General features: G+C 41.6%; 1 protein-coding gene and 1 long non-coding RNA gene across 2 annotated transcripts; one reads left to right on the top strand and one right to left on the bottom strand.

The window, feature by feature from the left end:
* Nucleotides 1–16,008: 16,008 nt before the first annotated feature.
* On the bottom strand, nucleotides 16,009–17,221 carry LOC111835801 (uncharacterized). Its single transcript, XR_002836284.2, has 4 exons — nucleotides 17,149–17,221; nucleotides 16,621–16,740; nucleotides 16,420–16,533; nucleotides 16,009–16,328 (listed from the first exon to the last, which is right to left on the bottom strand). It is a non-coding gene; the product is annotated as an uncharacterized lncRNA (long non-coding RNA).
* A 19,829-nt stretch (nucleotides 17,222–37,050) lies between these two features.
* On the top strand, nucleotides 37,051–46,132 carry LOC111835804 (homeobox protein EMX1). Its single transcript, XM_023796477.2, has 3 exons — nucleotides 37,051–37,624; nucleotides 42,353–42,537; nucleotides 44,807–46,132. The coding sequence occupies exons 1-3, from the start codon at nucleotides 37,279–37,281 to the stop codon at nucleotides 44,972–44,974; spliced, it is 699 nt and encodes a 232-aa protein (XP_023652245.1). The 5' UTR covers nucleotides 37,051–37,278; the 3' UTR covers nucleotides 44,975–46,132.
* The last annotated feature ends 25,957 nt before the right edge of the window (nucleotides 46,133–72,089 follow it).

The following is a 72,089-nucleotide window of genomic DNA, read 5'->3' as shown; positions in this document are numbered from 1 at the left end:
TACATTTCTTTTTACACTACACATAACATACAAAGAACCAGACATCCACTTCATGCTCCTTTGTTTTAGGACTTAAATAACATACGCAAATAACAGACACAAAAGTTCGTACCTCCCCTTTTCAAACAAACAATGGACGAGTCTGCTTCCGGTTGCTTTGCGCCGGTGCGTCGCGACTCTGTCACTATATCGCCAGGCCGCTAGGTTTCGCTCGGGTTGGCCGGCTGATGGTAGGAAAGCAACGCGAAAGATCGAACAGCAAACACTGAACACCGGTAAATATATATATATATATAAACATGGAACACAAAACGAACCGACAGACCGCTTCGATATGTGTGTGTCTATGCCCAGCGTGAATTACTATCGGGGGACTGGAAATGGAGTGGATATGCGTTTGTGTGTATGTGAAGCCAGTACGCAAATGGCGTGCCTGTGCACCCGCATCGCCTCAGCGGAGGAGGAGTGGGGTAAGACGTGGTGTGTATGTAAGTGTGTAAGTGCTGTGCAAACCCACAGAGACAGGTCACTTTCTGACACCGCCAGACACGCGTGTCTGTGGCGGACTCACCTTCAATATAAATCAGTTAGCCCCGCCTCTAATTTACACCTTCAGCGAGACCGAAACTACACTTGATTGGCTACCTGAAACTACTGATTAACAGAAACTAGCAGACACTACAACAGTTTCAACTGAGTCCAAGACAGAAAGTAAACAAAGACAGAGTCCTACCTTACTAAAGTGGTGATCAGAAATGTGAAGTGGGGTAGTGGTGATGTTGGTGGCTGGAAGTGAAACACTCTGTAACTTATTAGTAATGAACATGGTGTTACTGAGTAAGCTTCTATTTCTTTCACTTAAACATTTACTGAGTTCTTTTTAAGGGGTTAATAAGAACAATGAATGTTAACATAGCTTATTTGTTTCACTTAAACATTTATGTAACACTTCATGACACAACAGAATAAGTTCATTTTAAACATGTAATTTGAAGCACATCTATGTTACATCACAACTTAATTTTTAAAATCAAATTACTTTACATTGATTACACATCCATCCCATTAAAACTATGTACACAGGGTACTGCTTTCTGCATGTAACTAATGTCCAAGTGGTCCATCCTTGTGTTTTTGGCCCAGCCAGCAGGTCCACTCAATCAGTCTTTGTCCGCTGACATCACACTCGCTATAGCCGCGGTGTATTGTGGGTCAAATCGCCATTTTGGTTGTATACAACGCAAGAGTGAGCATTTGCGTCCGGTATTATCTTTGGTAAGATGGGACACTCTTGCAGTACATACTGCATACATACTGTGGAATATCCGTGATTCATTAACATGCTAAAAGTTTTTACAAGTTTCTAAAAGTGTTTATAATGGCGTGGTCTGCCATCTCACTTACAAGCATCTTTTTTGGCTTGTCAGATTGCACTTTAACTCTAAAGTAAAAATAAATAAATAAAGTTAAACTTGTTTTGAACCATTGATTTGTCATCTGTAGTTTGATTTTGAGTAGGGGAGGGGAAAATCAATTAAAATCGAAAATCGGATTTATTATTAAAAAAATCTGAGATTTTATTTTTAGGCCATATCGCCCAGCTCTAAGTGCAGGTGTGAAGTTCACTGCTAGGGCAGTGCATATCAGGCTTCTAGAAGCAGGAGTGATGTCCCTTAAGGCAAGGAAGAAGCCCTTCATTAATGAGAAACAGGGAAGACTCAAGCTGCAGTTTGCAAAAAAAAAATACATTATTCACAGATGCATGCCCTTAAATTCAGAAATGAGTGAAACAAAAAATTGTGCTGTGGTCTCTTAATTTTTTTCTGTGGCTGAATATGTCTGTTCAGTTTGTTCAGTCTGTTAAATTTATTATTTTATTATCTGTTGAACATGATTAGTGGAATGACTCCCAGCATCCAAGGGCCTCATAGTAATTCTCTAGCCTCGATGTCAGGAGGTCAAATAGTTGGGGAGGGTTGAAGACTTTGGTCCTCTACAAGATTTTATTGTTGAGGACACGCATTCCTGCCTCAACAAAGTTGTTGGAATTGTACCCCCTTGTAAGCAAACCACCTCTGTGAGGGCTCAACACTCCCTGTGGTTGTGCAGCCTTTTGAGGTACTTAAAGTACTTTTCATACCTTGCAATTCAGAACAAAGAACTCAAATCCACGAATCAGAAAATGTGCAAACAGTAGTACAAACAAAATAGCTTAGTAACAGTATTAAATTTTTAAAAGACCAGGGCCAAGTATCTACAAACAATAGTAAAATAACAATAGCAACATATAAAAAAAAAAACATGTGGAAATAATCTGATGATGTAAACTTCTGTACAATGGCTACACACAAGACAACTAACAACTCTCCCGTGAACTGACCTGACTGCAGCTGGATTTGACTTTGCCTGCACATACAATCTCTCCATGTCAGATATATCTTTGCTGTAAAGCATAAGCTTGTCATCCTTCTCTATACCACTCTCCTTACTCCACAGCCATCTCCAAATTGCTTGAAGGAGATGGAAGGAGCAGAGAAGTTTGGCATTTGGAAAGGCCTGTTCCAGAGCTGCCCTCTCTGCATTACAATCATCTGAAAGAAACAGCTTAGGTCCCCCTTGTCCTCTGCCAGCAAAAGCATTCTCCCCTGCCACCTACTTGAGAAGCTCTCGGCCTTCAAAAATAGTGCTTTCATTTTCAACTCTGCTTCACATAGCACACTTTCTCCTTTACCAGGCAAGAACACATAGCTACCAGGAGACCACTCTAGAAAATGCTGCCATCCATGCACATTGGCCTTTGCACTTGATGCTATACCTCTCTACCTGACTCTCCATTGTCGCCAACATTATAGGGTCATTCAGTGCTCCATACTCTTCCCTACACACTTTATGGAGCAATCTAAGTAATATAAAGTCCAGAAAATATGGGATAGCAGTAAATTGACAGCAGTGATGGGCGGTAGCGCCGCTACATGTAGCGAAGCTATTAGTTTAACTACATTTTCTAGTAGCTTGCCTGTAGCGTCGCTGATTTCTGAATCAAATAACTTTCCAGTAGTTACGTTATTTTTTTGATGAAGTAGCGACATAGCGTCCATAAAAGCTACAATTTCCAGGACATGTCTGAGAAAAGCAGAGGTTTCCTCTGCAGTATGATTTTGCATCGATTGCCACTCCCGGCTGTCACGGCTGTCACGTGACTCAGCGGTGCCAGGCAAGCAAATAGGCTGATGACTTACATGCGCGCGCACGCAGTATAATATTTACAATAAAGTATTGAATTAGTGGGCCGCCAAACCATTCTCGCAATAATTAAACAGCAGAGATAGTTCGGGGTTTAATCAGCAGATGGCGTTTATTACACCCGTATTACTATAATCCACACACTAGCACTGCTCACCGTGCACTTCGCCCCGTTTACTCCTCATACACACTGTGGGTGCACGCACACATACACGCACACTACGTACAACAATAAACATTAACGATTAACGTCGGTAAAGTTAGTTTTGATTTGGTCAGTCAGAGGTCATCTTTGTAATTTTTAGGGCCTTTAAATGCACCTAGGTTGAGACCTTGATCCGCCATAAATACTACTGTACTTTAATCAGTCATAATTCATAAAATATGATTTGTGAAAACTTTCACAAATCAGGGTGAGTCCTTATAGGGTAGATGAAGGTGTGAAATTTTTGGTTTGGTCAGTCTGAGGTCATTTTGGTAATTATTAGGGCCTTCAATCACTCATAACTTTTAAAATATGACTTGTGAAAGCTTTAACAAATCAATGTCAGTGTCTGAGGGGTATATGAAGGTGTGAAAGGTCCTTGTTTGATCATCACAAGCCATCTTTGATTGTTATCAAACTTGTCATCAAGTTTGAACCAGTTTAAATGCATGTATGATAAATGGAATTATTAAAATGTGTGTATTTGGGCTATATTGTTGGTCCACCTTAAGAACTATCTGTCCGGTCCTCCTTAAAACGCGACTTTTTCAATGTGTTTTTATGAGTTTATACGTGATATATGGACAAATGATCAGTTGTGAATTTTTTCACAAATCAGGATGTTTAATATGAGACGCTTCTGGAGTCATGAGGACGTCTGGTTTTGACGTGAGAAGCTAATGAAAATAAATGGCCAAAATTAATACATTAAAGGCTGTTTTTACGTAATGTATTTGTATTTTCTGAATTCACACATCAGGACTACCACAAGAAGCCATAATTGGTATTTTTTCGTGCATATATAAGGTTTTTATGGCCGTTTGCAACGTGAAAAACGAACCGCAAACTAACTTTACCGACGTCTTCAACGTACCTGGCAAAACAAACACCTGTTCGCCACACAACTTGTAGGCGGAACTGCATGTCCGTTATAGCCGAACAGAACTACAGCTAAAAGCGGCCCTGGGGACCAAATTTTTTGTCCATTATAAGCGAAATTCTGTTATATGCGAGTCCGCTATATCCGATGCTTTTTCTGCATGTTCTTAAAGGCGCACAACACCTGTTCCATTATGGACGATATTCCGTTATAAGCGAATCCACTATAACGGGATTTTACTGTAATTATTTTGGAATTAATTGGAATGCTAAGACGTGATTTTATAGGCTTTATTATATTGATTATGTAGCAATCTCAGCTCTGTTCTCCATATTATGGAAGTATCACGCAGAGCATTACTTGAAAAGATGGTTTTTATTCTCTGCTTTCTCGTCTTGCTTTTACTCACAGCACTGACTACAGGGTTCCATTTTTTATATACGTATATACAAGACTCATTCTTCAAACTCACACAAAATCATATCATTTTGGTACACCTTACAGATTAACAAAAAAATCAATCAGATAATGTAAAATATAATGTCAGATGAGGACATATAATTCAACAGATTACATTTGGGAATCTGTTCCAAGACGTTCTTCAGGGCTGTCAAGTTTTGAAGACAGGCAAGAGTGACATTTCACAGGATGCCTTTTCATTGGTTGTTGTGTTGTATTTTACCCAGATACAATAGTACTATTTTCTGATTGGCTATTGTGTAGGCCATTTCTTTTTTTTTGATTGGCTGGTAAGTGACAGGCTCTTGGGGCAAATCTTGTCCGATTTCATAAAAGAGGCGTGTTTCCGACGGGAAGCGACGTTTTTCTTGACGTTTCGTGACGTTTTCATCCGAGTTCCGACTTGGAGAGAAATAATCGAACGCACCATAATGTCACTCAACTCAGAATTTCCGAGTTCCGAGAGAAAAACGGAACACATCATTAGACTCCAGCGGAGACACGCTTGTTTTATAGTGAGGCGCTACTGTGCCGCGGTCTGGGGAAAAATTGGGCTCTGCGGTATATTAGCCTACAAATTATTTTTCCGCGTGAGAAATACAATGTGTGGCGGGAGTGTGTCATGCCCCGCTCCGTCCGATCCTAATGTATGCCACGCCCCCTCGTTAACCTCATGTGGAATCCCAGTGTTTTACAGCTGTTTCGGATTGTTGTCATTAGTTCAGTGTATTTAGTCCGCGTTTCCGTTTGTATCCCCAGTCCGGTCATTGACGTTGTGACGTTACGTTGTAATGGTCTCTGTGTTTCGGATTAAATCCCTTATTCCCCGATTTCTGGCTTCCGTTCGCCTGCTTCCCCGCTCCGTGCTGTACGTACCGTAACAGAATGACCGGACTCCCGAAATATAAAACAGGTACTTCGCCGGCGCACCGGCTGTGGGCAGATTTACCCGGGATTCCCAGGATGATCCCGGCGAATTTCGCTTTCTGCGACCCCCGCCTGTACTGGCCGGATGCCGACCGGCGACGAAAGCCGGCTCCCGAAGTGCCTGGCCGCACAGCCGCAGCAGGGCGGAAGAAGCGGAGAGGCAGGAAACAGGAGGACGCAGCGGACGAGCTCCTCGTCGGGTCCGTCTACCTTTCCGCCGCTTGCCCTGCTGCGCGTAGGGAGACTCCCTGCCCGATTCTCCCCCCGGCGGTGTTCGCGGGTGACGTCACCACCGCTTCGCTGCCCAAGCCAGCTTCTCCCTTCAACGGGACGCGCCTGGCCCTTAAAGGGGCCAGGTCCGTTAAGGACGCTATCCAGCGGGTTCCGCAGTTTCGGAAGCGGGCAGCGCCCCCTGTGGTTCCGGAGGCTGCAGCGCCCTCCGTGGTTCCTGAGGCTACAGCGCCCTCCGTGGTTCCTGAGTCACGGCCCTGTCTGGAGATGGCTGGGAGATTTTTCACCCTCCAGGGTCTGTACTGGCGGGTGGTGGGTGAACCCGCCATAAGGGGCTCCCCGGAGGCAGTTGCGCTCCTGGAGCAGCTCCGGAGGGAGTTTGCTGCCGTCTCTCCAGCGGCTCCACTTCCACAGCTGGAGAGGGCAGAGGAGACCTTGAGAAGGCTGCTCCGGTTGCGGTCGGAGCTGACCCCTCCAGAGGAGGTTCCTGTGCTGCCTGCTCCAGCTGCACTACCCCCTGCTGGCCTGGAGTGGGTGGCCCCTGCCCAGTCCCCTGTGCAGACTCCAGTGCTCCCCGTGACTCCAGTGCTCCCGGTGACTCCCGCACCTGCTGAGGCGCCCCCGGTGACTCCCGCGCCTGCTCGGGCGCCCTCTGCCGGCCGCGTGCCCGAGGCCGCCGCTCTGCCCGCGGCCATGCCTGCTGCCCGCACGCCTGCTGCCCGCACGCCTGCTGCCCGCACGCCTGCTGCCCCCGCTCTGCCCGCGGCCACGCCTGCTGCCGCCGCTCTCCCCGCGGCCCCTGAGCTCCCCGCAGCCCCTGAGCGCTCAGCTCAGCCCCCCACGACTCCCGATGCTCCTGTCCCCGAGGAGGTCCCTGACTGCTGCCCTGATGCTCCTCCCTCCATAGTGGAGTCGGAGGGGGAGCTTGAGTGGGACCCCTCGGGGATGGCCTTGGTTTCCCCCGTGGCTTCCCCTGTGACTGCCCCCGTGGCTTCCCCTGTGACTGCCCCCGTGGCTTCCCCTGTGACTGTCCCCGTGGCTTCCCCTGTGACCTCCCCCGTAGCTTCCCCTGTGACTGCCCCCTTGACTTCCCCTGTGACTCCTCCACCGTCACCCCGGTGTGACAGACCCCGGCCAGGTCCCCGCCTATCAGTCTCCCGGAAAGGGCGGGGACACCTGTGTCGGGCCCGGGTCCCGCCCACCCTGCCCCCTGGCTCGCCCGTTCGGCCCCTAGCTGTCGCTCGGTGGCTGCCTGCGGGTCCGCCGGCTCTGGGTTGGTGGTCCCCTCCGGGTCCCCCCCCGGTGCCTCGGTGCCGGTCCTCGGCGTCGCCTCCGGCTCCATGTCGGTCGCCTCCGGGCCCCCCTGCTTCGGCGGGGCGTCGGACGGCCTTGCCTTTGTGCCCCCTGTGTCTGCTCCTCGTCCTCCTGCTTCTCCTTCGTTCACTCCTGGCCCCTTCGTTCCTCCCGTTGGTGTGCCCTCTGTGTCTCCCTTCTTTGTCTGTCTGTCTGAGTTCCCTGTCCTTTGTCGGGTTTTGTCTTGGTTCCTGTCCTTGTTCCTGTTCTGTGTCTCTGTCTTGTTTCCTGTTTCTCGTTGATGTTTTTTGGTTTTTGTCTTTCAGGTCCTGTTCCCCGGTCTCGTCTCATCTGTCGCCTCCTCTTGGGCGCGCCCGGTGTGCGCGCCTTTGGGGGGGGGTTCTGTCATGCCCCGCTCCGTCCGATCCTAATGTGTGCCACGCCCCCTCGTTAACCTCATGTGGAATCCCAGTGTTTTACAGCTGTTTCGGATTGTTGTCATTAGTTCAGTGTATTTAGTCCGCGTTTCCGTTTGTATCCCCAGTCTGGTCATTGACGTTGTGACATTGTGATGTTACGTTGTAATGGTCTCTGTGTTTTGGATTAAACCCCTTATTCCCCGATTTATGGCTTCCGTTCGCCTGCTTCCCCGCTCCGTGCTGTACGTACCGTAACAGAGTGCGTGACAAAAGACTGAAAAGAGTGACTGTCACTCTCAATGCGTGACACTTGAGAGCCCTGCGTTCTTTGAGACAACGCTAGCCTAAACTAAGCGAGACAGCCTGGTCCGGACCAGGCTTGTTCGCAGGCCTAAATTACCATGATAATTCAGCGGGCATTCATTTAAGACACGTTGATGGAACGGAACTCTCACTTAAGTATAAGACTGACTTGTCGAAATAAGTCAGACTTTCCCTTAAGTCTGCTTCGTGGAATACCCCCCTGGGTTTTAACTAGTTAATAAATAAAAAACACTTAAAAGTAATGAAAATGAATTTATAAATTTGATGATGCATCAAGCTTAATTATTAAAAAGTTTAGATGCAACACAGGGGTCCCAGCAAGTGCAGCCTGTGAAAGACTGTTTAGCGTAGGAAAGGATATTTTCAGACCAAAGAGAAACCGCCTTTCTGATGCCACTTTTGAAAAGCTTCTCTTGTGCCGTGTAAACAAACACTTGTTAGAACAATAAGAGCCCACCCATGCACTATTACCCCTCGCACACCCCTCCCCTTCCATCTCATTCCCTCAGCACTAAAACATGTAATTCAGGACTTTGATTCTCATTTCAGTTTGGACCAGTTCATTTGCTATTGTCCCAGTGATCACTCTCTGAGCCATGCTTATTAATCATGGTGTTGCATGTCGTCTGTAAACACAGTTTAACACGGTTCTTAAACACAAAGTTCATTTGTAACTTCAATCGACTTGTTTAATTGGGGTCTGAAGAAGTTTTCTTCTTAAGGGAGGCCCTGAGGAAATAATATGGCTGTTAATATGGTTTTTCTTTTCCCTAGAAATTTTAAATTGATTTAAACTAGTGCTAGGCAAGTTAACGCGTTATTATCGCGTTAACGCAGTACTTTATTAACGCCGACAATTATTTTATCGTGAATTAACGCAGTTTATTATATTAGTAGTAGTATTATTTTGAAAGTCTGTTGCTCGCTGGCTCTGAATCAGAGCATGTGAGCGGAGTGGAGCGGAGCGTGAGCGAGGAGCAGAGCCGGCTGAATTTGGTCAGAGCGCGAAGCGGTTTTTTAATTAAGGCTGGAGCGGTCACTCTGTCTCTCCAATTTCGCTCCGATTCCGCTCACACTACGATTCTGAGGCGCGCCCAAATCTACCCAGAATTCATCTGTACAATTATCAAGACTGTTACACAAATTGGAACAAGATGGAATTCGCAAAGTATTTCACAAAGGAAACTGATAAATCATACAAGTGTACTATTCTTATCAAACGTATAGATGACAATAATGTAGAGCAAGAACAATAATGTGGTGAAACTGTTTCAGTGAGTAAAGATGAGAGGGTGCTACACGAACAGGCGGAAGCCAAAGCAAAACGCGAGCAAGTTTTATATGGTTGTAGGCTTGTAGCATATCAAGTCTATAGTAAATTAAATATAAAAGCCTATAAAGTAAAGATCGGTAATAAAATTAATTCATTTTGTCATTCAAAGTAGGTCTAATAGGATTTTTTAAATTTCACGTAACGCTGTCAGTGAAATTTAATTTTATAGAGAGACGCAGCAGCAGCATCAACAGAAAAAAATTGAGAAATTTAAAACGTGCATGTATATTTAGGCTATTAAGCCCACTGATTCCTTTATTTTTAAGCCTATTTTTGCGTGGAATGCCATTGCCAAACCTGTCTGTTGTATGTTGCTTAAAAATAAATATTTTCTGTTCTGACTGGCAATGTTGCCGTTGCTCATATTTCTTTATGACATAAGGCTTCGGTTTAAGGTGACTTTTGTAAGGCATGCAGATTATTTGTCCCTCTTTTAAATTGGAGCGAGCGTGGAGCGATTTGACTGGAGCGGGAGGAAATTTTAGTGGAGCGAGGAGCGGTGTTCAGCGGAGCGGCTTAGTACGAATTAGAGCGGAGGAGCGGGCGGAGCCAACAGCCTCGTGAGCGAGGAGCGGAAATTCTCACCGCTCCACTCCGCTCCGGTTACAGGAGGGGAGGGATGTTGATCAGTACTGGCTTGGAATGGGCTTCATCACGCGTTTCAATCAATGAGAGCATTTGGGGTGGGGCTAAGACTGCTGCATTGTTACATGTGCTTTTATTCAGCACAAACTAAGCACCAATAATCTGAGACCACTTAAAATGTTATTTTTCTATTTTTTGTTAAAATCTTTAAACATATACTTTTCAAAAACCTATTTTCAGACATGCTGAGAAATTGTAAAAAATCACATTATAGACATTTCTAGGTAAGACTTTTGAGCTCTGAAGCTTAGACACAGGGGTTGGCTACACATAGGTGAAAGAGACATTCTGAAATTTTATGTGGTTTGGTTACTAAAGTGTTAGAATTTTGGAGTGACACTCTTTTTCCTCAAAGTTAGTGGCTTTCACAATGAATATTGATTGAAACGCAAGAAAGTAGCAACAATAAAATCCCTTTCACAGTTTATTGGTAGATGGAATGAAAAATGAAACTGTGACCATATAAATATAGAAAGCGATAAATATGATGCAGTGACTATTATTAACACTCGGGACGAGGGCATCGTCAACCGCGTATCTTTCTTGTGTATTTCAGTTTATATCTCGCTGAAATCATTATGTAGAATCATGAAAAAAACACTGACTAAATCTGTAATCAGTCTTCTTTTCAAAACTTCCATTGTTGGAAGTATTAAAGTTTTTAAAATTAGGTTAAATAGGAAAAAAGGCAAACTGTACCACCTTTCTTTGTCTTACTTGCATCAGGAGTGTATAGGACTGCTCTCAGCTGAAGATCGCTATTCACGTTCTAAATAGGATGGGTTTGAACTGGCGATCTTGTGATTACAGGCAGACAGGCTTAGCACACTGAGCCATGGACACAGGTACAAGAATCGCTGCTGAAAATGGCAACAATTTCTACCTATATATATTTGAAAAGTAGACTGTCCAAGGTTTCTGAGGGTGTTTTTTAAATGTGTATATGACAAAAACTCAGTCTTATTTAAATGATTTGGCGAAATTTCTGTCAGGCGGGACCGCCGACCCCAGAGGGTTAAAATAAAGTGCACAAAACACTACTGTCACGCCCCGCTCCGTCCGCTCCCGATGTGTGCCACGCCCACCTCATTACCTCCTGTTTTCGCCCTGATTGTTCTCACCTGTGGCTCGTTCTCCGTGGCATGTCTTGTGTATTTAGTCTTTGTCTGAGTCTGTCTTCGGCAGACTCACCATTGATGTTGCCTGTCGTGCTCCCCCGGTCCTGTTGCCCTAATAAATCCCCGTTTGTACCTGACTTCCTGGCTCCGATTGCCTGCTTTCCTGCTCGCTTGCCCGCGATCGTAACAGAATGGTGAGTCTCCCCGAGAGCACAAAGCAGCAGGCCGAGCACACCCGGCTCGGTCTGCTGCAAGAATTTGTGCATTGGCGATCGGAGCCTGAGGTCCAGGAGGATCCGGTGGCCTTGGAGCTGGCCGACCGGGGCACGGAACTGCTCCGAAAGGAGCGCCCGCCTGGACAGGACTATCCGCTCCAGAGGGCACGGAAGTGCCTCCGCCGCCTGATGCGCCAGCTCACCGAGCGAAGGGAGGAGTGCGGCAGAGAGCTGCAGGAAGAAACTCCATCGCTCTTCCGGGGAGCCTGCTCTCTCCTCCCCGCCTGGGAGGACACAGCCGCTGCCTACCTAGCCAGCTTCCACGCGGAGAAGCCACCTCCGCTGGAGGCTTGGTTTTATCGGCCGGAGCGTCTGGGACACGGCGGCATAAGCGCCGTTAGGGACGCTATCCCTCGGGTCCCTAGAGCCCTTAAAGGGAAGGCGCATCCGCGCTCAGCACCCCTCCTGCCAGCTCCGGACCGGTCCGATCCGGACCTGCCGGCCACGCCGCCTGCTGCAGCTGCCGCCGATCTGCCCGCGGCACCGCCTGCTGCAGCTGCCGCCGATCTGCCCGCGGCTGCGCTGCCTGCTGCCTCCGCCGATCTGCCCGCGGCTGCGCTGCCTGCTGCCTCTGCCGATCTGCCCGCGGCTGCGCTGCCTGCTGCCGCCGCCGATCTGCCTGCAGCACCGCCTGCTGCAGCCGCCGCGATGCCAGCAGCACCGCCCGTCCTGCCTGTCTTCCCTGCTGCAGCTGCCGCCGCTCTGCATGCGGCACCGCCTGCTGCAGCTTCCGCCGCTTTGTCAGCGGCACCGCCCGTCCCATCTGACCCGCCTGTCCTGCCTGGCTTGCCTGCAGTTCCGGTGGCTGGCCGCGTGGAGGCAGCGCCCGCCGAGGCGCCCCCTGCTGGCCGCGTGGAGGCTGCGCCCGCCGAGGCGCCCCCTGCTGGCCGCGTGGAGGCTGCGCCCGCCGAGGCGCCCCCTGCTGGCCGCGTGCTGGTGGCGCCCGCCGAGGCGCCCCCTGCTGGCCGCGGGGTGGCGACGCCCTCCAAGACGCCCCCTGCTGACCACGGGACAGCGGCGCCCGTCCTGCCGGCACTGGAACTGCCTGTCTCGCCTGTCCTGCCGGCTCCTGAACTGCCTGTCTTGCCTGTCCTGCCGGCACCTGAACTGCCTGTCTTGCTTGTCCTGCCGGCACCTGAACTGCCTGTCTTGCCTGTCCGGCCGGCTCCTGAACTGCCTGTCTCGCCTGCCTTGCCGGCTCCTGAACTGCCTGAGGTGGCCGCGGTGGCGCCCCCTGCTGGCCGTGTGATGGTGGCGCCCGCTGTGGCGCTCCCTGCTGGTCGCGTGCTGGCGGCGCTCGCCGAGGTGCCCCCTGCTGACCGTACGCCTGAGGCGCCTACCCAGGCGGCCCCTGCTGGTCGCACGCCTGCTGCTGCCTCCGTTCTGCCTGAGGCGCCCCCTGCTGGCCACACACCCGCGGCTTCGTCCAAGGCTGCATCTCCCGTCCTGCCCGCGGCCCTGCCTGAGGCCGCCTCTCCCGTCCTGCCCGCGGCCCTGCCTGAGGCCGCCTCTCCCGCCCTGCCCGCGGCCCTGCCTGCGGCCACGCCCGCGGCTCTGGCTGCCCCGCCTGCGGCCACGCCCGCGGCCCTGACTCCCTCGCCCTTACCCCGGCAAGGCCGACGCCCCCCAGGACCCCGCCTTTCAGTGTCCCACAAGGGACGGGGACATAGGCGTCGGGCCCGGGTCCCGCCCTCCCTGCCCCCTGGCTCGCCCGTTCGGCCCCTGGCTGTGGCTCGGTGGCTGCCTACGGGTCCTCCGGCTCGGGGTCGGCGGTCTCCTCCGGGTCCCCCCCTGGATCCTCGGTGCCGGTCCTCGGTCCCACCTCCGGGTCCTTGTCGGCCGCCTCCGGGCCCCCCTGCTCCGGCTGCGCGTCGGACGGCGCCTTCGCCGGCTCCGGCTGCGCCTCCGCCTGCAGCGGCTTCCCCCTTTGGCCTGCCTGCACCGGTGTTCCCTCCTGCTCCCTCCAGGTCCCCTCCGTCACTCCCTCGTCCCGTTCCCTTGGCCCCTAGGTGGTCCCCTCCTGCTCCCCCCTTCCTCTCGCCTGCGGCCCCTCCGGCTGCTGCCCGTCGTCTGCTTGGGCTCCCCTGCTTCCTCCTCCCTTTCCTTTGGTCCCGCCTGTTTCTGCTCCTCGTCCCTTTGTTCCTCCCCCGTGCACCCCTGGCCCCTTCGTGTCGCCTGTGGGTGTCCCCGCTGGGTCTCCTTTTTCTCTTTGTCTGTCTGTTTTCCCCGTTCTCTGTCAGGTCCTGTCCTTCTTCTCGTCCCTCTTTCTGTTTTGTCTCTCGGTCCTGTTTCCCTGGTCTTGAGGGTTTTGTTCTTGTCTTTCAGGTCCTGTTCCGTCGTCCCGTCCGTTGCCTCCTCCCGGGCGCGCCCGGTGTGCGCGCCTTTGGGGGGGGGTTATGTTACGCCCCGCTCCGTCCGCTCCCGATGTGTGCCACGCCCACCTCATTACCTCCTGTTTTCGCCCTGATTGTTCTCACCTGTGGCTCGTTCTCCGTGGCATGTCTTGTGTATTTAGTCTTTGTCTGAGTCTGTCTTCGGCAGACTCACCATTGATGTTGCCTGTCGTGCTCCCCCGGTCCTGTTGCCCTAATAAATCCCCGTTTGTACCTGACTTCCTGGCTCCGATCGCCTGCTTTCCTGCTCGCTTGCCCGCGATCGTAACAACTACTTTTGAATTCATTATTAAATTTTGCGCATAACATTGCGATTAATCACGATTAATCAGACAAATCATGCGATTAATCACGATTAAAGATTTTAATCGTTGCCCAGCACTAATTTAAACCTATAGCCATGTCTTGCCCATCCAACACTACACAGTAGCTTTCATTTGGTACTAAATAGTTTGTTTACTAGAGTACTGGTTTACCTAGTAGTAGGCCAATAACTTTTTTTTTTTATTCCCAAAAGTAAGCTTTTATGTCTCGATGCTTCACATAATGCAATGTCTACACTGTGTTAAATCATGGGTTGTTCTTTAATAAATGTCAGTGTATCTGACTCATTTTGCACTGATCTGGCATTAGGTTGGTACAACGTGAAGTAGCTTCTGATGTAGTAAACTACTTTTGCCATATTTGTGTAACTTAGCTTGCTATATTTCTATGGGTGGTAGCTTTTGTGTAGTGAAGCTTAATTTATTGTTGAGAAACTGATAGCTTAGCTCACTACACTTTACAAGTAGCTTGCCCAACACTGATTGACAGTACATAAGGCCCACAAATGCATTTAATACTAAATATATTGTTGTTGCTGCCCTTACATGTAGACCTTTAATTTGACACTTTAGCATACTCTGTCAGACAGAAGCTGTTTTCACACATGAACTCTGGACATGGTGCGGAGAATCAAGTCAGCATTTTCCAGAGATGCCCTTTCAGATATGTGGCAAACAGCCATATTTCATCCAAATCAGACGTTTTTACACCTATTAGAAATACTCTGGTTGGTTTAGACAAGGAGTGGCACTGGGTAGAGCATGCAGGAGGCAGGACACAAAAATGCAAAAAGAACATTGTGAAAGTCACAGTGTTTGGCTTAAAGTCCATCAAAGATGGCGAACATGGCTATTAATATCATTTTTACATATGTTTGGACAGATCTGTAATACCAGCGAAAGAATGGAAAACAATATTATTCTTCACCCTCAGATGTGTGTATTCTTTCATTGTCAGGGCAGTCACATGATATAAACCTCATCAACCCGCTTGCTCGCTGTGAATTTCCTACTCCATTCACACATGGGGGATCAATTGGAAATTACCCAGACTTTGTACTAGGGAGCTAGCAGGGTAAAGTCCATTTAATGTCTGGTACAATTGTTTTGGACATTTGAGTTCACACACACAACCCCTCCAGGTAATGTCTAGTAAAGTTCAGGGTGGCATTTCATTGAGGTAATACACCACATGCTATTACTATTTTATTATTTTCTTACAAATTTAATGGTTATTTTAATAAAGTTATATGATATATTCCCTACCTTTGAACAAATCAAAAGTCAGGGCAAATCTCCCTGTTTGCTGAGACATAAGCTCAGCACAAATTGGCTGTGTGGTATGTGCATTGCAGCTGTGGAATATGTTGGCTTTCACTTTGGGGCTCATCTTGTTGCTCAACATGTTAGAGCAGCCATACTGCCTATGTGAGACACGTGTCACAGGCATGGCTCACGCCTCGCGGCAGCAGTGCATCATCCAGGCCATCCCAAAAACCTGCACCCACACCGGCCCTCCATGGAACAGGTTCCCCACCCCTGATCCAGAGAGTCAAAGTGGCGCCCATTTTTCACGCATGTAGTAAGCAGTTCTCAGGAAAAACTGACGGTTAAAAATCTTCTGACAGTATACTGACATCACATTACGTAACTGACACTTTTCACTATAGTTTCACTGTCTAGGCTACATATAGACATGAAAAAATACATAAATATTACTATGTTGTCAGAGCAGAAAACCCACTGTAGGCTATAATTTTATGACACTTATAAGTCAACAGAACATTAGATGAAGGTTAATAGTTTTCAGGAGTCATCTCACTCTTGAATGAGAGTAAATAAATATCATGTGACTGCTTGCTAGTTAAAACTGGTCAACTTTATGGTCTTCAATTTTCTAACTTTTCAAAATCAAACATTCCATTACTGATGGCCATTATCTTTGGTAAACTCAATGCAGAAAGACAGGGCTTGCAGCAGCAGCCTCACAGCAGCAACGTCGGCGGGGTGGACAAACACGTGGATCCACTCTGCAGCAGTTCTCTGTCCTGGGTGAGTCCCAAGCTATTGCTGTATGTCTCACTATACTCAGTTTGAATGTTGTTCATATAAACAGCCAGAATACATGTGAGAGTATGAATTATATCAAAAAGGTGTGTTAACACCTGTATGGTCTTCTACCCCACATCTCTCTAACAGAAAGCATCTGCAACAAACAGGTTGTGGTTGTGCCTGTTCTCAATCCTGGCTTCAAGTGACCCTATGAACATGTCACATATAAATATATCAAAATCAGATATATGTTTTCAGTCCAAACAATAAAATTTTAATAAACAGATCCACAAACTCACCTGGTACTTTTTCATCAGCACACCACTTCAGTCACATACATCTCTCTCTGTTTTAGGAGATATTCTGCTACTTGCAGATCTGACTTCTACCTTATTTTGGCAGTTGTAGGTTGTCTGAGAAAAATATAGTAAATATACTGCAGTAGGGTCGGACTCACAGAAGAGCACCTTAAGAAATTCTCACTGCAAAACATTTCTTACCTTGAATAAAACACGTTACCTGACCTAGAGGGGGGCAACATCTACCATCCATGTCACACCTGATGAATTCTTCTGCAGGATTACACACTGGCAAGCCTACTCCATACTCCTGATGTCCACCTGCACAGTAGGAGTGTAACGGTACACGTATTCAAACCAATATTCAAAAGATTTGCGATTCGGGTCTTTAGGTTCGGTACACGTATGTACCGAACAAATGCAGCAAATGTGGAACCTTTGTTTGTTTCTCCCGAGCAACATTTGGAAAGGGGTGGATGAAGCTGCACCACTACGAATGTGCACGTACGTCCTAATATGAAGCTGGTAGTTGTTAATATGAATACAAGTACAGCACATTTTTATGCAGCCCCATAATGGATATTTATTTTGTCATGCTTCATATTTTTTGAGACAATATTTGTGTTGCACAGTTCTAATATGAAGCTGAAAGCTACTAATGTGAATGTACAGTATGTTACTTTCGGGTAAGAAGGCGAGCAGGGAAGCAGGAGAGTACGCCAAACTTACGGGCAAATGGGGTTTTAATGAGCAAAGGACAGACAGGTAAGGACATCCACGGACCCTACAATGACGGATCTGGGGAAACTAACTGAGACACAGACTAAATACAAAAGACAAGCTAAGGGTAACGAGCAACAGGTGGGACCAATCAGGCAGAAACAGGAGGTAACGAGGTGGGCGTGGCACACATTAGGATCGGACGGAGCGGGGCGTGACAATGTAATACAGGTCAGCTACTGTTATTTTTCTAAATGTGGACCTTAATGGATATTTATTTTATTTTTATTTACTTGAGAGAATATTTGTTTTTGATTTACTTTTAAGTTAATTTTAGTTTTTTATTAGTAGGTTGCAGCAGTATTGACAGATACTTCTTTCAGTAAAGCACTGTTTTATAAAGAAAAAAATAAGCAATTTATGTTTTGCTTCTTTTACCCCTGTTGTACAGAAGACATACCAAACCATGATTTTTGTGCACGTTACACCCCTACTGCACAGTGATGTTAGAACTGGCCTGCTGACCTACAGAAGCCACCTCTTCAAAATGGCAGACAGGCTGTATAAAACCATGTAGCAGCTAAATCCGTAATATATTTGTATTTTTCAATCAGACAATCACTTACAAAGATTTTTTTCTCATTTAGACCGTTAGATAATGTCACCAGAATAGTTTCAAATAAGGTTGTTTTTCTAAACTGTATTGTCACGTACATCAGAGTATACCCAACTACAAAGCATATAAAAACAATTAACAACCATGTACAAATCCATCACAAGTATTTATCGTTAAACGTGATCAAATAAGGTGAATGTCACTCTACCTATTCATGCTGGCAGCAGCTGATGTCCTTGGTATACTGTAAAATGGACATGAGATGCAAGAATTAACGGTAGAGAATTTATTAAATATTGTTCCTAAAACATTTTTTTATTATTTCACTTGGACATACGCTGTATAACATGAGTACTAAAGTTTACCTCGGAAAAATGTAGCTGCGCTCATGGGTCATCTTTGAAAGGGAACTGAAATCTGCTCAGCTCAGCATCAGCAACGAAAGGATCAGTGAATTACCACAATCAACTAAAACTCAAAGCTGAAACACTGCAAAACGTCATCTCACTTTAGTTATGGCCTTCATCTTCACCTTCAATTTCACGTTCTGCATCCCGGTAGAGCACTGTATTGCACTGTCTAGCAGTGTCCACTCCACGGTTTGAGTTTTGCGCGTGTGCACCCCAAAGGTATGTATTATGTGAGATGGGGTGGTACATTGATGAAGCCATATTGGTGTGGGCTTTCTGCCCTCTGCTTCCTGGTTCACCATGGCCCTGAACCGAATATGGATGGATGGATGGATGGATGGATGAGCTCTAATCAAATAACTTCACCAGGGTTTCATTGCAGTCATGCTATCCGTGCTTTGGTGATACACTGTAATATTAACTGCACTTAAAATGTGTGGTTTGTGCACAGATGTTAACTTTAACAAATGATATAGTAAATGTTGACCAAATTATGTAGTGAAATAGCTTGGGACCTTGCTTTTCAAACAGTATAGGTTATGGGAAAAATCTGAGAAATGTCCTGTCAAACTTGATTTCTATAACCTAATGCACATAAAACCATGCAACTCAAAGTGCATTTTCATGAAAATGGTACAGTAAAAGTTAACCAGATTTTGCCTGGCACCTTTCAGAGGGTTTAAGATTTGTTTATGCATTACGTGAAAGAAATTCCTTGTAGTGAAATACATCCTGTACTTCGTACATATGCCTATAAATCACCCTTTTCCTATGTGTGATCACTTTGTCTCTTATTTTCCTAAACGTGATCTGATACCTGATCTGGTATGTTGTGCCTATGCATGCACTACACATTTTAAGCATGGACGATTTGACCATAGTGACCATTACAGCATCTGAACGTGTCACAGTAACGAGAATAGTTTGACCCACTACACCGTGACCTGCTGTGTGCTGTGTATAAGATACAATCTCTCAATGTTTTATGCAGGAATAACAATTAGATATTTTTCACATGTTGGTTAATTACGCAGAAATTATATATTTTCTTTCATCATTATTGTTATTATGCATTCCGATTTACTCAAATCATTTATGCAACACATTTATGCTAAATGTCAGACTGGTAAGTATGTTTTGAGGCATAGCACACCTTATTAAACATTTAGTCAAATAGGTTAAAAAAACAAAACATCTTAGTTTTATATTTGTGTATTAGTATAATGTATTACTACACTAGTAAACATATTTAATAATACAAAAAAATATTTAAAGCACGCTCAAATACTTTGACCCAAACTGAGTGTAAGGATTCCCATTTCTTCATGTGGTTCAAGATATGACTGCAAACCAAATTATTTAATTAATGCGTTTATTATCATTCAACTGAACAGCTGTTGTTATCTGTCTATATCTTTTGCTGTTATTATGTTAATCTGTTAAATTTGAGTATTACTGTCACATTCCCTGAATCCTGTACTGGATATGCAGCTGGAAGAATGACTGATTTATCTGTTAGGGCAACAAGCACACATTTCAGGAATCCCCGAGTATATGGAGCTCAAAATCTGTGCATGTACCAAGTGAAACGTAAGGATCATCATTTTGTCCACATGGTGGCAGCAAATAACCATAAATGCCAGAAAACTCATCTTCGTACTCTATGAAATGGTATTGCAGCCTGAATTAGGTTAGATTTGATAAACTTTAGGGATCCCAGTTGGATAAATCCCATTACTATCAGAATCGGCATACACTCGCCTAAAGGATTATTAGGAACACCATACTAATATGGTGTTTGACCCCCTTTCGCCTTCAGAACTGCCTTAATTCTACATGGCATTGACTCAACAAGGTGCTGAAAGCATTCTTTAGAAATGTTGGCCCATATTGATAGGATAGCATCTTGCAGTTGATGGAGATTTGTGGGATGCACATCCAGGGCACGAAGCTCCCGTTCCACCACATCCCAAATATGCTCTATTGGGTTGAGATCTGGTGACTGTGGGGGCCATTTTAGTACAGTGAACTCATTGCCATGTTCAAGAAACCAATTTGAAATGATTCGAGCTTTGTGACATGGTGCATTATCCTGCTGGAAGTAGCCATCAGAGGATGGGTACATGGTGGTCATAAAGGGATGGACATGGTCAGAAACAATGCTCAGGTAGGCCGTGGCATTTAAACGATGCCCAATTGGCACTAAGGGGCCTAAAGTGTGCCAAGAAAACATCCCCCACACCATTACACCACCACCACCAGCCTGCACAGTGGTAACAAGGCATGATGGATCCATGTTCTCATTCTGTTTACGCCAAATTCTGACTCTACCATTTGAATGTCTCAACAGAAATCGAGACTCATCAGACCAGGCAACATTTTTCCAGTCTTCAACTGTCCAATTTTGGTGAGCTCTTGCAAATTGTAGCCTCTTTTTCCTATTTGTAGTGGAGATGAGTCTTCTGCTGTTGTAGCCCATCCGCCTCAAGGTCGTGCGTGTTGTGGCTTCTCAAATGCTTTGCTGCATACCTCGGTTGTAACGAGTGGTTATTTCAGTCAAAGTTGCTCTTCTATCAGCTTGAATCAGTCGGCCCATTCTCCTCTGACCTCTAGCATCAACAAGGCATTTTCGCCCACAGGACTGCCGCATACTGGATGTTTTTCCCTTTGCACACCATTCTTTGTAAACCCTAGAAATGGTTGTGCGTGAAAATCCCAGTAACTGAGCAGATTGTGAGATACTCAGACCGGCCCGTCTGGCACCAACAACCATGCCACGCTCAAAATTGCTTAAATCACCATTCTTTCCCATTTTGACATTCAGTTTGGAGTTCAGGAGATTGTCTTGACCAGGTCCACACCCCTAAATGCATTGAAGCCATGTGATTGGTTGATTAGATAATTGCATTAATGAGAAATTGAACAGGTGTTCCTAATAATCCTTTAGGTGAGTGTATATTGTTTCACCTGGTATACATTTAAACCTGTAGCTTCTTCTTAAGATTTTTTTTAAATCCCTAACATTACATGGGGATGGGGTGGGATATGGGGATGAAATGTTCGTATGATTTTATGACCTGTATTGCATATACCATTTACATCTTATTCTGTCTTTAATTTAACATTCCATGTACCTGCTCAGGGACTATAGAAGAACAATAGTAATACTTCCTAAAACCCGGATCTTTCCTTCTCTTATGCAAGTTTAATGTTTTATTATGTACTGTCCCTGTTTAAATATATAAACAAAATTAAATGAAATGAAGTTATTATAGATACAAATTAGTATGAAGGCAGTGTGTTGTTCAGTGGGCTAAGCCTGTGTGCCTGTAATCAGCGGGTCACTGGTTCAAATCCCACCTCAGCATATCTGTGGCTCCTTCAGCAAAGTCCTTAACCCCCCCCCCCCCCTCCCTGGGTGCCACTATGGGTGGCTGCCATTTTCAGCCAGCTTACTCTGCATAGCGCAATTGGAGGGAGGCGTAAATGACAATTTACCCCGGGGTTTCAATAAAGTGTCTATTATTATTAAAGGAAAAAGAATCAATTGTCTAATGTTTATAAACTATGTGAAATCTTTATTAATACATATTACCATACAAATTGGAAGTATTCATTCCAGAATATTATTATTATTATTATTATTATTGGTGTCCTGTGATGGGTTGGCGCCACATCCTGGGTTGTTTCCTGACTTGTGTCCATAGCCTCCGGGATAGGCTCCAGGCCCCCCGCGACCCTGAACAGGATAAGCGGTTTTGGAAAATAGGTGGATGGATGGATGGATGGATGGATGGATATTATTATTGTCATCCATCCATTTTCTATCCCTGCTTGTCCTATGCAGGGAACACATGCCGGTAGCTGCAGGTGCAAGGCAGGGAATAACCCAAGAGGGGGCGCCAACCCATCACAGGACCCTCACACCACTGACGCGCCTCCACACAGTGTTGGCTCTAGCCTTTTCGGGGCATGGAGGGTAGATGTTGCTCCAAGCAGAATCTTACTTGGGGACCCCCTGACAACAGCACTATTTATATGATTTATATGCAAAGTCCCTTGTAAAGTCACTTTAGAAATACTGTAGAGATCTGCTTGACTATGTAACTAGAGGCTTATTGAAGGTGTGGTAGTGAAAACAATACTAAACATATGGCTCAGTACAATATTTATTCAGTGCAAAATGAGATGACAAATTAAAACAGAATAAGTTATATAACAAACAATTTGGAGAATAAACAATGAATGAACAAACAACTCAACATTACAGTAAATATGAAAAAAGTATGAAAAAATAAACTGCATAAACATTTCAAGATGTTAATTATCAACTACTAAGCTTTAAATAAGATATTTGTATCAAAACATTTCAATTAACATGACTAACTATCTGCATTTAGTGTTGAACTGGCATTGAATTAGAATTAGAAGAATTATAATTAGAATTATAATTAGAATTTGGTGATCAGTGGTCATTGTCAACACACGAAATGTGTCCTCCGCATTTAACCCATATATGTGACTTTCGTGACATAGCAGGGGGCAGCTAATTGCTTGAGTTTCCTAATATTAGGAAAATATAATGGTCATGCTGCTCAAACAAAAGCCGCTATGCTACAGGATGGAATCCAAGGCCACTGAAATTTACACAAGCCTGCTTTTTGTTCATCTTTCACAAAAATTAACAGGAATATTTGGTAAAGTGAAATCTAAATTTAATTTAGTGAAGCTAAATTAAACATATTAAATAATTCTATCAATAAAAATATCACTGTATACCCCAACTAACCATTTCTATTCAAAAAGTACACACGAGTCTTCAGTACCAAATATATGATGGAGCTCAAATAACACTTAAGTAGCGATTAACCAAACGTTAGAAAGAATACAAGTCTGAAAACATCTAGATTGTATACATTTTACTATGTTCAGACTAGGACTGACACTATCGATTCTATCAATAATCAAGGAATCTACTGATTAATCTGACGATTCGTCAAGTAATTGTTTATATAATGTAAGAACATAACAAATTTACAAATGAGGGGAGGCCATTCGGCTCATCAAGCTCATTTGGGGAGAACTTAACTAATAGCTCAGAGTTGTTAAAATCTCATCTAGCTCTGATTTAAAGGAACCCAGGTTTTAGCTTCCACTACACTAGCAGGAAGACTATTCCATACTCTAACTACACGCTGTGTAAAGAAGTGCTTTCTCAAATTTGTTTTAAAATGTTCTCCCGCTAATTTCCACTTATGGCCACGAGTTCTAGTATTTAAACTAATATTGAAATAGTAATTTGGCTGAAGAGCATCCAGACCCGTTAGAATCTTATATACCTGGATCATATCCCCCCTTAGTCTCCTTTGCTCAAGGCTAAACAGATTCAGTTCCGCTAACCTCTCCTCATAAGACATTCCTCTAAGACCAGGAATCATTCTCGTAGCCCTCCGTTGGTGACCAAACCTGTACACAATATTCTAGGTGGGATCTTACCAAGAAATTGTATAATTGTAACATCACCTCCCTTGACTTAAACTCCACACACCTAGAGATGTAACCCAACATCCTATTTGCTTCCCCACAATATAATTTTGCCACAATGCCTCAATTGGCGTGAGGCAGGAGCCAACCAACAATTGTATGGTGGCACTTCAATTGACACAGTGGTAGGAAAATGGATAATCCATTGAAAAGCGACGCACACACAGGGTGAACACGCAAACTCCACACACACAAAGCAGTAGAGCTGTCACTTTTTTCAAACATCATGTTTGAAGGAATTTCATCAAATGTCATCCGCAATTTGTTGGAATATATCCGAATACCAGTGACCCCCCCCCCCCCCACCCAAAAAAAAAACGCAACTCAGAGTTATCCTTTTCAGTATTTTATTAACAGTCAGAACAATGTGACATTTGTTCAGAGCCCCTAAGTGGTCAGGGTGTGAAAATATTTTTTGAAATAGTTTCACGTTCCCTCACAATACTTTTGCGATCCCTCGCAATCGTTTTGTGTTACTAATAATGACTGGACTGTGTCCGTTTAAAGTACAAAACATAAATTAATGAACTAATAAGTATAAACGTAAATGATACAGACATGTCCAGTTAAGTGTGCTTTAAGCATGAAACTATGGGGGACAATGTACACCATGTGACTTTCATATATGTGTTTTTATGTGTATATTAATAATTGCACTCTCCATTCACTGCCAGTAACTGTAAGCAAGACAGCTGGGCTACTGAACATGAAGTGCACACACAATCATTGAAATATGAATTACAATTTGCCCATTAAGATTTCTGGAAAACCAATGGGTGTTGCTTGCTTTTGTTGAAAGATACGTATTACAGCCGGAAAAGTAAATGTAAAGTTAACATCACCGCGGTGTTGTCAGGGTCAGCATCTACCCTTTGTGTCTCCTCCCCGTTTGGCCAGCAGGGGTCGCTGACCTTCCAGTCCCATCACTCCTTGAGTGTACGGTACCGAGGCTGTACCACTGCAGTTTTAGGTTCAAGGCCTGACTCACTTGTTTATTGGTTTTCTGTTCTTTCTAGAGTTTTAATTTTGTTTATCCGATTTTGTATCGGGGTTAGTTCTGCTCTGCTTGTGTTTGTGTTCCTAGTCTCTCCTAGTGTTTGCCCTCAGGATTGTGTCTATATTCCTAGTGTTAATTTTCTGGTCTGTAGTTATTTGTTAGGTATTTGTTAGAGTTCCCTAGTTTAGGTGCCTGTTAATTGTTAGTTAAGTTTCCCCACCTGTTACCTGTACTGTGTTGGTCGGTTGATTATTGAGTTATACCTGTCCCTTGTTTGGCCTTATTCCCTGTGTGTATTTAAATTCCTACCCTGCTCTGTTCTCCAGTGAATCCATGTATTATATGTTGCGCTAATGTTGCTCTGCCTGTTCTTTTGCTTCCCACCTTTGTTACTGGTAGTTATTTCTTGTTTTCCCCATTTACTGTACTTTTGGCCCCTTGTAGTCCTGTTTCTTTGTGCATTTCCCCAGTGTTCTTTGTTTATATCAATAAACCCTCATTAGCCTTTATGCCGCAAATGGATTGTCATCTCGTTTCTTGCCTGCACCATGCCCCGAGTCTGTGATAGGGTCAATTTTGGGTATACCTCCCTGGTAGGCCTATTCTCACTTAGTGATGTATGTGGGGATATGTGGATCTATACTGAAATATTCCAGAAAGCAGGTTCAAGTTTAAATAAAGTAAAGTTCATATACAGGTTTCCAGTTGTAATATCTTTCAATATATGTAAGATTTTTCAATGTTTATGTGTTCACTTCACATTCAATAGCTGAGTTGTCTTGCTTAAAAGTCACTGGCGGTGAATAGCGGTGCAATTATTAATAAATGCATATAAAAACAAATAATATTAAAGTTATAGAGTGTACATTGTCCCCTATAGTTGAATGCTTAAAGCACACTTTACAGGACATGCCTGTATAATTTAGCTTTATCCTTGCTGTCACATTGCAGCAAATGGGCAAAAGTAGCAGCATCACAAAAGTATTGCCTAAATTTCCCACTCAGACCTTTAAGGTCCTCTGTAAACATCAACAATATTACAACAAATGGTCTAACACAATTATAGGCTACAGGGACACTTTAAGTTGAATGGGTTAATTATACTTTGAATATGAATTTTTCACATCATGTTCGAATGGATGTTTGAATATCAGTTAAAAGGTTACAGCCCTACGAAACTGGGATGGGGAGGTGGAAGGTCTGTGATAATCTACTAGTTTCAAGCCATCAGTTAGTTGTGCTAAAATATTTTTACTCAGTCATATGAAACAAAACTTACCAAGCTCTGCAATTTTAATGATGGATCCTTTTCAGCATTATGTAGTGCATGTTAAAAAATCAGTCTAAAGTTTACCAGCACTGCTTTTGCATGATCTCTGCATGTGCTCTCCAAGACATTCGTAATCATTCTCATCCTTGCTGCTGGACTCATAGACCGTGTGGTGCATTTTTGAGAAATTAAACAAAAATGAGTGAAGATGAGGAAAATGTACAAGAACTGCTCACAAAAAGACAATTGTCTTCCACTGTATGGAAATATTATTCTATTCCACAAAGAAGATAGGCATATTGAACAAAAGCAAGTGATATATCAGCACTGCTTTGTGTCTTTTGGCATATTTCACGGCAACATGACATATTTGATGTTCTGCTGGTAGACAATATGTTCTACTCTGCAGTTTTGTTTTTTTCTTCCTTCGGCTAAAATTACTGTATTTCCACACAGTCAACATGACATTTCTGACACACATGCGTTTTTTAAAAACTATCACATGATCCTCGCTTATGTTTACGACATGTCACGCTAAAGTCTAGTTCATACTTTAGGCGTGTGCTTTTGTGCACTTCCGGTCTGGAGATGGTCACCGCGTGGCAGCTTATGTTCATACTGTGGATGAGGATGGTTGTGGTCGGCGCATGCGTACTGCAATGATATTCCTCCAGACCAGCATGGAGCAGTTATCGTCTCCTAGGTCTGAATGAAACTTACAGTAAAGTAGGATGACATGTGGTTTATAACCCACAAGTTTCAAGTCTTCTTAGGTTTTTAATAGTGGTGCAATAAGGACCACCTAAACTGAGACCAAGTCATTACCAAGACCAGAGTGTACTGAGACTGGGACAAAACCAAGACCAAGGCAGGGCGAGACTGAGATGAGATCAAGACCAAGGCAGGGAGATACTGAGACAAGACCAAGACCAAGGCAGGGCTAGACAGACCAAATCAAGATTAGAAACAGACTCCATAACACACAATAACATGTGGAGCATAGGCACTATGGCCTAAAACGTCACAGTATAACAGTGATTCCCAAACTTTCTCTGCAGGACCCCCTTTTCTAGATAGGAACATTATTGAGCCCCCCCCATTCAAACTACACAAGGTCAGATTCAAACTTTATTTGAAATACAACTCCCTTTTGTAATTGAGCAAAACAAATGCAATTACAAAATACAAATGGTGCAATTTCACCACTGTGGGAGAAAAAAGAGCAATCAATTAAAAATAAAAGTCCAGCATAAGTTTGAAATTATGCAAATGCAGATTTAACATTCCTGTTAATATTCATTGGCGTACACAAATTAAAGTTTGTCTTACGATTACCGCATTTTGTTTTTAATGATAACCGCAGGTTTCAGCCTATACTATAGCACAAAACAACACTAAATCATACCCATTAATTGATAGTCTCCCTGCACTTCATGTAAAAAAATTTAAACCTCGTTTTTCATGATGTGGTTAGATTTTCTTTGTCCAAAACGTCGTCACGCTTCACCATGTCACATGGTACAAAACCTTGCAAGAGCAAGACGACTTAAGACAGATAGTACAGCACCTCTCAGCCGGCTGAACAAACTGGAACAGCCTCCGTGACGACACAACTTTGCCCTTATTGGCTAAAGAACGTGATGTTTGTATGACGTTCGTATCCCAGGAAGTTCCAATTCGTTATCTGCTATTTCTTCCGAATATCACGTAAAGCAGTGAGAACTGGTTTTCAGTTAATTTATCTGGTAAAATAAAGTTTAAATAAATTGCATAAATGCTCTAATAGTACACGTAAGTTAGTGGTTTATTTATTGTTAGTTACAGTAATGTTGCGCTGCTTTATTTGTTTAATCGTCCAGTCTGTGAAGTTATGCCATTGGTGCGCGCCCCCCAGTTTGGGAACCACTGCTGTATAATTTGAACCATGGATGTTTTTTCGTAGAATTTCCATGTAAATTCTTCTGTACAAATGTAACATTTTTATTTTCAAATAACACACACCTTATTGGTTACATTTGAACTTTGAAGCAAGATGCTTTGCACCCAAACACAGTACTGTGTTAACCCTTTTGTCCGATCGTCCGCTCCTCCCGTGTGCCACGCCCCCTCATCCACCCTGTGTGGATTCCCCGTGTTTACCAGCGGTTTCTTATTGTTGTCATTAGTCCAGTGTATTTAAGTCTGCATTAGGTGTGTTTTCCCCAGTCCAGTCATTGATGTAATTTTATGTAGAGTGGTGTGGTTTTCCCTATTAAACCCCGTATTATCTCGATCCCTCGACTCTTGTTCATGCTTCCCCGGTCTGTGCCCGAGAGTACATGACACCTTTGAACCCTATTTATTTTTTTTAACGTTTTTTTATCCTTTTGATTTTGGGCTTCTTACATTGTATGTACATGTGTTCGCCGCATGTACTTCATGGTTTTGTTTTGAGGACATTCTGAGCTACTCAGTCATGTCATAATTTTATGTGTAAATGCTGACACAGTCTTCATATCATACTTCTTACAAGAAAAAACTACTTGTGCATATTGAAATTTCTCAATTTTTAGTCTCATCTAATATAAAAATTTGTAGGCAAATCTTATCAATTTTGATTTTAAGGTCTCTGTGATGTGGAAATGCAGGGCTTTCATTAGGGACCTTTCTATGGCTTAGTTTTGTGAAGGGATACATGGTTAGTGCCAGGCAGAAATGAATATCATTGATTTTGCATCCATTTGGTAACTTGTTAAAGTTATCTGATACACAGCAATACGTCATTATTTATTTTGAGACTAATGCTGAATGTTTGTCATTTTCCACTTATATACACTACAAGTGGCAAAGTGAAAATTGAAAATGAAACTTTTATTCAGCATTTTAGTCTCAAACAAACCAACATGTTAGTCTCAAACAAACCAACATTCATAATGCATAATACACATCGCTATAATGTGTTCTGCCTTTTTATGAAGTTAAAGCTGTGTTTATAATACTTTATGGATGTATTATAAAGCATTATGGAGGTACGTATAATGCAATATAATGAATGCTTTAAGTAAAGGGTTACCAATATTTTTTTCCCAGAAAAGTAGTGTGTCTATCATTGCGGAAGGAATATGCGCTTTGTTTTTCGTCTAATGTTAATAATATCGAGATTTTATGGACATTAGGGGTGCTTTTTCGTGGAAAATGTTTAAAATATATGCCTCATTATGCACGTACAGGATTACAGAATATTTTAGCGCACAGCGCTGCAACTTGGACGACCGGATCGAGTAAGTTCTCTCAATTGCAAATATTTATTGTGCGTTATAGGCTACCTATCCAAAGTTACAAGCCTGAGATTAATAGGTGCGAAATCAACTTATTTTGCGTTTGTCGGATTCTCAGGGTTAAGAAACAGATGAATATTAAGCCGTTGTCATAAATATTGAGGCGTTTTGATGAGTGGTCTTGACTGGTCTCGAAATAAAACTTCCAGTCCTCTTTCTCCGAGACCGAGACAAGACCGAACCAAAATAAAGCCGATTCCGAGAGGACACCAGACCGGTCTCCAGTACTACACCGCTAGTTCTTAAAACAAAAAGAACATCTTTTTTTTATTTTTTTTTTTAATTACTTTACTGATGTCGGCTTTGTCTCACAAACAATTTGGACAGTAAATATGTTTAATATTTACCTCTGCCTGATCACGGTTCCCACTGAAAGTATGACTATTCGATTATTGTGATCAAATATGACCTTTGGGTAGAAATAAATACTAATCAAGACATAGGTTGAATATACGGAACCCCTAAGAGGTCAGGGTGAGAAAATATGTTTTGAAATAGTTTTGGGTTCTTTTACCATATTTTTGCGATCTCAGTACACTTGTGCACTTGCTATTTGCTGCATCACGATGGCAAGGATAAACCTTAATAATGTTTGTGAGTGCACTTCGCGTTCAACAGCCCAGCTGTCTTGTTTACAGTTACTGGTGGTGAATTGACACAGTGGCATTATTAATAGGCCTAATATTTATAAAACACCTATCATGTATGGTGTGCATTGTCCCCCATATCTTAAAGCAAACTTAACCAGACCAGTCTGTATCGTTTAGATTTATACTTATTAGTCGATTAATCCTGTGTTTTGTACATTAAACGAACACAGTACAATTATTACTAGTAATGGAAAACTATTGCAAGGAATAGCAAAAGTATTGCGACGGAACGTAAAACTATTTTTTTAAAATATTTTCTCGCCCAGACCTCTTAGGAGCTCCGTAGTAATATATCATTAATCTGTAACAAATAAAGATGAGAAGAGGTTTCCAGAGATATTGATATTAATTGTTTTGAGCCGAACAAATCGAATTGACAAAGTTAACATACATGCAACTTACTGGAAATACCTCATTATCTTGCACATGCGCAGTCGACGTGCAAGGTTTCCGCCAGGCAAAAATCTGTGCTACACGCGCACCTACCGCAGCCGTCCGCAGCCAGTCCCTGATGACGATATTTATCTCACGTCCTCATGTCCTCAACTGAAAGCACTTAAGGGAAAATTACTATGAATTGGCCTTATGTGCTACAAGCCTTTTCATGATTTTTCAGGCCAAATCGATCTCAGATTTGTTTCTCACCCCTCACCTGCTAATATGTGATCCAGCATTTTTTGGCGGTATTGGCCAGATACTAATAGTGGGTATTGGATCGGTGCCATCTCTACCTGCCTCAGCTTCCCATGTAGCCTGCCCCAGATCCTCTACAGGCCCTCTGCTTTTCTACTCTAAAATGATTAAATTCTGGCTTTTTGGGAAGCACACTCCTGTACAATGTCTTCATAGGAGATCTGGCTCCCAACATCATTTTTAATACTGATAACATCCAATCCACTTAGTCAGTCCTCTGAAATTGTGGACCTTAACTATGTTTTAATTACCTTGAGCTTGAAAGAACTCTGTTCATCTGATGCCACAGTCATAGGGAGAGTACAGAAAATGTGTAAGTTACCCCCAGTATCAGATAAAGGTCACACAGGTCATTTTGGGAAGCGATCTAATGAGCTCATCTCTGGGTGAGGGAGTTCTGGAAGGCTATGGATTTTAATTACAATTCCACGTCTGAATCTTCTGCACAAGTTAGCATTTTCCTCAGAAGCTGCACCACCCTTCAGTTTTGTAGCATCAAACAGAGTATATTTGAACAGAATTCAGAATTTCTCTCTTATATCTCCAGGGGGCTGAAATCTGTGCTCCATAGACTGGATTGCACAGTCTCCAAGAGTGTTGAAATAGGTTGTTAAATAATGTGTATAAATGACAGTGTCTCTGCACCAGCTGTCCTATTTTTCTATCTGAAACACTGTATCATCTTTATTATTTCATTACATTTTCCTAAAATGTTCAGCTTGTGCTATTTCACAGTTTCATTTATTTGTTCATTGTCGGCTAACACGATACAAATCTTGATGGCTGTCTACCCAGCTGCTCCTTGCTAGCACAAATTTAAAAGTTCATATAAACTATCATGAAACACAACACATACAGTAAAACCACGTTTCTCCAGTTCTTTCTTCTCTTCATACGTTTTCCCTTTCCTCCTCTCTGCTCCAGAAACATGAGCACTATGATGCGTTCCCATCTCATAAATGGGAAGTGTAAACTGCGTAAAATTGCGTCATTTTCAAACTTCGCGCGGTCAAGCTGCAAAATTGAGGAAGAACCGCAAAGGGGTCCCCCTGCTGGTTTGTGGGCCCGAAACAGCCGGTTATGTTGCTTATGCACATGGCCTGGGGCCGTGTGATATAGCTCACAGTATTCCTTACCGAATAATTGTGGAATTCACTGTACCCCGGTTTAAATAGACTTAAATAAATCTAAGTTGATTTAGCTCAGACTACCTTAAATCCGGCTCAGCAAAAATTTTGCTTCGTGATACAGGCCCAGGGCATCCATCACACCTATTATAGCCTAATTGTTGTTGTTCTTTCTCAAAAATTGTTTTATGTCTTAAATAGTAACTTGTGATTTTATTGTCCAAGAGCAGCAGTGTTAATGAATAAACGGCAAACTATGTCTTCTTAAATGGTTAAATAGCCTAATTGCGTAAAATGGAACGTCTGGAAATTATCTCAAAGTAACTTGATAGAAAAGAATTTTTGCTTCAGTAACTGTCATGTAACAAAACCTTTTTTTCTTTTTGACAGTGCTATATTTTCATCCGTGTGGTACATTTTGAAAGCATGCGTAGACAAACGACTTACAAATATAGAAATTTAGATTTTCAATTAAAAGTAGAATTAACTTCATGTGCTTCTCTAATACCGCACCTTCTTTAGGTTCACTGCTGATAATTTCTAAGATGTGGTTGAGTAATAAGAAACTCTGTGGTGAGGCATTAACTGACACTTATTCGGTTCATGAGACAGGTCTTCTAACCATTGATTCAAAGCACTGGTCCTCAAGCGATAAAACCTAAACCAAGAACTATATATTGCAATCTAAATTGTTTTCTGTGTTGACAAGTCCTGTTGACATTTGAATGTCTTCGTTATAATTATGTATGCTGCTTGTGAATTATTTTACTTAATGTCACGACGTGTCTTTTATCTTAAACGTAAAATATAAGTAAAATTCAATGTGTGAGTAAAAAAAACAAAAACGTAGGTGTGGAATCCACGTTTTCTCATTTTAAAGTGAAAAAATCTTAATGCGCTGTCTCCAGGCTTTTTCCCTTCATTTTTACGTAACCAAAAAAACTACGGAAGCCGAGAACGGCCGTGCTTGAAATTAAGGCCGTTATCTCGAGATCGGGAGTTAATTATTTTCTTATCACGAAAAACAACAAGTCGTTTCCACTTATTACTTATTAATTATATTAAATTAAAATCATGATTATTTCATGATTTTATTATACATTAATATACATTTTTATATAATACATGAGGCCCATACTATACTATATCATTATATTACTTATAAATTAAGTGGTTATCATGAGCAAACGAGCTTTGTTATATCGAGATAACGAAATAATTCACTCGTGATCTCGAGATGACGACATTAAAAAAATGCAAGAATGCATTTCAGCAAAATAAATTAATTAAACAAATAAATAAACAAAAAGCGATACAAAAAAATCTGATATTTTTGTCTTAATTGCTTAATAATGATTTGAACGTATTTGAAAGTATAAGTTTTATAATTAATTCCCCTGGATTGGTGAAGCTTTTATGTATTTGCTTCCACTGGAATAATCTACTTGATCCTCCATATCTGTATTCCTAAAATCAAATATTTTTGTTTAGGAATTTAGACGACAATACTGTCGGCCTGCATGAATTCCTTAATCTCTTAAATATATTATTCTTATATATTAAAGGTCAATGGGCACTGATATAGACGTAATGTATTAAAAAATAATTGACAAATGCCACCAGTTAAATTATCTTCCACTTAGCATTCATTATTCTCATTTAATTTGAACAACGACAATACCAACACGTTTACGTTTAAGAACAAGGAACAAGGAAGGCGTATAATACTGCATCTTAAAATTCTGTAGTGTATGGTTCAGTGCTGTGTAGAAGTAGGTTCATTTCTGTATTTCAATCAATACGCAATATTTGATTATATTCACAGTATATGGTTATTTACACGTGGTTTTGATTTGAGGGCCAGTTTCAGCAGAATTTACTCATTAACTGATAAATGAATACAGAATTGTTAAACTGGAAGACGGACGCAGTCGTAATACACAGCACATTTAGAGCGCCGCAATCCAGTATTTTAAACAGTAAAGGGGAATTGTCAAGACACGAATTCCTTATTGATCTCGTTTTTAAATCACTCTTAAAACAAAAATCATTGTCATTTGGGGTAATCGGTTAAGTCTTACACCTTCTAATTTGTTCTTATCGTTCCGAATCTCATTCTTTGCGTTTTAATTCCGTTGACGTGATGAACGCCACACTGCGTGTTATTTGTTGTAAGTTTTCCGAACAAAACATGTGAGATTAACTTAGACCCAGTATAAAGTAGCCTATCATTAGGCTGGAAAAGTAAATCAAACGGCGTTATGATATTCGTGTACGTGCACTGCATGCTAAAGACATCTTCGGTATTAAAACAAAATGTGCATGACCCACCAGTTTTGTGATTATTTTCCCTGTATTTATTTCTCGGGAATGCATTAAAGAAGATGTTGTTCAGTCTAATATCCATCCATCCATTTTCTGAAACCGCTTAATCCCAACTATTTGACTCGAAAATAAATTTACCTGCTGTAAAAAAAATTGGCCATAATCAATTCATACTGTACTCCTTCGACTTTCCTGTAAATTTGCCCTTATTTTTTGCATCTTGGTTTTATCATACATTTTTATATTTCATTACATACGAATTACAATATTTCGTGCAAGATAAATGAACACGCAGACATGTGCTTATTGAATAATAATAATTATATATAACATTGCCGTTCTAAAAATTGTAGATGTACAACTCGGGGTAGGTTTTTGTGCGACTAATAGAGTAAATAAAGCCATTTCGAAATAACTTAAACTGCAAAGGCTTTCTGTAAAGAATGCCATGAAAGGAAATCATTAGGTGGGTTAAATCCGTGCATTTGTACCCTTTTGACATCAAAACACCCAATCAACATGTTGTCCGACTTCATTATTTTAGTCAGTAATTATTTTCTAATGCACTCTGTATAAACGACAGTTAGGTATTAACTTTAAATGCAACATTAGCAGGCTAGTTGCAACTTTAAGGAGCAAATCACATTAAACAACCTAGGTTTAAGTTTCAGTTCTGTGCAGTTCTGCTTATTATTAAGCTTCAATACGTAATGACAAGTTTCGGTCATATCGCTATTCTAAGGTTTTATGTGATTTTCTTCTGATAAACTTCCAGGAAACTTAGAATGCACTGAGTGGGTCACTAGACTTGCAACAGCTGCAGTAACACTGTGCAGGAGAGATGTTATCTCCCTTTTTCAGTAAACCCACCGGTCGAAATTGTTCAGCTAATATAGATGGCCGGCTGATGGAGTTAATAATTATCTGGAAAGGCTTTTATGGCTTTCTTATTATACCCGATAGGGCTCAGTTAACTCAACCTTGTCAGAACTGATCACTGCAGTTAAGAGGGAACGATTTTGCCTTCAAATAACACCCAGAAATTCACCAATCTCATTTTCGCCATATATACACACAAAAGCGCTAAAATCCATGATGACCATTCACAGACTTTGGAATTCCGATTAGAATAACTTTTCCTGAGTTAGCCTATAATAAATGCTCAAAGCTTTCCTTCGTAAGCCTGTTTTGTAAAGTTAACGTAGTAAGAAGACCAGTAAGGGCATCACTTCTATAGACATGAAATAGTCTCTAATTCGTCGTTGCTCAGCGAATGAAACCATCAACGTTTTAAACACACTGAAATTTGAACTTTGAAGTTAATACAAAATCTAGAAGATTAATTTTACACAGAAAGTTTTCCATTTTGCCGAGTTAACGTTTATCTTTTAAGGAGCTCGTATTATAAGAAATTATTAAATAACATGATATTTGCTGACATTTCATGTCATGTTGTGTTCAGATTAACATCAAAGGCAATATACTGTTATAATTGATAATACACCAACTCGGACATTAATCAAGGTTGTGCCTTTACAAACGTTGCTGTCATCTTCGTAAGATTGTACCAATAGCCTACTGTGCTTGTGATTATTATTATTATCGTTATTTTCATTATCATTATTATTATTATTGTTGTTGCTGCTGCTGCTGCTGCTTCTGTTGCTGTTGTGAACGAAATTTCGCACAAACGGTAACGGAGACAATCTTAAACGACCCCAATTCGCTTGCCGGAGTTTGGAGAGTGTGATAGAAACCCTGGGATGGATTTTTTAAGGAACCAGCGGCTGGGGGATGAGCTACATTATTTATTTCCGGAATTTCCGATTTGCTTGCAGACAAATATGGTATTTATATATAGCATCATTTCTCAATAATTGTTAGGATTGATGTGGCGATCCCTAAGGTTAGCCTACAGGGAACATTATGCGTGAGGCGCTAAGCCATCATTCACAGCGCGTTATTCTCTCTCTCTCTCTCTCTCTCTCTCTCTCTCTCTCACACACACACACACACACACACACACACACACACACACACACACACACAGACAAAGGCTCACGTTTAGATTCACTGGTTCATCGATGGCTGGTCGCGTCACACCTCCAATTTCCAGCCTCTCCTGTGTGCGTTATTTCCTCGCTTTTCTTCCCGCTGTCCTAAACATTGTAGCCAGGTGAACTGGCGTCTCTAAACAGCCAAAAGTGTGTGATTGTGTGTTTGCCCTGTATTTAACGGGGACAGGCTCCAGATTTACCATGATCCTTTTCTAGGCATTATAAGCTAATATTTGTTTATGCCTTTCGTGTCAGAAACGGACAACTTAAATCAAATAAACGTTTAACTCTTCATCTAATAAAGGTCAAGAAATATAAAAGGTTTATGGTTAACAGAATTATAGTAGGCCAAAATGGCTGATGGAATCTAAATAGCAGGACATAGAGTGTACTATTTTTGGGAATCTATTTTGATATACATTTAATCCAGGTGTGCCTCTTTATAGATGGCACGAAGATTCATTTCTTACTTAAGTTAGTCATGTTTTTAGATGAATTACTTATGGGCATTTTTATGTTGTGTTATATCCATGGATAAGAAATGACAGATATAATTAAGCAATAATAGTGTAAGCGTGACGGCTGTGCAAGCATGAAACTATTCTGTATGTCTTGTACAAATGTTTTTTTTTATTATTTGATCGAAATTTCTGAAAACCACAGCAACATAAAAATGCAAAGAAATAATAATCTTAATCTAATAAAACTAATATAATCTACCGCCTTTATTCCCTTATTCAGACATCTGTTGTTGACCCCTACAGAGACTCCGATCCTCGTTACATGATCCGTTCTCCGGCTACTCATTCCAACAGGCAGACAGACGCGGCTGTCCAATCAGCAGTCATCCGCCTCTCACGAGTCGTCGCTCCTGTCAATCGCCAGTAAACCCCAAAACTATTTCACTTAATCGTATAGCGAGCGACATGTGCGACCCCATGGTGTAATTTATCATCCTTTCACCTTTAGCGCTTTAATGTTTTACGTGAGCACTGACTGTTACTGTTGTGCTTTAGGTTAAAAACTGCAGTGATTATAACCTTTTTGTAAATTAATGTATTTACTTATCAAGGCTAAAGAAGTTGCGGGTGCTTCACTCTACTTTTTCTGAACTTCGGCTGGACTGTCAGACAATGTTTCCTCCGGCCGCTAAACGCTGTTTCACAATTGAATCCTTAGTGGCCAAAGAAGGTCCTTTGAGCGCGGAAGATCCGGTCCGGCCGACGGCACTGAGTTATTCAAGCCCCGTCGATGTCTTTATGAACGGGTATCAGAGTCCAGCGAGCAGATCTTTGTACCCAAACCCGGACTTAGTCTTCCCTGAGACGGTGAACCATCCATCTTTGTCGGTGCATCCACATCAGCTTGGTGGTTCGCACGTACCGCACCCGCACTCGTTTTTTGGAACGCAACATCGCGAGCCTCTTAATTTTTATCCGTGGGTTTTAAGGAACAGATTTTTTGGACACAGATTTCAAGGTAAACTTTATTTTAAACGATTTATTTAGACGTACTCAGATAAAATATAATCATAGTTATACATTTCATTTCTGACAATTGTTTTTACAACGTTTAGCTGTGTACACAATAATGATAGCCATAACAAATACTTTCTGAATTCTTCTTGATTCAATAAAAAACTGAATAGTATTAGTTACTAATTGTTACTAGTTATTAATTATTAAATATGTTTTTATTTATTATGTTGCGCGGACGGCATTGTTATTTAATATAAACGTAGACTGTGTGTCTGTCTAATTTGTGTATATGTATGTGTATATATAGCATTGTTTTTTATGGTTTTGATATTATTTGTTAGAAGTATGTAAGTATATTTACAGGTACAGTTATCTTTGCGACTCGTTTTGTGAGTATGGTTTTTCATACATTTGTTGTTCTTTCAAGTTATTAAATACTTTTTTAGTTTAACTTTAGGTATATAATGCTCGTTATTCATCATCATCATCATTATCATTAGTATTATTGTTATAATAATAATAATAACAATAATAATGTTGTTGTGATTTTGTATTTTTGTTATTTCTTATTACCAGATTAAGCATATATCATGCGTGTATACGTATATAAATAAATATGTAGGTAAATTATGCACAAATTATGAAATCCCTTGTTTTAAAAAAGAATAGAAATAACATATCCTCCGATTTTGTCAAGAAATATGCCTTGGCAATTCATCATTCAGAATTTAGTTAGTATAACATTCATAAGTGATACATACCTGTACATTTAAAAAAGCACGGCAATTTGTGGACTCTGAATTGAATTTTGTTTACCTTGTGCTTGTATTAGTATTGCTTGATTGCCAAAGAAATGGCGGGACAGTTTCTGTTAGTTTCAGTTCAGTGTCAAACCAGCGTATTCTGTAGGCTAAATTGGTAGTCTTTAAACCTTTAGCCGATGTTAAGGACAAATGCCGTCTATCAGCTCGCGTGTAAAGATAAGTACTATAGTACTTATAACTATAATACGTTACAATGTATAACTAGCTAACAATAACGACAACAAACAACAACAACATCAATAATAATAATCCATCCATCCATCCATCCATTATCTATACCGCTTAATCCACCTGGGTTGCGGGGAAGCTGGAACCAATAATAATAATAATGATAATAATAATTATTATTATTATTTCGGACGGCACAGTGGCCGAGTGAGTTACATTGTGTTTGTGGAGTGCATTATCTGTCCTCCCACAGTCCAACGACATGCTGTTAGGCTATTAGGTGCCTCTAAAATTTCCCGAGTATTTGTATATATGTGCCTCGCGACGTACTGTCATCCTATGTAGAGTATAAGCCAGCTTTGCGCCCGATGCTGTCTAGGGTAGGCTCACGAACCAAACGAGAATAAGTGGGTATATTTAAAAAAAAAACAAAAAAACAATATTATTCTTGCAAGTTTTCTCCAGTACTTGGGCCGTTTTTCTGTCTATGCCGCGTATGATTTAGCTATCGTGTGACGCTCAAACTACTATTTTCCATTTTTTGTATAAAAACAGTTTAATGAATGTTTATCACTGTTAAGTGAATTCATTTAGCTAATTAAGAGAAAATACGGAAACACGTTCGCAGCTTTATGTATTGGCTGCGAAAGAGAAATATGTCAACATGCATTTGGCTTCTTTCCGAAAAGACATAAAAATAAAATAATTTTTCTCTGCAGAAACCAAAGCCGCAGCGACTCAGGTAAACGTTAAGCTGATATGAAGTTCTTTCTTTTCCAGGTCGGTTTAATTATAACAAACAATACAAGGAATTAAGTATTATAATTTGTTAAATTTCGCCTAAGGATTACCGGTCCGTGATTTCCCTGTATTTTTAGTAAATTTAATGCTACACTCATAGTAAAAGGGCTAAAATGTACCTTTGCTTGTCACTGGGGCTGTACCCTCAAGGGCCTGCCATTTGTACCCTTAACCGAACATAATTGTACCTTTTAAGGTACAGAAATGGACTGAGGAACATTTATGTACCATTGATATAGTTAATTAATGCTGTTTGTACCTTTGGATGTTCCTCAGAGTCAATTTCTGTACCTTAAAAGGTACGATTACAAGGGTACAACCCCAGTGACAAGCAAAGGTAGATTTTTTTACTGTTATAGCCTACCTATCCGTTTTATCTAGCGCGTTCTTCTATAAATAAACCCTACTACTGATGGTTTATTTCAAATATCCATCAGACTTATACGATATAGAACAACTATACACGCGTTAAGCAAATGCATGCTGCCTGTAGATATGTCTGTAATGGTATATTTTATTATGCTGTTCAGCCAAATGATTACTACAACATTAGTTTAAATACTAGAACTCGTGGCCATAAGTGGAAATTAGAACATTTTAAAACAGATTTGAGAAAACAGTTCTTTACACAGCGTGTAGTTAGAGTATGGAATAGTCTCCCTGTTAATGTAGTGCAAGCTAAAACCCTTGGTTCCTTCAAATAACAGCTGGATAAGATTTTAACAAATCTGAGCTATTAGTTAAATTCTCCCCAAACGAGCTTGATGGGCTGAATGGCCTCCTCTCGTTTGTAAATTTGTTCTTATTTCCAGTGTTTCGATTATTGTTTTCTAGTTTAACCTTCCTATTCTGTGAATGGCCTCCTCTCGTTTGTAAATTTCTTATGGTCTTATTTCCAGTGTTTGATTATTGTTTTCTAGTTTAACCTTCCTATTCCGTAAATGGCTTCCTCTCGTTTGTAAATTTCTTATGTTCTTATTTGTACTCTTATTTGTACGATCTCCTTGGATTGTGATTTTTACGACAAGTTGGATCGAAAGCTTCACAACACTAAGTAGTTCGTTATCTCGTACTTAAAATCATTCGCCAATTAGCGAGTGTTTCTAACCCTTCATAGCTAAAGTAGTTCGTAATCTCGTTAGTAAACGAGACATCCGACTCACGTCGTTCTTTATGTGAACTTTTGTCTGCTGTTATATCACAGAGACACAGAGGTTGCTCGAAATAGATCAGAAACGCACACTAATTGGTCAATGATGTAATAAAAAATGATATTAAAGCCTAGAAATTAGAGGGCTCTTTAACACTTCTTTAATTCCTGCATACAACTTGAGTAAGCTACATAACGAGGTTATGCACCGTTCAAAAGTGAATTAAGAATGCCCCTGAAATTCAAATATACTGTTTTGTGGGCAGACATGAAACCTTCAGACCATCTGAGATATAAACAAATCAAAGAGTACTGCACAATTAAATACAATTTCCAGCAGGAGGAGGTGCTTGCATAACATTAACATTTCTTTTTCGTTGCATTTTATGGATGAGACACTGAACCCTGTTCATACTCCCAGCCTCTTTAATTCCATCTCCACCTGTTGAAAAAGGTTCTTGGCACTAGGCCTGAATGTCCAGGTAATATGCCACCATCAAGGACATTTTACAGACCATGGCCTGGGAGTCCACATGATGCTTATATCTGCTCCAGCTTTGGAGTGAGTCAGATGGCAAAGGATGGTGTGTTTGTTGGTGGCTGGTTACTGGGAGACAGCAGGCATCCTCGTAGCGAATAGCTGCTGATTCCAGTGTTGAATCCCCACACGGTGGCTGAGGAGAGGTATAACGCTGCACACCAAGGAACACACGACTGCGCTCTGAGCATTTGGAAGATGGGATTTTGATGCCTGTTGGAGCAGTTGCGGGGGGGTCTAACCTTTTCCTAGAACACTGCTGTGCTCATTCTGTTCTGTGTGCTACGCTGCACAACAATGCAATAATTATTTAATTAACATTTATTTTTGTCACCTCCTGAATACATTTTTTAAACTCTTTCTTTTGGGGGCTGCTGCTCCCTTCTCCTACTGCTGCTCCTCATTGTTCTTTTTTTACAAGGAAGCCACATCACATTTTGAACCCATTCACAATATATTTGAGTAACAGATTAACTTTGGTCTATATTTCTTAATTTCATGTTAATTTCTAAATTTTGGTCTTAATTTCCCCTGTATTGCTATTTATTTATTTATTTGCATAAGTCTGATGTGACGGTAATATAACATACATTTCACCTGTGAAATATGTGGGATCGGAGTTCCTATTATTCACAGTGTGTGTTATTCTGGAGGCTGGGGAGGAACCAACAAAGAAGTACTTTAAGTTTGTTTGTTAAATCTGGAATAACGAAGAGTTTTGGGAAACACTCGCAAATGTCACTCATTCTTTACTCATGTTGTTTGTTATGTTATTTTTTATTTCCTGAGATTGATCTTTATCGGGAAACACACCCCAGTTGTATAAATTTTGAAAAATGCAGCAACATGCAGCTAGTTGCTCAAATAAATAATGGCAAATGGGGCCTTAAAGTTGGATTACAACCTTTCCTTGTTTTACTTTATAAATGACTAATTTAATATTTCCTACGTATTTTCATTTTTTGGAAATAATCAAAAGTATGTGACACTGTGACGGCTTAATACACTTACAGATGTTCTAATAAAAGGAGCAATGCAGTAATACTGAAAGCTCACTTTGTAGACAAAGCTCATGATATACATTGACAATAACTGAGTTAGTCGTTTGCATATATTTCGCTGACCGCAGGGAGTTATCAACCCCAATCAATTTGAGAATACGATGTATAGAGTGCCAGGCTTATCTTGATATTGGGTCAACAGGGACATGTGGGATTAGTCTAAATCAATTTATGATTGTGTTTCCAGGAAATGATGTTTCCCAGGATAACCTTCTGCTGCACGGTCCCTTCGCCAGGAAGCCCAAGAGGATCCGAACAGCCTTCTCCCCTTCCCAGCTTTTACGGCTAGAGAGAGCTTTTGAGAAAAATCACTATGTCGTGGGTGCTGAGAGAAAACAGCTGGCCACTAGCCTCAGTCTCTCAGAAACACAGGTAACTGGGTCTGGGAGATTATATGATTTCTAGGGCTAATAGTCATTTTTGGTCAACCAATGTGCCACATGAAGGTTGTAAGTTTGGTTCACACATATGAATTCCCTGCAATTCTGGGAAATACTTCATCATCTGACATTCTCTGCACTGTTACTATTAACTGTCACATATTATTTATTGCTACTGGTTATTTCTATCTATCTATCTATCTATCTATCTGTCTGTCTGTCTGTCTGTCTGTCTGTCTGTCTGTCTGTCTGTCATCTTCAGACATATCACCACTATGTAGGCTGCTTTGCCCAACTCTGTCCAATGCCAGTTATTAAAATCTTAGCGTAAGGCCACAGGAACGCATGCTTCTGAAATCTCACTTCTGTCCTCTGCTGCTATATTGTTTATTATAATTGATTACACATTTAGATTTTATGTATACATAGACTTGTGTCCAAACGCCTTATTTTGCACTTATTTTTTTGTCATGTACAACATTTTTACACTTTAGACTTATCTTTAAGGGTAATCCATAAGAAAAGATTTAAGGTCCCTATATAGAAATTGCACTCCGTTCTTTCATTCCAACATTGAACCAAGGTAACAAACCAAAAAAAAAAAAGCTTTCACTGTAATTGCTACAGTAGCTAACATTATCAGAGGTATCCACAACAAAATCAAAAGTGATTCAGAAAATCATAAAACACTGTAATGTCAAAAAATCCATCCATCCATCCATCCATCCAACCAATGTGCAAACACTTACCCGGTACAGGGTCACGGGGAGACTGGATCCTGTCCTATGCAGCATAGGGCACAAAGCTGGGGGAGACCTAAGGGAAGATGCCAGTCTGTCAAAGGGCACACAAACATGCATGTTAGGCAATTTTGAAACCCTAGTTTATGTTTTTGGACTATGGGCAGAAACCGTAATAAATGGAGGAAACGTTCACACACACACACACACACACACACACACACACACACACACACACACACACACACACACACACAACAGGTAAACATATTTTTATGGGAAATACTCATTCATTTCTATGGGAAAAATGCTAACGCTAACTATGACAACCTTAACCCCTACCCAGCCCTAACCATAACCATAAGAAACCAAACAAAATACAAGAGTTTTTGCATTTTTAGTTTTTTTCATTGCAGTCTCAGATTTTTACAAAATAGAGTTTTCCCATATGTGGACTAGGAAAGTGGTCCCCATAAGATAAAAAAACAAGTATTCATCCCATTGTGGGGGGGGGGGGGGGGGTAAGGTACTGTATACCTGGACCACATATTCCTGAATGGCACCACAATACCACCACTGTCCATTTTTCACTTTGGATGAATATTATTAAATACATTTTAATAAATTTCCTCTTGCTCGTATTGATTTATAGTGTTGTCTTAGGAACTAAAGAACTAAACTAAGATTTTGAATTATTTTGTATTCAGACTGTGTATTTAGACCAGGGGTGGACAACCCTGATCCTGGAGTGCTGATATCCAGCAGATTTTCCATCCTACCTGGTTCTGATGAACCACACCTGGTCTCAGGCAGATAGTAACTCATCAGGTAGGATAGAAAACTTACTGGATTCTGGCACTTCAGGATGACAGCAGCCTACTCTTTGGTTTAGACTATACCTGCTGACGTAGCTGACATGATATGATTATGATCCAATACTCTGCTTCGTGGACTGGTAATATTAACCTGGTTATGAGTTTGTGCCGATGGCAGGAAGGTTGTGGGTTCAGATGACTGGCAGAGTAACATTATGAATGTTGGGCCCCTTAACCCCAGCTGTTCTGGGACCGACACAGAAAAAACATGGATAACACTGTTTCAGATCATTTTTAATACTATGTTTATGGTGGATCAGGGGGAAGCCCTGTTTCCTCATACCTACAGGGTTCGTATTCTGACCTCTGCTGTGTATGTAGTTTGCATGTCCACATCTCCCCAATTGTCCAGGTTTCCTCTGGTGGCTCCAGATTCTAATTACCTACAGTATAGCATATGATTGTGTGTGTATGTGTATGTGCAATATAGGTATACACTACATTTCCAAAATAAAACTGCAGTGATACATCAATTGCATATTTTGCTTCACACCGCCAGGGTTAGGGGTTCAAATCTTGCTTACGAATATCACAAGTAATGAAAATTCATAAGCCATGTTGATTCTGAGCAGCAAACTGTAGTGAGTTTCTGCAGCTCTGTAGTACTCTTAGAACATGATATAATTTTCATCTCTTGCACCTGAAGGTGAAGGTCTGGTTCCAAAACAGAAGGACAAAGTACAAGAGGCAAAAACTGGAGGAGGAAGGACCAGATTGCCAGCAGAAAAAGAAGGGAAACCATCACATCAACAGGTGGAGGATTGCAACAAAACAAGCCAGCTCTGAGGACATTGATGTCACTTCAGATGAATAGATCTCTTCACCAAGACATGGAATTCACTTGCAGTTGTATCCCTATTTATTATGTATTATCTGTAGATATAATTATATGACACTGCAAAATTGACTGGATAACTGGCCAGCATTTTCAAACTACAAAATGAAAACATAAAAGTAAACGTTTATTCAATAGTACCTCAACTATACTTCATAGGTAATGTCTCAAACTTTGCATACCAATCTGAATAATCAAAGTAATGGTTTCGTTATAGCTTGGTTATAAAGGCCAAAGCAGATGATGTTTAGTAGAAGGAATGTATTCCATCAATGTTCAAGCAGGTGCTGCCTCGTATTATAACACAATCGTTACACCTTCTCTTCTCACCTTTCTTATCTCTGCCCAACATAGGAGACTCTACTTCCTGAAAAATCTTGTATGCCTGAACTTTTAAATTTATCATCTTTTAATTCAGCCATTATTTGACCCATCCCCTTTATAACCATGCATTTATTTTTCATAACCTATGGATGTTCTGATTTTAAAAATATATTTTTCCCAAGGATATTTCCTTAAAAATATATTCAGCTTTCTTATGTTGAATTGTGCCATATATTCAATTACATAAATTGAGGTTTTTCTGTTTCACGTAACTGGAGTTGTACATCAAGATATTAACAAAAGATATTTAGCATGGGTGTCCAGTCCTGCGTCCGTAGCTGGGGGCGTAGCACCTGCAATGTACTGCAGCTTTTCTGTCACTTAAGTTGTTACAAAACAGATTTATATTATAACTGCATGAGTAACTACTAATTTTTTAAAGACACAAGGCTTCGGACATGAATATAAGTTCCAAATCCCAGTGCATGAGCTATATTAGGGGATTATATCATCATTTTACTTTGATCATAAGCTTTAATTTTTTACCCTAAATAATAAAATAACTGGACAAACTTTGGCTTTATGCCAAGCATAAAAACAGATATCACTTATAATTTTTATTGAACATAGTTTTATATTCAGTCCATAAAAAGAAACAGTATATGCATTAGAATACAGTGCAACCATATTGTTCCTAATCACCCTTCATATGACTGAGTATGAAGTGCATATGATACACATTAATGTCATGTTTTGTAATAAAATATTCCTGCAAAACTATTGTACAGTAATAAATAAAGATTTAAATTGGAATTCTGTGTCTTGTGAGTTTTACAGCACGAAGGCATGAAAAAAATGCAGCGTATGTTTCAGTCAAAAAAGCCTTTTGTGCTACTTGACAAACGCATGTCCAAAATCTGTTCAATACCATAATGTAAGGGAGCACTCCAGAGAAACATTTCATGTGCAGCACTGACTCATGGAGTCATGACAAAAAACCTTTTGATTGAGCTTTTACTGATATTAAGAGAAAGATAAATTCTCGACAATGGAAATTTTTAGGTAAGCAAGGCATCATATTAAGCACCCACAGGACAAGAGAGGCGGACCCAGGAAGATTAAATTAATTCAGACCTTTAAGGTAAGAACTGCATTGCTCTTGCATAGATGAAGGTCATAGGCTGTTTTGTGTTCCAGTGATATGTCATACCATGCAGCAACCTGGTAAATGCAACAAAAAGGGGGGGGGAATGACCAACCAAGGACTAGAGCTGGGGGGGGGGGCTGTGAGTGTTGAGTTGTCATATGCTATTATAGTCTGAAACTATAAAACCAAAAATTCAAGAGATATAATTTCTACCTTAGATTAAACTAACAGATGAAAATAAAAGTAAGAAATTTTTATTAATCGCCCTCAGATATTTAGTCAAAATGATCAATGTTTATTCAACCCTCCCACATAACATGGTATAGTCCACATTCAAAGCGCTTGTTTTGAAAGACCAGATACTGAGTGAGCCCTGTGCCCTGTACTACGAAGCGGGGTTACTGGCTTATCGGGGTAACTTGTCAGATTTAAGGTACCACAGTTTAAATGGACTTCATATTCGTTCACTTACATTTTGCCCAGACTACCTTAAATCCTACAAGTTACCCCGATAAGCCAGTAACCCTGCTTCATAGTTCAGGCCACAGGACATTTTCACCCAGATTTAGATAATAATACCTCCCCCCCCCCCCCCGACAAAATGAATGAATGAATGAATGAATGGATGAATGAATGAATGGAAAATGGGGAAAAGAAAGCATGAAATGTAAGACAGCTTTTGTGAAGTTTGTATTTCTCATTTTATACCACAAAATCATGCATAAACCTATAAATTGCATTTTGAGAAGCCATTGTTTTGCCATATAGTAACTAATGAAAAGAAAAGCCTTTTCAAAGTTGGGTAGGTATACTCATTTTTGAACTGCATAACTTAAAATCCCTTACTGGAGTTTGTGCTACAGGATGAAAGCAGTAGCCATGCAGGAATCGATGAAGAATCAATGAGGCAGAAAATGAGGCAGAGAAGAGAGTCAGAGGTGTGCAACAGCATTGATGATGATCATTTGTCCATTGACACAGGATCTTATTAAGTTATTAAAACTCAAGTTTATCCTAAGTGGGGGATCCTGGCACAGACAGTCAACTTTTACTGATTAGGCTTGACTAGTTCTTACTTCTGCTTATTCAAAATGCTATGATGTATATATTTAGGTATAAATTTTCCTCCATGTTTCCATGAAGTCGTATAGTTTTTTCTTGCTTTCTAAAAGAAGAACGTTCTTATAAAACCTTTCATAAGCCAAAATGGCGTAAAGTGAAGAAGTAATTACCATTCATTTATATGGGAATGTGACACTGGAAAATGGCCAAACCAGCTCAGCTGGATCCTTTCGATGCGGAAGAGCAGCAGCTCTTCTTTGAGCTTCTCCCAAATGTCCGAGCTTCTCAACTGAGCCCAGACTGCATGTGAAGCAAACTCATTTCTGCCACTTGTATTCACAGTGTCATTGTCTCAGTCGCTACTCAGAGTTTGTGACGGACCGAGAAATTTATTTATTTATTTATTTATGGTTTATTTGACATGGACCGTGGACAACAATAAACATAAAATGTAAATGTGCCAGAATTAGCCAAAATGGCTATTTCACATCTGTTGTCCACGGACCGATGGGAACAGGTCAAATACATAATAAAAGAAACAAGATACATAAAATATACATAGATCATAATAAAAGAAGTAAATAAAAAGTAAATAAAAAGACACATAAAACATACAAAAAGTGAAGGGTTGGTAAACATAGGAAGAAAGGGATAATAATAATAATAAATACATAAAAAAGAGAAAGACAGAACATGGCTGATGGCAGTAGTGATATAAATAAAGCAGCACCCAGATTCAACTAACTAGTAGAGGTGCTTTATGCTTTATGGCTCAGTTTCTCTTTTCAACACAACAGTTTGGCTCAGTGTCTGCATAACTGCTGATTATATATATATACACTCACCTAAAGGACTATTAGGAACACCTGTTCAATTTCTCATTAATGCAATTATCTAATCAACCAATCACATGGCAGTAGCTTCAATGCATTTCGGGGTGTGGTCCTGGTCAAGACAATCTCCTGAACTCCAAACTGAATGTCAGAATGGGAAAGAAAGGTGATTTAAGCAATTTTGAGCGTGGCATGGTTGTTGGTGCCAGACGGGCCAGTCTGAGTATTTCACAATCTGCTCAGTTACTGGGATTTTCACGCACAACCATTTCTAGGGTTTACAAAGAATGGTGTGCAAAGGGAAAAACATCCAGTATGCGGCAGTCCTGTGGGCGGAAATGCCTTGTTGATGCTAGAGGTCAGAGGAGAATGGGCCGACTGATTCAAGCTGATAGAAGAGCAACTTTGACTGAAATAACCACTCGTTACAACTGAGGTATGCAGCAAAGCATTTGTGAAGCCACAACACGTACAACCTTCAGGCGGATGGGCTACAACAGCAGAAGACCCCACCGGGTACCACTCATCTCCACTATAAATAGGAAAAAGAGGCTACAATTTGCACGAACTCACCAAAATTGGATGCCACGGCCTACCTGAGCATTGTTTCTGACCATGTCCATCCCTTTATGACCACCATGTACCCATCCTCTGATGGCTACTTCCAGCAGGATAATGCACCATGTCACAAAGCTCGAATCATATCAAATTGGTTTCTTGAACATGACAATGAGTTCACTGTACTAAAATGGCCCCCACAGTCACCAGATCTCAACCCAATTGAGCATCTTTGGGATGTGGTGGAACGGGAGCTTCGTGCCCTGGATGTGCATCCCACAATTCTCCATCAACTGCAAGATGCTATCCTATCAATATGGGCCAACATTTCTAAAGAATGCTTTCAGCACCTTGTTGAATCAATGCCGCGTAGAATTAAGGCAGTTCTGAAGGCGAAATGGGGTCAAACACCGTATTAATATGGTGTTCCTAATAATCATTTAGGTGAGTGTATATATATTCTTCATATGTATGTACACCCACACTACAGGCCAGAAGTTTGGGCCCACCCTCCGATTTAAAAAAAAAATTAATTATACACTGCTTTTTCAAACTTAGAAATACTTAAAACAAATGTAACTGACTGGTCTTGAAGTATAATGTCACAATTTACTGTGCATTGTAAGTGTACTGTAACGGATGCAAGTGCCTGAGAACCAGTTTCATCTAAATAACCAGCCCTTGGCTTTATCACAGCAGCTCAGATTCATAGCATCCTTTCCAGCAATTTTTGGAAATAATTTGCGTCCAAACCCTCCCAGCACATTTTCCAGCATACAAACAGTCCTGTCTCATTGGCTAGATGCTCATTTTAAACTTGTTGGTCCAACCTGTCCCATAGGTGGACTTTCGTCTGTCCACAAGACCCAGTCCTGAACGCTCGAGTGTTTGTCCTGTTTAGCCTATTGTGGTCCCTTTTTCTGTGTTAAAGACAAAGATAAAGATGCTTTATTGTCATTGTACAAGTACAATGAGATTTCGTTTGGAGCGCGCCAGCAGATACACAGTAAAAAATTACAATAAAATCCAAAGAATAAAATATGTACACACACACACACACACACATACACACATTCACAGTGAATAAGGTGCTGGTAAATTAGTGTAATATAATCATACTCATGAATGGTTATGATTTTGTATAAAGTGCAGAGGTAGAATTAGAGTTATACAGTTATATAGAGTTATATGTTAACACCACAAAGTAAAGGTTTTCTGGCAGCAACTCGACCATACAGTCCAGCTGCTCTCTGTCTTCCCTCGACTGTCCGGTTTCCCTCTGTTCACATTAATCACAGCCCTCAGAACATTATAATCATCTTCCAATTTCTTTTACGTGTCACAACTAAGTGTTGATCTTCAGCCTTTGATGTCACTTTCCTTGCCCCAGACTGTTTCCAGTCACTGTTGCTTCCTATCAGCCTTTTTCTCTGTAAACAGTAGGTCACTCCATGCATAGAAACATTTTACTTTCTGGCTATTTGGCGATGACAGAACCCTTCTTCACTCAAAATTTAGATTTGAGCCTTCACTACAGTAATGAGCATAACAAATATATGAAACCTTGTGTGATACAATTTTGGTCATATAAAATTGGCTTATACAAAAAACAGTATGATATTAATCACATGTGCATTCTTGCACTGCTGGTGTTCAGAGATTCCTTACAACCCCATTTGCTTCTCCACATTATCACACTTAGTCCTGCTGGAGCTCACTCACCCTGCTGTCTTGCATTGTTGCTTTTCTGTTCCACACCTGCAGATGCTTTGCCTTGTCCCTTCTCACCTTCTGGAATCAACCACTTGGAGGTCTGGATTCGAGAGAGTACTGTGTCTGCTTGCTGTCTACGCAAGCCACCTCACTTGCCTTTCCTCCTGTCAAACTATCTACCTCACTACCTGTGCCTGATTTGGTAAAAATGAGAAGATCTGATGTACCAATGACAAAATTTCCTATCAGAATGTTTTTTTCTGCACAAGTTACACACCTCTGGTGTTCCTTTATTTCTCTTTTAATTTCATCATTACTTGCAAAGCAGACCAAAAATATTATCCTTGTCAGGGTCAGCCCCTGCTGTCTCACCCTGTCCCTTCCCTGTTTGGCCAGCAGGTGTTGCTGGTCATCCCGTCCCTCGTGTTGTCAGTCTTTTTGTTTTCCCCTGTTGCCTGTTTGGCCACATGGCTCAATGCATTGAGCATGCGGCTGCATGTGATCCCCTGTCCTATGTTCAAATCCCGCCTCCTCTGTTTTTGAAGTTTTGTAGATTTTGTTCCCTTGTATTTCAATTGTTCCCTTGTGTTTCAATTGTATCAGTTTTCTAGTCCCTGTGTTTCATTTGTATTCAGTTTTGGTTTTTGCTCTTGATTGCTGTTACCTGTCAGTTTTCCCCAGTGTTAGTTTCTGTTTCCTTGGTTAGTTCTCATGCCTTGTCTACACGTACACGGGAATTTTTTAAAACAGTGTTTTTCCTCCTCTTTTAAAAAAAATCCCCGTCCACATGAACATGGTCTTCTAAAACATTAACCGCTATACACAGCACATTTATAATCACACAAGCGATTACTGAGAACTATTCACAAACTGGCATCAGTCCAACATGTGGCGCTGCCCGCCGGTACCTCCGCGCTACAGTATTTATTTACTCATAAACTTTGCCCAAATTCTGCCCTGGGTTTTAACCAATTAATAAATAAAAAAAATCACAAAAACATTTAATGGTAATGAAAATTAATTCAGCTTTAGCAATTTAATGATGCATCCACCTTAATTATTAAAAAGTATCGATATCGTATCGGCGATACTTGCCCAATATTTACTTGGTATCGGATCGATACCAAATCTTGTAGTATCGCACACCACTAGTGTATACAGCAAACAGCGCACGCTCTGACGTTAAACAAAGTTGACAACAGCGCACAATATGACGTTTCGAGACAAAAACTCTGTTTTCCCTGTCTACATGTCGACGCTGAAGACAGAGTTTCTTAAAATCTTTACCCTGGATGGAGTTTTGTAAAAGCTCCGTTTTCAGTGACCTAAGACACAGTTTACGTGTGGACAAAAGCCCAAGACATATAGCAAAAGGTATGTTAAAAAAAATACCCGTGTACGTGTGGACAAGGCATTAGTTTCCCTGTTTTAGTTCCTTTGAGTCAATTAGTTTCATCTGTGCCCTCTTTTCCTAGTCTTTGTTAATTAGCCTCACCTGTCCTGTGTTAGTCTCGTTACCCCTTAGTATTTTAGTCCCTGCTTCTGTTCTGTTCCCCAGTGGTTCATTGTTTGAGATGTTTGTGATAGTTGGATGTAGTCTAGTTTTGGATAGTCTGTTTGTTGCCTCCTGCCTATTTGCCTGATCCCCTTTGTACATTTAGTCTTTGTTTCTCCCCTTTAGTTTTTGACCCCTCGCAGTCCTTTTGGTTTTGTTATGTTCATAGTGTTTTCTGTTCTGTTAAATAAAGATCCATGACATTTCGGATCCATGACAATCCTATGTTTATCTGGCAAGTTTTCTTAGTAATCAAAAGTACTGTATAATGTTAGGTCAGACAGCTGAATTCAAATAAAGAATGGTATTAATTGATATTGTACTATAGCTATAGGTTACATATTAACTTAGTAAGTAGCGCAGTGGCCTCACATCTCCAGGGTTGTGGATTTGATTTAGGCATAACATTATCCTGGGGAATGGATGAACAGTCTATTGCAGGGCAAACACACCATTACCCTGTACTGGCTGAGCGGTTATGGGGAATGGATGAACAGTCTATTGCAGGGCAAACACACCATTATCCCCTGTACTGGCTGAGCGGTTATGGGGAATGGATGAGCATTCTATTGCAGGGCAAACACACCATTATCCTGTACTGGCGGAGCGGTTATGGGGAATGGATGAACAGTCTATTGCAGGGCAATCACACCATTATCCTGTACTGGCGGAGCGGTTATGGGGAATGGATGAACAGTCTATTGCAGGGCAAACACACCATTACCCTGTACTGGCTGAGCGGTTATGGGGAATGGATGAACAGTCTATTGCAGGGCAAACACACCATTATCCTGTACTGGCTGAGCGGTTATGGGGAATGGATGAACAGTCTATTGCAGGGCAAACACACCATTACCCTGTACTGGCTGAGCGGTTATGGGGAATGGATGAACAGTCTATTGCAGGGCAAACACACCATTATCCTGTACTGGCTGAGCGGTTATGGGGAATGGATGAACAGTCTATTGCAGGGCAAACACACCATTACCCTGTACTGGCTGAGCGGTTATGGGGAATGGATGGACTATCTATTTCAGGGCAAACACACCATTATCCTGTACTGGCTGAGCGGTTATGGGGAATGGATGGACTGTCTATGGATGGACTCACAGGGTACACACAGCATGCCACCTGATTACATGTTTTTGGAAACGTGCAACACAGGGAAACCATACAAAACTCCACACAGGCAGTGTGGATATGATTCAGCCCTCAGCCATGGAGGGGAAAAGTAACAGTATTACCCAGTAAGCCACCAAGCCACCACTTTCAATTACAATTAAATTTTTTTTCATTTAAACCTTCATGCATTGGAGAAATCCTGGGTGGAGAAGGGATAGGGGTGGGGAGCAGGGCATTGGCAATGTGGACTCTGTACCTTGTACATTGCATCTAAAGGAGAAGCTTATCATTTTGAGGTTTGGAATTTATATTTGAATGTAGTGTAGACATACAGTAGAACCTTGGAACTGGGAATGTTGAATGGGTCTGTTGATTTTTTTCCCTCTTTCTCTCCACCCGCCACTTCCAGTTTGCCATTAGCTCACCTCAATACCGGCAAAGTGCTCATAAATTGTCATTTATTTCATGTTTGTTGCTTTTGTATGTGTGCTTTTTCATGTGTGTATTAGTTTTATATTGACTGTTAATGCATTTTAGCACTAGGTATGTAGACAGGTGTAAATATGCGATCATTTGTGGGTCTAGAACAGATTGAATTCATTTTCATGATTTCACATGGGGAAATTTGACTGTAAATGCATCATTGTGGGACAGTGTAAATGTATCGATGTGGGATAGTGTTGTCACACCTTCTTCTCCCTCTGACCCAAAGAACAATGACTCATTAACTGTTCACACACTAATGCTAGTGATGAAAACATGTTCATAGCTGACAAAATGTCAACATCATATTAACAGACGTTTTGGACATTTCTTGGTGCAATAAAAACGGCGTAAAATCTATAGTACAACAATTAAAACTTTAAAAAATCTCTTTATATGCCCACTTTGGAACTATTTCATTATATCATGTAGCATTTCTACATAACAAAGTTGATAATAATAAAAAATATTTCTCAGGACTACAGAAAGTACACTTTTTTATATGAAGACCCTCCTCCCTTAATTTATACTTGCAAATAATTTTCATTTGTTACAGTTTAGTACCATAGATGACACCACTTAAATGCCATGAGATCATACATGTAATACCCACAAAAGAGATAATTATTGCATAAATAGGTAGCTGCCGGAATCCTGACCAAAATGTGGACAAATGGCTATTGATTTCACCAACTACTCTGAAATTCATAATCATGTGCTGTTTTTGTTGAGGACTTATTACATGAATTTAAAAAAACAGGAAGGACCACAGTTAAATTATGACAGCTCAATCTTCTGGACAGCAGTTGCTTTATGAGCTTTAGGTTATCATTCTCTAATTCCATAAAAATGTACAGTAGTGAGCAAAATGAGTGACATTTTTGTCATTTACAATATTATCTTTCATTAGTGAAAACTATCCCATGTCAAAATAATAAGGGACATTCTACCAGAAATCCCCATTTCCACATCTAAAAGTCTTGGGGGCAAAAGAATCTTCTTCTTGAATCTGAAAACTGAGTCAAATGTAGAACATGTTAAACTATGAGAAACACATCATGCCATGTTTTATGCTTGAATAAAATAAATTTTTATATGCATTTCACCCCTATAATGTCATATATATTTGTATATATTAGAATGGTTTCCGAATTAATTTCTTTGATACAAATATCATTTCCCATATTGAACACACGTCCCTGAGTGTAACTAACATGGTTTTATGATTTCTGTAAGAAATATAGGCCAACTTTTCTGGTTAACTGTAGTGGATGGCATGCACAAAATGACTTATACCTCTTCATACCACAGAAGCACTCAAATAGTTGTAAAAAAAATAATTTAAACAGATTTTTACAAAAATGTAATGCCGGATAAATACCTCCATCTTTATCTACACGAGTAAAGAGATTAAAACACTTTTTTCTCAAATACTCAATTTTATACCATAATGTCCTGTGTAACAGGACTAACTATGGTGTGACATGACTGACTTTATGGATTTTGTTGATGCAGGGTGTCTTCTTTAATTAAAATCCAGATCTAGTGAGACGGGCTCAGGTGTGGGTTCAGTTCACTTCCCCCGTTTTCACTTCCCACGGCTGAAGACGGCAAGTGGACAGGCGGCTAGCTTCAGGGAACTAGCGGGTGGATTGGAGGTTAGCTGTGGGGAGCCATTGTCGCTTGACAATTCCCTGCACCTCAGCTAGCAGGCGCTGAACCTTCACTGCCTCTTGGAGATCCGTGATAGGGGTGAGTTATGAGAGCATCTGATCCACAGAGCAGAAGAGAACCTTGGCCTCGGGGCTTCTCCAGACCACGAGGTTGGCCCTCAGTTCCAGGATGAGGTCCAGGAGGGCAAAAAAATTCTCTGCCTGAAGACGGGGCAATCCCCATGGAACTGGCAACCCCTTTGACCCCTGAAGCCAGGGCACTCGGGGCATCAAATCTGCCGGAACAATGACTGAAAACAAACATGATCTTGTGGGATTTAAATGGGAAGAAAGAGCGAGGAGGGGCACAGGCAATGCGAGGATGCAATGTCAATGACAGAACTGGGGAGCACAGGACTGGAAAGCACTTCTATACAAGGCTAACGAGGGAGCAAATGAGAGGCAGCTGGAGTGAGGAGCACAAGGGCAGGAAGGAGAAGTAAGCCAAATGAGGGATGGGCGTGGCTTGTTAGGGCCACACTAGGGAGGTAACAGGAGGGTCTGATGGGCAGGGTGTGATAAATATGACATCTGATATATTCCAAATATAAATATTTTCAGAATATTTCAATATAAAAACATTTTTTAAAGCAAAAATTTTGCTGATACCAGCAAAATTTAACTGAAACAATTACACTAATTATTATTAATATAAAATACCATTATGAATTGAAACATCATTAATATAAACATTAATATAAAACAAACTAAATGAGAAACACATTATTTCCCAGTGATGTGTTGTCCAACTCCCCTCCCCATTCTGCAAACTTATCAATATGTCAGTTCTTAGGAAATGCAACAACTTATTACACTGTAATTTATTTCACTGCATATTTAATAGAATCCACTGCTCAAATTGTTTACTACTTCCTATATGTCTATTGTCATATCTGATATATCTTATCACTTTATAGCCCATATTTAAATTTGTATAATCTATATTGTGACAGGGCATGACAGTGAACCAGTTTAACTGCATTTCTCAGCCTGTCAGCATGCTAATTTTTTAATTGTTAGCATACAAGCAAGGAATTTCAGTGACATGTTTTGGATTTACAAAAATTCCTTTTATTTCTGGGAAATTTTAGCATCACGGGGCCTGACCCTTTAGCTTGTCCTTCACAAAAAACTTGCAACAACAAGCTTGCAGTCATACACTTCAATGTCACCCTTGATTAATATCAGTGTTACTGTGTCACTTTCTTTTAATCATAATCTTTTTATATAGTGTTTTAAGTAAATGTGATAATGGTGTTTTTTTCTGAATAAAAGTTTTTTAATTATTAAAAAGTGTTTTTACTGAAGAAAAAAACATCTAAGAACCGAGAAAAAAAACATATTCCTCTACAGAAACACTCACAGAAATTAACCATCTGGTCAGTTTTAGACATTTTGAGATTATACAAGTTTATTTTGGGATTAAAATTTAATCCAGGACAGATAATGTATGTTTCTGGTAGAATGCCCCTTAAACAAAAAAAATGAGGGCCTGTGATCAAGATTTTATTGCAGAAGAAGCCTACAAATGTTCTCAACTATTGTTGATGGTTACACCTTTCAGAAATTAGTAGGAACTTATAAAGGCCCTTGTTTTCAATGACTTTGGCACATCGGTGCCCACAAGACATAACCAATTTCTCTCACTGCTCTAACTTAATTTTGTTCCACTTGTCTTCCAGTTTCTTTCACAATTCAGAAACTGTAGTGGGTTTCTTTGCCATAATTCTGTCTATAATTACCTTTCAGAGATTCTTGATAGGGTTCACATCAGGACTCTGGGCGGGCCATTTCATCAGCTTGATGTTCTCAACTTTGAGGATTTGCTTCATCCTTTTTGCAGTGCATGGGCATTGTCTTGTAAGAAAATGGCTGATTCATTGAATGATGCTTGCAGGAAAGGAACCAAGTGTTGCTGGAGAAGTTCTGGTGCACATTAGCATTCATCATGCCATGTAGCCGTATGAGAGGTCTGATTCCTCCTGCAGAGAACATACCCACTCACTTACCCCTCAGAACTTTACTAACTTCTTCACACACTTTGGGTGGAGTCTATCCTCAATTCAATGCCACACATAAGATTTCCCATCTAAACCAACTTAATTAAACTTGCTTTCATTACTGAAATGATCGTTGGATCAGTTCTTATCTATTCATACAACATGTTCATCAGCAAAGGGCTAGTCTAGCATTTTACTCTTCTTGCTGATGAGTCGCTTTGTCACTGAAGACTGGGTTTTCAATCCATATTCTCCCAGATGACAAGACCCTGTGAAAATGGATTCTTGTCCCATCCAGAACTGATCTGTTGAGCAATTCTAGCTGTGGTGTTGAACTGATCCCCTATAGAGAGTCTCCCTATCATCCTGTTCTGTCGTGCGCTCATCTTACCTGGGGACCAGCCTTTTCTTGTAACTTGAATGACTTAGTTTCTTTGTACAGCTTCAATGTTTGAGAAATGATGCTCTTGTAATGATTCATCTCCATCTGAACAACCTGACGTCATATTGTTTCAGTCACTTTGGAGAAGCCCATCATCTTGCAAAATGCCTACCGTTGTTGCCAAATAGATTCAGACTGCCAGATATTTCAAGATATTGTATAGTACTGTATATTCAGGTTGTGTATTTAATGTCTGTGTATTTTATGGTAGTTAATTGCCTACTACCGGTATATTGCACTCACCTGACTGTATGTGCACAATGTCTTATCTTATTGGTACTATTTGTATACTGTAGACCCTGACTTTTGCTATTTCACCTGTCTGTATACTGGTATATGATGAGATGACAATAAAGTTAACTTTGACTTCGAACAGATTGTTCTCTAATTTTGATTGCAGACCTTCTTTGAATTTCTTGCTTAAACCTTGTTGTGTTGTGCATAGTTTTCAATGATGAAATATGATTCAAATATATCTCTTCTGTTTGTGTTATGGTCCTTATGAATTTGGGTAAGTAAATTTGCAAAGTATAAAAATGTCACTCATTCTCCAGTTTTGATCACTACCATAACTGGTTTTCAGCACCCAGGTTTTGGTGCTGATTTCCAGTAGATTCTCAGACATGCCTAAGAACTTGAACTGTGCACACAACCAGTTTGATTATGGTATTATTTATATTCTATAAAGCCTCAGGCTTTATCACATTATTAAAATGATTTTAATGAAATGCTGTTTAAAATTTCAAATTTAGGGGTGGCACACACAGTATAAAATTTGAAACAAATTTTCATTTGATCTTTTTGTGGATTTGATTGTATTACCTTATTCTTGCCAGAACCCTAAGTAGGATATACAAATGTTGAAATGAGCATGATCTGATGTAACAATTGAAGGAACCAAATTTTTGAGAAAACATTAGGAACAATGGATCTCAGTAAGTGCCACATATTCAACAGTTATTGCATGTTTTGTGCATAAGACAGTCTGGAATTATCTTGCTTGTATTTTACAAACTGTGTAATGGCAGTAATTGCAATATTTCATATGACATTGTTTAATCTATAGGTGGTCTATTCATCCTTCTATAGGTAGCAATATTTTGTTATTGGAATTAAACACAGGATCCATGCATTAGTAACTAGTTATTATACATTTTGGATGCTCATTTGGAAACCTTTGTCAATAATAATCACATACACACTTACAATCACAATGCAGCCTACTGGTTATATTCCAATTTTGAATTAAAACTCCTAATATTTGAACTAGAAGCAGATGGCTACAGCTTTAACGACAGAATCTTAATCAGTGGTCCTGGGGAGTGTGAAATAGAGGGGGAGGGAGCATACATTTGTTGTGAATTCACCTCTTTTGAGAATGTTGTCTGCAAATCCCCTCAAAGTGCAAAGGGACTTGAGAGTGAAAGGAGACCAAATGCATGATGGGATGCAATATGTTGCAAGAAGCTTGGCAGTACATATGTCTGAAGTTTTGACACCATATGGCTGCCTGAGCTATTTACAGTTGTAATTAAATCTTAAACATCTTTAAAGCTCTCTAAAAAGCAGTCATGACTCTTTAGAACCTCAATTGGTACAGAGAAATGGGAATATGGAAAAAAGAGGCAAGCTAAAAGTGGTGATAAAGAAAGTATTGTAAAAATGTAGCTTTGTAGAAAGGGGCAAAACACGACAGACACTAGAACAAATTAAATTTATGTATAACATCCATGTTCAAGACAATATATGTATTTAGTTGAAAATTAGAGTTTCTCCTAATATGAAAAGCTTGACAGTAAGCTGCACAAGCTTATTTGAACAAAAGTCAGGTGTCATGTTGGGAGCAAGGAGATCATCGGAAGGTGTAAGGGCAAAGAAAGGGGGCTTTATTCAAAGGAAAACAGGAGCAGGGCTAAATAAAGTAGACCACAATGGGTCGAACTGGAAGGTAAACATGGGGAAAGCACTGGAACACTGGAACACACGCAGGGAATGACTTCAATGATAGCACTGGGGAGCACTGGACTAGGTTGCACTTTCATACAGGACTGACGAGGGAACAAATGAGAGGCAGCTGGAGTGATCCACACGAGGGCTGAAACAAGAGGCAAGACAAAAACAGGAATTACTCACTAGAGCCACACTAGGGAGATAACAAGATGGGCAGTAAGGGAGGGCACGACAGTACACCCCCCCCCCCCCAAACAAAAAAAAAAAATGCCCTCCAGGCACTCAGGACACAGAGGGGACCAAAGGCCCCAGACAACAGGGCACCGGAATAGATGACCCAACAGGATGAGTGGGGCTAACACTGTCCCAGGCCAGGGCAGAGGGTACAGAGTCCCTGGGCCGGACAGGACGAAACCAGACATAGGTCAGGGTACTAAACAGATCACAAGATTGGGCACAAAGTGAAGGGAACCAAAAAAAACCCAGGCAAGACTAGGAACAGCATCAGAGACAACAGGCGGTACATACATTATGACAGGACACACCATGGAACAAAGCAGGTCAAAAAGCACCAGACAGGCACTGACACCAAACAAGGGCCAGAGACAGAACACCACTGGGGGCAAAGAACAGACCAGGGAAGGCAGGGGAGACCCCAAGACAGACTTTACTGTGCCGACTGCTCCAGGACTTAGAACGGTGACTATAAAGTGCAGCAGAGGGGGTCCCTGAAGCAGACTCAGGACTGGGCCCAGAGGGTACCATTAGAGCCAATATTAATATTTGATAGAGATGCAGAAATGGAACTATGTACCTGTAGCTGCTGGTGCTGCTCTACAGTCGTGGCCAAATGACACACATATTAATTTTCACAAAGTCTGCTGCCACAGCTTTTATTATGGTAATTTGCAAATACTCCAGAATGTAGAGTGATCAGATGAATTGCAATTAATTGCAAAGTCCCTCTTTGCCATGAAAATTAATTTAATCTCAAAAAATCCATTTCCACTGCATTTCAGCCCTGCAATAAAAGGACCTGCTGACATCATTTCAGTGATTCTCTTGTTAACACAGGTGAGAGTGTTGATGAGGACAATGCTGGAGGTCACTCTGACATGCTGACTGAGTTAGAATAGCAAACTGGATGCTTTAAAAGGAGGGTGGTGCTTGAAATCATTGTTCTTCCTCTGTTAACCATGGTTACCTGCTTTGCACAACAAGGGCTTCACAGGCAAGGATATTGGTGCTATTAAGATTGCACCTAAATCATTCACTTATCAGATCATCAAGAACTTCAAGGAGAAGTAGGCTTCAGGGCGCCCCAGGAAGTTCAGCTGGCACCAGGACCATCGCCAGCAGTGCAGAGCTTGCTCAGGAATGGCAGTAGGCAGGTATGAGTGCATCTGCATGCACAATGAGGCAAAGACTTTTGGAGGATGGCTTGGTGCAGCAAAGATGCCACTTCTCTCCAAGAAAAACATCAGGGACAGACTATTACAGATAATCTGCGAAAGGTACAGGGATTGGACTGCTGTGGTAAAGTCATTTTCTCTGATGAATCCGCTTTCCGATTGTTTGGGGCATTCGGAAGAAAGATTGTCCAGAGAAGAAAAGGTGAGCGCTACCATCAGCCCTGTGTCATGCCAACAGTAAAGCATCCTGAGACCATCCATGTGTGGGGTTGCTTCTCATGAATTGGATTCTCTCTGGTCCACACTGACCAATTCCATTATATGGGGGGGGGGGGGGGGTGGTGGGCTGTGGTCTCATCTCCTCGTGGTTCTGGTGGGTGGCGGGGTTGGGCCCTCGAGCTATGTGGTTTCTTGGGGCTGGGGGGTTGTGGCTGCCGTCTTGTGATGTCTGGGTGTCTGCCCTGGCTGGTGGTGGTGGGTGGGGGCTTGGACGGGTGCTGCCTGGTGGTCATGGGGCGTGGGGTCTGGAGTGCTTGTTGTGGCGGGGGCTGGCCCTGGGATTGGTGGTTGGCCTACACACCACGCAGGCCTGGATACAGGGTTGAGGGCTCTGGCGTCCAGGGGCCATTTCCTCGGTGGGTGCCTCCCTGCACAGGGATTTGGGGGGGGGGGGGGTAGGTCCATGTCTGGGCATACGGCCTGTGCAGTGTTGGGGGTGGCATGTCTTGGGCCCGGGCTAGTCTGCCACATTTTTGTTGTCGAGTGAGTGGGTGTTTGAGTGCGGATCACCCTTTGAGGGGGGGGAGTGGGCGGCATTTGCCGTTGGCGGTGCTCCGGGGTGTTGTCGTCAGGGGCCCTGGGTCCACTCCTTCCCGCAAGGCGGTGGGGGGCCGGGGTGCCTACTGAGCCAGTTGATTAGCTGGCTCTCTTTTGCCAGGGGGTAAGTAATCTGCCCCCTGGTCTTATGAATCCCAGCCCCTCTGCCCCCTCATTCAACAACACAACACGCACACATGTAGGATCTCGGGGTGGGCGTATGCCGGGCCATTTACATGGCCTTATTCACTGTGCTGCGCAGCCTTCTGCCTCCCCCTGTTTGCACTTTAGTCATCACATACCAGTATACACACAGGGCTTTGGGGGGTGGAGGCACTACTCAGAGGCTGGTGGTCTCACTCACCTCTGCGCTGCTGCCACCCCTCAATTTTACTCACGTCATATACATTGAGGGTCTTCATGGGGGGAGGGGGGTGATGTGGAGAAGAGCTGTTCACAAGCAGTGCTCCTCCGTGGTTCCCCCGTCAATTTTAAATTCATCTTAGTTTATCAACAGTGATACTCACCCCCTACACCACATACAGTCACATACATCGCTCGGATGGCGGCGCCCTGGGGTCGCAGCTGGCGCCGGGAGTCGCGTCCGTCCTCCCGCACGTCGGAGCGCAGTCCAGAGTGGATGGGCTTATGTCTTTTTGTCTCTGTTTGTGGGTGTCTGTGTATGTTGTGTGAGTGGGTGTATGGTCTATGTGCATGGCTGAGAGGTGTCTGCGGGGTGTCTGTGTATGTTGTGGGGATGTGTGTATGGTCTATGTGCATGGTGATAGGTCTGTCTGCGGGGTGTCTGTGTGGCTGGTGGGGGCCTGGGTCCGGGGCTTGCTGCTCCGTCCTGGACGCGGTTGGCCTCCTGGGCATGGTTGCTTGCCCTTTTCCTTGGGGTGGTGACCCGGGGGGGGGGGGGGGGGGTGGTGGTGTTGTCTACTGGGTGCTGGTCGGCTCCGGCCGCCTGGGGTCCTAGGGGTCCTGGCCTTGGCTCATACGGGAGCGGCCGCCCCCTCACGGGGTCGACTGCCTGTTGCCTCTGGTTCTCTGGGGCTCATGTCCTTTTGGCTGTGGGGGCTGTGTCTGGGACCTCCCTCCTCCCTCGCCTGGGGTGGGGGCGCAGCTGTCATTGGGACGTGGGGCCCCGGCTCTTCCATGCTCTTCGGGGGCTGCGGTCGTCCTGGGCCTCCTGGGTCTCCACCATACTTCTCATGACCATCCAAAAACAGTTTTGTCATGAACAATGCCTTTTCCAGCATGATGGAGCACCGTGTCATAAGGAAGAAGTGGCTCAGGGAACAAAACATCAACATTTTGGGTCCATGCCCAGGAAACTGCCTAGACCTTAATCCCATTGAGAACTTGTGGTCAATCCTCAAGAGGCAGGTGGACAAACGAAAACCCACAAATTCTGACAAACTCCATGCATTGATTATGCAAGAATGGGCTGCCATCAGTCAGGATTTGGCCCAGAAGTTGATTGACAGCATGGCAGGGCAAATTGCAGAGGTCTTGAAAAAGAAGGACCAACACTGCAAATATTGACTCTTTGCATAAACTTAATGTAATTGTCAATAAAAGCCTTTGATACTTATGAAATGCTTGTAATTACACTTCAGTATACCACAGAAACATCTGATAAAAACTGAAGCAGCAAACTCTGTGAAAACCAATACTTGTGTCATTCTCAAAACTTCTGGTCACAATTGTACGTATCATATTGGTCTACTGTGCTTGTAATTTGACCACCCACGTTCTCTGCCTTCCTTCCCACATGTCTGGATGGTGCCCAGGGTGGGCACTATCTGAGCTGGAGTCCCAGTTCAGTCCCATGGAAGAGTGACATCGTGGATACAACTTATGAACTGTGACATCATGGGTGCTGCCTTCAATCTGCCACCAGGTGCAGGCCAGAGTGGAGAATAGACTCATTGATGGACTGGCTGTAACCTTGACCATAGTTTACACCTTGCTTTTAGCAAGCAAGCATACTCTTTTTTTCCCCTTTAATGTTAGCCTGGGGGAGGTTGGGGAGCCAATTGATCATAGACCCCCAACGGTTTTTTTTCATCCTACCAGGGAGTTCTTGGTTCCTCTCTTCCATTGTCATCTGACTTTCTCTCTTTCTTTCATCTTTGACTGATGTTATAAAAATGATGTACTTATGCATTACAACACACCCATGTAAAGCACCTTTGGGTGATTGTTGTGAAAGGCACTAAATAAATTGAATTGAGGTAAAGCTCCATTTTTGTCTATGACAAATACGGCCAATTTAAATAAAATACTTAAATGTCAAATAGCAGTTAAGCTATATTTCATTTACAGGATTTTGAACTATAACAGTTTAGAAATTTTACATTACTATTTTAGTCACCTATGTCAAATTCCAGTGAAAACAATATATTTTCATAAAAAATTTGAAAATCTATTGCGAGTGTTTATTTTGGTGTAAGTTTGTGTTTTTGCATTGGCATGTAGGTTTGTCAGTGTACAGTCTCATTACCTGAAATGTTTTGATGGCTAGTGTAAATGAGTCCTATTTTTAGAATTTGATTATGCCTCAATATTTGGATTCTGCTCCTATTACTGATGATCCATCTGTACCTTTCTTTGCTTCTTGCTGCCTCCTCTTACCTTCACTAACATCTGAGCTGTACACTTCTGTTTTCAGGCATTAGAATGTTGCTGCAATATCAAAATTATTTGTGGGGAAAATTTGGTGAGGAAAAAAAATAATAATAAAAAGAAACATTGTAAGCAACACCTGTATGTAAGGCATATCGTGTATGAATTTATGAATGGAAACTAATTCAGTAGCATAAATATTTCACAATTATGGACTTCTGAAGTTAAGCTATTGTCACATGGTTGACCTCACTAACCCTAGAGGCGTGTACCACTCCTAACCGTGTAGGGATGTTTAGTGAATGGTTTTACTCTGACTTGCTATCCTTGTCAAGATATTCTTCATCCATCCATCCATCCATTTTCCCCTTTCTGTTGGCCAATCTGCTTCCATCTCTTACTTTTGAGAAAAGCTTTATCATAAGACTTTAGGGGTGCCATGATGCCCCCCAGGACTGGGATCCGATTCGTCCTTCACACCATGTGTGTGGAGTTTGCTTGTTCCTTCCAGCTTTGTGTAGGTGTCACTCTGCAGTTCAGAAATAAGGAATTCAGTGAATCAGTGTCTCTAACTTACCCACTATGTTTTCTTGTGAGCCTGTGAAGGACTGGCATCTTGCCCTGGGTTTCCTGTGCCCTTCAGCCTGTTCTGCTTGGCACAGGCTTGACCCTGGGCAACATAAACAACTGGAAGATGAGTAATTGGAATAAATATCTGAAAATGTTTTTCCAGATTCCTTACATCACATTTCTGTGCTAAAGTCAACCTGATGTGACTCTCCCACAGATGGATAATATAGTAAGAACCTTATGTTCCTAAATCCTTATCTCCTTACTTCCTATCATGGTGTCCTGCCATACGAGAACTATATTTCTCCATTCAGTTCCCTTTGGCATAATGTTCAGGAGAATCAGAATGAGGTTTATGGCCATGTATGTTACAAGGAATTCAGCTTAGCATGGTGCATGCAGTGACATGTGACAGAGAACAGACAGTAGTACAGGGAAAGCATACATCTCACAATCAACAACAACTTGCAATCAACATTAAATGGTAAATGAAACCAGTGTACAGCATTTAGTGTGGTGCTGGATATCACATATGGTAATGCTGCATTTGTACCATTGAAATTTACCTTGAATATCAAATATGTCTCACATACACACGTAGTAGCTACAAGTCAAATTTATGATTTTCTTGTCTTTTAAAAATGAAAGTAAACACTTAATAACTTACTATGCCATTCTACACAATTAGACATTTTGTGCATGTGTATACGAATTTTTACAAAAGTGTCACTTTTGTGCCATCGACAACAATGACAATAATAACAATGATCACTGGCATGGTAGGTGAGGTTCTGAATCCTTTCCCTGTGCATGGAGTGTGCATGGTCTTCCTGTGTGGGTGGAGTTCTGAATCCCGGTCCCACCCTGAGAATGCAGTGTGCATATTCTTCCTGTGGGGGTGAGGTTCCAAATCCTGCCCCCCCACCCTAAGCATGCAGTGTTCATGCAATATTTAATGCATGATATAGACACCAAATAAAAAGATGAACATTTGTGTTATCCCATAAACTACTGTATAGGCTACTGTATACTACTATATACACACACACACACACACACACACACACACACATATATATATATATATATATATATATATATATATACTGTATATATATATATATAATTTCCATTAATAGTTAAAGCAATTTGCTATGCTTTTCATTGCATGTTATCTTTGTATTACAGCATCTGCCTTCCATTATTGTGAAATCAATATTGGAATTGGGAGGGCTATTGCAATGGGCTGATGGCCAGAGACAGGACTAATCTGAGACCAGTTGGAATCAAAATAATCTGAACAAAAAATAATGTGTATCAACAGTAAAGAGTGCCATGGGGAAAAAGAGGGACGCATTAAATGGTTATGGGGCACATAGACCTCAGCCCATTCAGTGCTGCCCTCCATGAATCCTGGGTCAATACATGAGAGGGAAGGCGAGAGATAGAAGTCAACAAAGGCTGCGAAGTAGCCTAACACCAAGGGGTCACTGAGGACCCCGGGAGGAAACACGGGGCAATGACTAGTTATCTACTAAATCCAGTCACCCGCTACAATGAAAGATATGGATACAGGCTTCGATTTCCAGCATGCTAAAAGTATCTCCATCTCTGACTTAGGGGATAATTGCTGTCCTGTCACCCCCACCTCCTGTCTCACTCCTCCCAATTTGAGCAAATCCCTCTTCAGCCTGTGGGATGGAGAGCGCAGCAGGAATCCCTGCCACTACAGCCACCCCTTTAATGAAAGGGAGCTACCATCTAATGAGGAAGATAATTAACACATTCCAGTTTGCTGACTTAATTGGGCTGTGCTTTTATTACAGAATTTTGAAAAGAGAAAAAAGTTTTATGTAAAATGTCGGAGGAGGAAGAATAGGTGTCATAGTGTGTCAGCTTCAGTGCTTTTTTGTGATATTGTGGGGACTGATTTGCCATTTGTTTGAGGTCACTGTCCGGTAAACAAGAAACCAGTTTAATGCTGGAGTGTTGGTGAGGAAACTCAGGGCATCAAATTTCATTTTTTAAAAATATTATTAGTATAGTGACATGTATTCAGGGGACACAGTGAAATTCTTGTGCCACAGTTGTGGTGGGGGGGCGGGGGGGGGGGGGCGGTCAGAAGGTAGGACAAACCACAGTGCATTACTTTTATTCTATAACAATGAGAACAGTGCTGTATAACAATAAAAAGAAATGGTGATAAATATGGTGATGAGGTAGCTTTACAGGAAGTGCAAATTGACAATAATATAGTATAATAATATAATAAAAAATCAAGGCCCTTGGCAGTGTACCTGGTCCTCAATATATTATTATTAGCCTACAGCCTGATAATCATTGTTAAGTTGTGTGAAAATCGTTCACATTTTTTGCCTCATCCAATATCATGACAATGGTCTTTTGGTGCAATGTTAGACAGCTAGTGAAGAATTAATCTACAATAAATAAAAGCAGCGTGTGACTTTTCTTGAGTTTTACTGAAGAATCAGTTGTGTTGCAAGACAGGATACAATCAAACAAATAATATGCATGTACATACATCATAGATTTATGTATTACTTGTATTGCATGTAACACTACCACCTAGCATTAACGCAATTTCATAAACATATAGCAGAATTTTCATAAGCATTTTTGGAATTCCACAATGCAATAAATAGCATACTGTCACCCACCCCCATGGCTCGGTAAATTGTATTGTTTGTACCTCAGCCATTGTTGTGGTTAAAATGTGTCCTCCTACAGCTCTACAGTTGAGTACTTTGGGTATACAGTGTTGGAAGTACATTACCAATGTAAGGATGCAATATAATGGTTGTGATATGGTCCCCAGTTGTTCAGAAACCTGATGGTCTGAGGAAAACAACTTTCTGTAGCGGGTAGTAGTGCTTCCCAGAGGGCAGGAGTATCAACATCAATAGCTTCAATTAATCATCAGATCAAAAATCAGAGTGGTGACAAATGTAAACGGTGGTTGTAAATGTAGTTAAGCTGATGCCAGATAAGATGGATTTGAGAAATTGCTGATCTCTTCAGACTTTCATGCACAATGGTCTCTAGAGTTTAAACTAAGTGGTGTAAAAATATCCAGGGAATGGTATGTTTCGGTGGACATGCCTTGTTGATGAGACAGGTCACAGGAATGGCCACACTGGTTTGAACGGACAGGGATGCTACAGTAATTTAATTAACCACACCGCTGGTGAGCAGAAAACAATGTCTGAATGCATGTTGAACCTTGAAGTGGATCGGCTCCTGTCAGTTAAGAACAGGAAGCTGAGGATACAGTGGTGCACAATTGAAGATTGGAAAAACATTGCTTTTTCTGCTGAATCTCAGTTTCTGCTGCAACAACCTGCAGGGTCAGAATTTGGTGTAACCAGCATGAAACCATGGATCCATCTTGCCTTGTGTCAATAGTTTCTTGTCCTTCCCAATCCCTCCTTCCCTTTCATTTTGTTAGGCACTACCCCTAGACTGAGCGTAACAAAATGAAAGGGAAGGAGGGATTGGGCAGGACAAGACAACCAGGGCTAGGAGAAGGGAACACGGGACACAAAGATAGTCTTTTTATAGTTTTTTTTTTAGTTTTTCACAGACACTTTACAAACACTAGGTGTAACGAACGTCAGGAGTGACAAAGGCCAAAGAAACAAACAAAAATACAAACCCAAGCCAAGCTAATCCTAAGTGAACACAACAAAAGGGTAAAACGAAACAACAATGCCTAAACCTAACTTCCTAACCAAACAAACAGTAATCCCCACGTTTACAAAGAACAAAAAAGGCAGACACTGCCTACACACACCTAGTGGAACACGCAAACACACAGCCGAAGCGACAGTATCCAGAGGGGAGATGAAAGAGATGAAGTCGGAGTACAGGCGAAAGTTCAAAACCAAGCAGGCAGTCAAAACCAGGCAAAGGTACAATAAGGGATGAGGCCAGAGTCAAAAACCAAGAACAAAACAGTCATACACAAGTGATCACACCAAAAGCAAAGTGAATGAAGAGCGAGCTAGCAGGCGAGAAGCAAGCAGTGGGCAGATGAAGTGACGAAGCTGCAGCCTCTTCTGTCAACGAACCGGAAACTGCTCCGAAGGCTAGGGAGGTGGGGCCAGGTCCAGAAGGCGGAGTTGAGGGACTGGTTGACCAATGGGCGAGTGGGCAAGACGTCCAAAGAACCTGTAGGCATCCTCCTGAACTTACGGCACGTAACACTTACGGCCCGTACCTGAAACTTCCGGCACGTATCTTGTGAAACTTGTGAAGGCACCAGAATCACATCTTTCACACACTCCAATTCAATTCAATTTTATTTATATAGCGCTTTTAACAACAGTCATTGTCACAAAGCACTTTACATTTAACCGGCCAGAACCCCACCAAGCAAGCCTGAGGTGACAGTGGCAAGGAAAAACTCCCTCTAGCAGGAAGAAACCTTGAGAGGAACCTAGACTCGGAAGGGAACCCCATCCTCCTCAGGGTGACCAGGGAGCATGACACTGCATTAACATTGACATTAATTTGAGTCCATATAGTTTTAAAGTCCCAGTTGGTGGTTTCATCTGTTTCATCCTGTTTCATCTCCATGGAGTCCAGGTAAGGGTTCAAGCGGTGTAGTGTCGGCTCAGGATCAGCTCGGAAAAGAGAAGATGGAGAAGAGTTATTGCCCTACACTTAACCTAACTTTATTATTCATTCAAAGCACCCTCTACAGCAAGGTGTGTTCCTTGGTGTGCAGTGTTATACCTCTCCTCAGCCACCATTTGGGGATTCAACACTGGAATCAGCAGCTATTCACTAAGAGAATGCCTGCTGTCTCCCAGTAACCAGCCACCAACAAACACACCATCCTTTGCCATCTGACTCACTCCAAAGCTGGAGCAGATATAAGCATCATGTGGACTCCCAGGCCATGGTCTGTAAAATTCCTTGATGGTGGCATATTACCTGGACATTCAGGCCTAGTGCCAAGAACCTTTTTCGACAGGTGCAGGTGGGATTCAAGGGCCTGCAAATATGAATAGGGTTGAGGGTTCCATCCATTTCACCTACAATTCCAGGTATGCCTGCAATGGCATGAAAACCAATTTTACTGTCATGTAAGGCATCCCCTCCTTCTGCGCATTATATGCAGTTGTGTGTATGGTGCAGCAAATATGTGATCCATGCATGCACAGATGCAGGACACAGCAGCCTTGCTCAGGCCATGTGCATCTATAGGTCTGCAGGAATCCACCGGAGGCGAAGAAGCATAGAGCAGTCAGAAGCTGCATGGTACACTGAGGGCAAAATTCCGGGGTGTTCCTCTTCTCAATTTATTCTGCACCAGACTAAGGAGGCTCATTATTTCACCCCAGGCCAGCCTGTATTTCTCTATGAATTGTTCATTACTGTGATGATCCAAGGAGTTCAAGACCACCCGCAAAAGCACCTTGGCTTCTTGGATGGCACTGTCTCAAACACTGTTTTCCTGTTGACTTACACGGTTCTCTGCCATTGTTGGTCATGAGGGGTGATTCACCTTCCCAGTTCAAAGGATGTGACTGAACACATAGCAAGATTGATTGGTTAGTTCATTATGTAGCTCGCCGGGGTTGCTCAGAATTTATGAACTGGATTTTGAATTGACTTGGCCACATCCAGTAGGATGTTGAATTTGAAAGACAGAAGAATTTAATTCATTTCAGTGCAATGGAATCATACAACACATGAATGTTACTTAATCTAGCAAAACATAAATAATTACATAACAGATTTACTTCCAACACGGTAGATGTATATATTGACCTCATATATGTACTGGCGATTGAACTTTATATGATTGTAAGATAAGAATTGTGCAATTGTTTTAGCCTATTCTAATTTTTTAACTGTCTATCTGTGTTACCACTTGAGAGAAGTCTGCATGCAGTAGCTTTTCCTGTGGGTTTTCAGATGGATAGGACATGTACTTTAACGACTGTATGAAGTGCTTTTTCACCATGTTACACAAAATTCACAGTTACATTAATTATTCTACAGGGAATACTACAAATGTGGCATTTATTATGAATAACAGTGACATGCTGGAACAGGGGGACACTTTTTGCTGCTGCTGTTAACATGCTGGGTAATTCATATTGAAATATTAAGCTGTTTTGTTAAAACTGCACTTAGAATTAGAATTTAGTGATCAGTGTCAACACACCACAGCACACAGTGCGCAACAATGAAATGTGTCCTCTGCATTTGACCCATATGTGACTTTCGTGACATAGCAGGGGGCAGCTAATTCAGCGCCCGGGGAGCAGTGCTTGGGGGCGGTACCTTGCTCAGGATACCTCAGTGGTGCCTTGCTGGTCGGGGATTCGAACCTGCAATCTTTCAATTACAAGTGCGCTACCTTAACCATCAAGCATGCATTTATGTAAAATCAATTACATTTTAATTCTACTTTCTTATATTCAAAGTAGTCCTGCAATTTCTGAATTGAATATGTCAGTTCTGAGTGGTGCACAACCCTGTTATGTACTCAAATGGCATACAGCTGTTACAACAATGAGCCCCATTTTCACTGATTTTTAGTTGCCACTATAGTTTTATATTACAGTATTGGCCTCTTATTATCATCAGCATTATTACCTTCTCGGAAAAAGAGCGTCAGTGTGTTTTGTCATGTGTTTTGGCCAATCTGTGTCTCTGTGACGTAGAAAATAATGAGTGGGTCGGAGCAATTGTAATTCTACGAACAAGATAACGAACAACTTTAGTTACGA

The sequence above is a fragment of the Paramormyrops kingsleyae genome, chromosome 25 (assembly GCF_048594095.1).
Source record: "Paramormyrops kingsleyae isolate MSU_618 chromosome 25, PKINGS_0.4, whole genome shotgun sequence".
NCBI lineage: Eukaryota > Metazoa > Chordata > Actinopteri > Osteoglossiformes > Mormyridae > Paramormyrops > Paramormyrops kingsleyae.
Note: the sequence above shows the minus strand (reverse complement) of the source record. Positions and strands in the feature narration are given on the sequence as shown.

Bases quoted from the DNA above. Each gene is read 5' to 3' on its own strand.
- LOC111835804 (XM_023796477.2), top strand. From the start codon at position 37,279: ATGTTTCCTCCGGCCGCTAAACGCTGTTTCACAATTGAATCCTTAGTG. The intron at 37,625-42,352 runs GTAAACTTTATT...TTGTGTTTCCAG, and splicing joins TTTTGGACACAGATTTCAAG to GAAATGATGTTTCCCAGGAT. The intron at 42,538-44,806 runs GTAACTGGGTCT...TTGCACCTGAAG, and splicing joins TCAGTCTCTCAGAAACACAG to GTGAAGGTCTGGTTCCAAAA.